General features: G+C 34.9%; 4 protein-coding genes and 1 long non-coding RNA gene across 5 annotated transcripts in view; 2 read left to right on the top strand and 3 right to left on the bottom strand.

Annotated features, from left to right (window-relative positions):
- Positions 1-11,749: 11,749 nt before the first annotated feature.
- On the bottom strand, positions 11,750-16,122 carry LOC125655940 (uncharacterized). Its single transcript, XM_056141150.1, has 12 exons — positions 16,095-16,122; positions 15,626-15,704; positions 15,250-15,375; positions 14,901-15,063; positions 14,282-14,392; positions 13,859-13,987; positions 13,601-13,738; positions 13,344-13,480; positions 12,666-12,837; positions 12,375-12,543; positions 12,113-12,271; positions 11,750-11,766 (listed from the first exon to the last, which is right to left on the bottom strand). The coding sequence occupies exons 1-12, from the start codon at positions 16,120-16,122 to the stop codon at positions 11,750-11,752; spliced, it is 1,428 nt and encodes a 475-aa protein (XP_055997125.1).
- Positions 16,123-21,300: 5,178 nt separating this feature from the next.
- On the top strand, positions 21,301-23,756 carry LOC125648135 (uncharacterized). The gene has a single exon (XM_048875064.2). The coding sequence runs from the start codon at positions 21,805-21,807 to the stop codon at positions 23,284-23,286; it is 1,482 nt and encodes a 493-aa protein (XP_048731021.1). The 5' UTR covers positions 21,301-21,804; the 3' UTR covers positions 23,287-23,756.
- Positions 23,757-31,858: 8,102 nt separating this feature from the next.
- Positions 31,859-34,395, top strand: LOC130047109 (uncharacterized). Its single transcript, XR_008796157.1, has 2 exons — positions 31,859-32,923; positions 33,435-34,395. It is a non-coding gene; the product is annotated as an uncharacterized LOC130047109 (long non-coding RNA).
- Positions 34,396-38,455: 4,060 nt separating this feature from the next.
- Positions 38,456-60,233, bottom strand: LOC125646644 (beta-lactamase domain-containing protein 2-like). Its single transcript, XM_048873103.2, has 8 exons — positions 59,806-60,233; positions 54,523-54,714; positions 53,264-53,363; positions 44,786-44,891; positions 42,704-42,826; positions 42,370-42,566; positions 40,100-40,345; positions 38,456-39,120 (listed from the first exon to the last, which is right to left on the bottom strand). Exons 1-8 carry the CDS (start codon positions 59,949-59,951, stop codon positions 38,926-38,928), a joined length of 1,305 nt encoding a protein of 434 aa, XP_048729060.1. The 5' UTR covers positions 59,952-60,233; the 3' UTR covers positions 38,456-38,925.
- Positions 60,234-64,345: 4,112 nt separating this feature from the next.
- The window catches only part of LOC125646480 (beta-lactamase domain-containing protein 2-like), an 8,750-nt gene continuing 1,006 nt past the window's right edge, over positions 64,346-72,089 (bottom strand). Inside the window, exons 2-8 of the mRNA XM_048872804.2 lie at positions 70,633-70,824; positions 67,730-67,829; positions 66,545-66,650; positions 66,240-66,362; positions 65,872-66,068; positions 64,838-65,089; positions 64,346-64,748 (exon numbers count right to left, since the gene is read on the bottom strand). Of these exons, the coding sequence (XP_048728761.2) occupies positions 64,551-64,748; positions 64,838-65,089; positions 65,872-66,068; positions 66,240-66,362; positions 66,545-66,650; positions 67,730-67,829; positions 70,633-70,824 (1,168 nt within the window). The 3' untranslated portion in view covers positions 64,346-64,550. The remainder of the gene's footprint in view (positions 64,749-64,837; positions 65,090-65,871; positions 66,069-66,239; positions 66,363-66,544; positions 66,651-67,729; positions 67,830-70,632; positions 70,825-72,089) is intronic.

Here is a 72,089-nt window from a genome sequence, read left to right as displayed (position 1 = left end):
CTGCATGTGATTAATTTTTAGATCGAGACAGGCTACTGACAAATACGTTGATGTTACAGAGGTTTCAATTGTCTTGTTTATATTTATCATTCCTTAAATTCTATGGTTGTTGTAATGATATAATTTGAATACCAACTATCACTGGACCGATTACTGTTGGACTTTTTTCGTATAAATGTTAGGCTGTTCTGATTTTCAATACGGTTTTTCCCGTTTATCTGATTAAAATATATAAATCACGACAGATGTGACCAGGCAACCGGGTATACTTGCTACTCCTAGGCACCTGATCCCACCATTGGTATGAACAGAGGGCCTTTCTAGCCCTTCTCTTATTTTTGTACTATTTAGTACGAGCGAAGCGACAAGCTCGCTCCAATGATTGCACATGCAAGGCACGTGATTTGCTCTTCGTCAGCTGAAAAATGATGGGGATTAGCCATAATGCTTCCAGGAAAATGTCGCCGTCACTACGGTATACTTCATTGACAACTCCGTAAAAAATAGATAAATTGTTTGGAACGTACCAAAAACGTTTTTAAATTCCAGACAAGCTTTCTCCTACCTTCGTATATTTTGTTATTGCTTGGTTCGAAAGTAAAAGCAAAAACAGCGCAGCTCATATGACGTCACAATGTACTATTTACATCGATTGCGTTATAGTTCCCGCGTTAAATGAATAGGCGAATTAAATGTCTAAAGTCGTTATTGCAAGATGTAAAGGGTCTTCGTTCGACTCAACAGTCACACCGTAAAACATATTTGATCAGTGTTCGTTACTTCTTCATGAAAACGTTAACATAAATCTGCAGTATCAAACGTCGAAATGTGTAACGTCATAAAAGCTAATGAATGATTGGAAAAATAGTACATGTATATATTTTATTCTCATATTTCTAACGAAAACCGAAACACTGAAATTTGAAGAGATTCAGATATCCTGTCCAGTTCTAAACAAATCAAGTTTTGTACAAGAGTGTTTACAATAATTGCGTGTTTGTGCTTTACTTTCTGTTTTACCTATTTTCAGTTTTATTCAGCTGTGACTTTGAGGACAACTTATGTTTTGAAAATCGACATTTTACCAGGGTCAAGGTAAGTACATGTCATTTATAGGAAAATCTGAATTATAAAGATAGTTCATTTATCCCTGTCACTTACACTGAAAGCTCAAAAGAGCTTTTCTGATATAACTTTTCGCGCGTCTGTCTTTTGTCAATCATCTGTCGTCGGTAAACCTCTCACATTTTCGACTTCCCAATTTAAAACTTACCAGAAAGCGTCCTTGAGAATAGGGGCGCCAGGTTTATTCAGACGAATGACCATTTCCCTTTACTAGGGACATAATCATGAAAAACTGAAACTGGTAAAGTATGTTTAAGAAATCCATTTATCAAGAACCAATGGACCAGACAGGTGACATACAAACTGTATGGTTGTTATTATGATAACGATCTAGCCTGCCAATACAACCTGTGATTAGGTCAAATGCTGTCTGGCGTGTTACATACCAATTGTTAGGCTGTTCTTTACCCACTGAATTTGACTACGGAATGCTCCGTTTAGCTGATTAAGATCACGACAGAGGGTTCACGGGTGTGACCGATTGACAGGAGATGCATGCTTACTCCTCCTAGACACCATATCCCACCTCTGGTACATTTATATCCAGGGGTCCGTGTTTGTCAATTTCTTTATGTTGTATTCCTTATCGGAACTATAAGATTGATCACTGTTAGTTATATTCACCTTTTCATAAAGAAGGTATCCTCATATGCATTGAAGATTCAAATCATAAGCGGGACTAAGATAGGGTTAGTAATGGGGTTTTAATTTTTGTAGAAGAATATACATTCTCTCGAGAACCACTACTGTAAATATCGCACAGACACATACACAGGTATATGATACAAAACACCACAAAATAACAACAAAACTCGATATCTAGAAGTGTCGAATCCACATAGTGGTTACAGGTCAAAGAAAACAAACCAAACCCGATATCTAGAGGTGTCGAATCCACATAGTAGTTACAGGTCAAAGAAATCAAACAAAACTCAATATCTATAAGTGTCGAATCCACATAGTGGTTACAGGTCAAAGAAACCAAAATTATGTAAAACACTAAAATGACCACTGATACGAACAACTACATAAATCCTAGGGAAATCCTGTCCCTTACTAAGAACAAACAAAAAACGTTTTACTAATAAGAATAGAACTGAAGGGCCTGGCGAACACAGACCCCTGGAGGCACCAGAGGTCTATTTTTGTGAAGCTCCATCTACAGCTGGTATCGTGAAAAGGTGAAGATAACGAAAAGTGATCAATCTCGTAACTCCGATAAGGAATACAAAATAAGGAGTTGGTAGAACACGGATCTTTGGATATACTAGAGTTGGTATCAGGTATCCAGGAGGAGTAGGCACCCCTGTTGACCTGTCACACCTATTATTAGCCCGATACGATAAGTCACACATTGAATAAACAAATTAGATTTTGGCGAGTCTACAAGAGACTTGGATGAATTACTGTTTTGGAAGACAAAATTACGTAAAAGAATCCGGAATACAATAATGTATGATTTGAAAACTCAATCCCGAAACAAAGTTAGTTGGATTGTTGTTAACTTGTATTCTAATTAGAAAAACTTGTTCGTTTGTCCTGAGGAAGGAGCAGACCATCCCTAGACAGGGCCAATGTTGGCATACAGTGTTTATGTGTACTACATTTAAATTGATCACTGTTCGTTATCTTCACCTTGCATGTAACATCTTCATTAGTGATAAGGTTACTTAAATGAAACTAGATAGATGTATAGAGGGAGCAGATAGACAGTTACCAAAATTATAAGTTTCATGAACCCAGGGGTAGGTAGGGGTTTTCATATCAGGGTGGTGTCGAAATAGTCAGTGATTAAATGAAAGGTGAAGATAACAAACAGTGATCAATCTCATAACTCGTATACAAAACAAAGAGTTGGGCAAACACGGACCCCCAGGATATATCAGAGGTGGGATCAGGTGTCTAAGAGGAGTAAGCATCCCCTGTCGATCGGTCACATCCGCCGTGTATTAATAATTGAGCAAATTAACTTCTTGATAAATACCATTCCAATTACTTTGGGACAAGGGACATTTTAGGACTCCTGCATTCCTTAGGGGCGGGAAAAACTGCTAAAATTGATTAAGTTTCAAAAACCACCATATTTACAACCGCACATTTGTACTTTTAAAACAAATACTAAATGCATAGTGATGTAAAGCAAATACGTTTCTATCAAACGTGTAAATTTCATTGTCCCGATGCATAGAAGTTCTGACTCAAGTGCGGAACCAAACTTGGTAAATAGTATTTGTGTAAAGCATTTAAAACCACGATCCCAGAGATAAGGTTTCGTTCCTAGGTGGGGCCAAAAGTTTTATAGTGATTTTTGCCTTTATATCTAAGTTTGTTGATACGGTATAAAACAAAACGTTATTTAGGAAGAGCAGAAAAAGATGTACCAAAATTGTGAATTTAAGGTTTTTAAGAACACGTCTTGTTTTATAATGCTGTTGTATATTAATTAGCTTGGATATGCAGAACAGGATTTTTTTTAAAGATTTCACAACTTATGGGGCTAGTGATACTTTAAACTAATACTCAGGTGACCGGTATGGCCTGTGTGGCTCTTGTTTGAAACTGGCAGCATTACAATTTTATCATTTTAACCGGGTTTTTTTTTTTACTGTTGTGTTGTTTAACGAAAATGTGCAATTTTTTTTACTGACATCTTTTAAATGTGTCAACACATTTATTCATTCGTTTATTGATTAAAAATAAGCTATGTTTTTCTAGTTTGAACCCATATTAAGGCAAAGTCACATCGTCGGAACCCACTCCGTGAACTGCATTCCGACGATGGAAGTGACCCATGAGCCTTATGACAACAAATATTGCAGTTAATCAATGGCATATTCTCGGGCCTTTCCGGCAAGTTTAGAAACATCTTCGAATGTATTACGAATCAAAATAATACTATGAAAAGTAATTATTGTCTTTTTCATAATAATCATTTGCTGGAAACAATTAACTTTTCTCATTGTCCATGTAGGGTTTAAAGCATGTTACTAATTATTGAGTTACGAAGTGATTGGAAGCACCTATTTGTACCAATCTGAACGTAAAACATTCGACGCGCTTTTCCCGAGCTTATCGAAAAGTCCCAAGAAGTTGCGATGTTCAGTAATCTTTACACCCTCTCTATTTATGTAGCACTACGATGGCATAAGCGCTCCCCCTAAAGGTAAATACTACGCCTTGTCCACCGGAAAGAAGCTTGCAACTATGACATCGGAGAAGTACTTCAATGGTGAAACAATTCTCTATTTTTTCTTATTTCTCCCTGGGTTCTACCTCTCCTTCCTTCCCGTCTTAGTCTTGTGATGATCCAGGTTAGAATAGGTCCTCAGTACCCCTTTCTTGTCGTAAGAGGCGACTAAATGAGGCGGTCCTTCTGATGAGACTGCGAAATCTGAGTCCCGTGTCACAGCATGATCTCTCCCTGCTGAAAGGCCGTAAGCGCCTAGCATAGACCTAAATTTTGCAGCCCTTCATCGGCAATGGTGAGGTTTCCATGAGTGAAAAATTCTCGATGGATTCGTTAAACAATATACTGTGCAATGAACCTTCCCGTCTGTCTGACTACGAGTCGCGACGACGAGCTTAAAACCAAACAATAGTCCAACTTCAACAGAAGGCTGACATATCGCCACCTCGGCTAAAACTCCTATAGCTACCTACCTAAAACCATCAATCCACCTGCCTACCTACTAAACCACCCACTCCCCCACGTATCCAATCATTCTTACTACCAATATATCTACCTAAAAGAAAGCACTATTGTCAACCTGTCGTAAACATTTCGATTGATGTACATGTATATTTAACGTCCCTCTCGAGAATTCCCCGGTGAAGGGTTGCACAATGTAGGCCTATACTCAGCGCTTATGGCCTCTGAGCAGGGAGGAATCGTTATCGTGCCACACCTTCTGTGACACGGAGGGCCCTTGGTTTTACTGTTTCATCCGAAGGACTGTCCGATTTATTCACCTCTTTCGACAAGTACGGTGTACTGAGGACCTTTTCTAACCCGGATCCCCACAAGACTTCGATTTACTGTTGTAAAAATGTAATACTCTAAATAGCACAGGAAAGATGTCGAATAATAAATGATTGATTGATTGATGTTTTCCGCCACACTCAACACTTTTATCAGTTATTTGGTGGTGCCCAGTTTTTATTGGTGGAAGAGAGAACCCAGATACAATGTACCTGGGAAGGGACCACTGACCTTCCGAAAGTAAACTGGGAAACTTTCTCACTTACCGGCGCGAGTGGGACTCGAACCCGCGCCGACAGAGGTGAGAGGTTGTGCGATTATGAACGCAATGCTCTAACCACTCGGTCACGGAGACCCCCCTCGAATAATGAAACTTGATTATAATGTTTTAATCAACCACGGTAACATTGTGACTTTAAGTGACTATAGTAATTTTAAACATGCTATCATATTTTACTATTTTTAATACAATTGTGTTAATATTGATAAAGCCCGTTTCCACCATTGCATAATAAAATTGATGTCTAAAACAGAAAAAGTGCTAGCGATTCATTCCAGAAATAGGCTGATGTACATGTATAACACACACATTTAAACGACAAAGCATGAGTAAGCCAATCTATCTATCTATCTGTCTATCATATCAAAAAATGAATGAAGAAATCGCTGCTATGTCGTCATTTTGGATTAAATGTTTTAAAATGAATATGTGATCATTTTAGCTATTATTTAATTACACACGCACGCTCGCAAACACGCACACACACACACACACACACACACACACACACACACACACACACACACACACACACACACATACACACACACACACACACACACGAGCGCGTGCGAATTTGCAGTGGACTTACAACGAATTAGAATATGAAAATATTTCTTTATTCTGTGTGTACTTTCCAGTTCCTGTTGTGTTATTTCTTCAAACATTACTTCGCTGTTACATGTATGTCTGCATAAATTACTTCTGCAGTTATGTCTGTATAAATTACTTCCGCTGTTATGTCTGTATAAATTACTTCCGCTGTTATGTCTATATAAATTACTTCCGCTGTTATGTCTGTATAAATTACTTCCGCTATTATGTCTGTATAAATTACTTCCGCTGTTATGTCTCTATAAATTACTTCCGCTGTTATGTCTGTATAAATTACTTCCGCTGTTATGTCTGCATGCCTTCGCTTTTTATTGTAGGATCCATGAGGGTAGAATTTGACTATGCAATAAAAAACAAAATGTTTCTTTTCCTTCACATCTATGAAAATGGAGAACCGAAAACTGTGTTTGCCATAACCAAAAACAATGATGGAGAATGGAAATCTGCTAATGTCACCATTTCGAAGAGACATAAAATAAAAGTACGTGAAATTTCTCGATACCTTTAGGAGACTTGTACTAAATATTAAATTATGTCATCCTGTTTAAACCCCGATGGTTGTATTGTGTACATGCATGATCGATAAGTCGGTCCTGTCTTTGATATTCTATTTATAGCATAGAATATTCAATACAGTAGTGTAATTTGTATCCTCATTTACAGATAGACAATACGGAATATCGGAACCATTATTCGTTTCCGGTTTCGTCCTGGTTTTGAGATCACGTTTTCTGCGTTAAAGATATAGTGAGTTCAGGCACATTTTAGCGTCGTTTTTGAATGTTGATCGGTGGGAAACAAACGAAGAAAACAATTGCCGTTATATCTATATGAAAAATCTTAGTTAGCAAGAAAAGCAGTTCGGCCCAAACCCCTAAATCGTAAAGGGGGAGGGGAGTATTCTTCAATTCATGAGTTGAACTAATCGATTGAACCTTGCATTTCTACTACCATTCACGGCTATTATATCAAGTGACCAGCTGATGAATAGATCTTTGTATGTACTAATAACAAAATTTAATGTTATATGTGATAATTTAACGCGATCTCGGTAAAACGTGGGAGGGGGACTACTTGTTGCTGCATGTACGTTTCTGGATATCGATTTATAAATAATTTATTGTGATTAATTATTTCATTTCATAGCAGTAGGTTGTTTTAATGACTCAAGAAAATCTCATAAGTAAATATCCACATAAGTGCATACGGTGTAGGAAATATACTTCTTTTGTTTTATTTCTGCTCCCAAACATCAGGAATTTAATCCAATAACTCATGATTTGGTAATAGGGCATGCACTTGCAACATTCTGAAAAATAATCTTCACACCAGTCAGATATTATTGTATCAGAAATGAATCGTCTTTAGCCATCACTAATTTGTATACAAGAGTTGCCCAAGTGAAGCATGATTTTCGTAACTTCCAAAATTTTCTAGTTCCGATATTCCGTATCACATACATTCTTTGATGGAACGTTTTAGTATTGAAGGACATATAGTATAAGACAGACGGGTTGGACTGTAACCCGTTTGGATTTTGTTGTTGTTGAAATTTTGGAGATGTGCACCTTGCTTAACGTAAGAATATATTCTACTTGTTTAAACCAGTTTGGGTTTGGATCATTCCAACTTCGAGCAAATGAAACCAATGCTGTAGGCATAGATAATGTACGAGTCACGAGACTAGCCACTAGCGACTGTTGAGAGGAGCAGGTCGGTATGCATGTATCAGAGTAGAACTAGGTGAATACCCAACACAATTAGAAAAAGACTTAATGGACATACGACACAATTAGAGAAAGGCTTAATGGAAATACGACACAATTAGAGAAAGGCTTAATGAACATACGACACAATTAGAGAAAGGCTTAATGAACATACGACACAATTAGAGAAAGGCTTAATGAACATACGACACAATTAGAAAAAGACTTAATGGACATACGACACAATTAGAAAAAGACTTAATGGACATACGACACAATTAGAGAAAGACTTAATGAACATACGACACAATTAGAAAAAGACTTAATGGACATACGACACAATTAGAGAAAGACTTAATGGACATACGACACAATTAGAGAAAGGCTTAATGAACATGTTATAAAATCAATTACCGGTAAGACATTCGTTGCTTGCTTTTCCATCACTACTTTTCGTTATGTCTTATTTTTCAGATCTTTGCCTGCTTCCACTGAGGGCGGTCATCGCTGTCTCGATATCACGTTAAAATTCATGTTCTTTGAAATAAATAAAGGTTATCCAATGTGTTGCATTTAGATATCATTGTATTGCAACAAGTTGTGAGGTGAGGGGATAAAGACACAAACAAGTAGGATGAAAATCGTATCCAAAATGGCACCATGACAGACTCTACTTCTTTCATGTTTTATTCATTATGGGATCTTTCCCATATTTATATCGCATACATGAAGCATTAGCAATACGACGCCAATTTATTTGGCTTCGAAATTAAGCGGTATCCCGATGACCGTGGCTAGTAAAATCGGGATTGGGCTACCAAAAATTATTAACGCGCATGCCCGGTGGGCTAGTATATATTTCCGGCGGAGATTATGATTCCGCTATTATAGTGTGATTCCTGGTAGAAAATCGGTGAAACAACCAGTTCTTACAGAGGAAGAAAAAGTTGATGCTAAGAAGTATGAGGAATCAAAGAGACAAAGAAAATGATCAGCGTGTTTGGCAGAAGAACTGCCGCTGGCTAGTAACTTGAATACAATGATGGTCTCGTATTTTGCATCTGGTGAAAGGAAAGCAGTGCAAATTGTGAGTTCGTGTTCGTCTCAAATAATTCAGAATTGATTCTGTAAGTGTACACGGAAATAGAAAATGGCGTAAGCATTTTACCCTAATAAAAAAAAACCCCACACAAGCGGCCGCATCAGATATTCAGAATGTATGATTATTAGTTAACAAACCTATTTTTTTAAAAAAAGGATGAGAGTGATGATGAAGAACTGGAAGAATTAAAACATTGGAGGATTCTGAAGAATCTGACTGTGAAATGACAGAATTAGAAGTTGAAAGAACTTGTATTGTAATACTTAATAAAAATGTTCAAACTTGAAAATTCGAATCATATTGAATCATTCTTGCATACATGTAGCATTTGGACTAGTAAAATTTTATTTAGGCTACCAAATTTTTCACTCTTATTTGCCCGATGGGCCTGTGGTAAAAATCATTAAGCGCGAAGACTGTAAATATGTATCTAAATAAATATAACAGGAAAGTTCATCAAAAGAGAAAATGCACACCACAAAAAAAGTTCATATGAAATTAGAATAAATAAAATTGTGGTCATGGAAATTCAAATTTCTTTCATGTAACAAACAATCGTGTTAGCAAACGTGCACTTTTTCTAAATTAAATTTGAGAACTTTCAATCGAATTGGAACGTCACTTGCTTTAAATGAAGTGTTACATTTGTATAGGAACGTCACTAGCTGTAGATTAAGTGTTACACTCGTATAGGAACGTCACTAGCTGTAGATGAAGTGTTACACTCGTATAGGAACGTCACTAGCTGTAGATGAAGTGTTACATTTGTATAGGAACGTCACTATCTGTATGTAAATTGTTACATTCGTATAGGAACGTCACTAGTTGTAAATGAAGTGTTACACTCGTATAGGAACGTCACTAGCTGTAGATGAAGTGTTACACTCGTATAGGAACGTCACTAGCTGTAGATGAAGTGTTACACTTGTATAGGAACGTCACTAGCTGTATGTAAATTGTTACATTCGTATAGGAACGTCACTAGTTGTAAATGAAGTGTTACACTCGTATAGGTACGTCACCAGCCGTTGGTGAAGTGTTACACTCAAATAGGAACGTCACTAGCTGTAGATGAAGTGTTACACTCGTATAGGTACGTCACTAGCTGTAACGGACTCTGAACCAATTTTTTTTGTCCAAACTATTTGTTTCTAATATAAGATCAATGTTTGGGGTTATTTGAAAAGAAATGGTGGCTTTAGTATCAAAATCAATGAATTTGAGTTAATTTATTTTAAACGTCGTTGATCATCATATTGGTAACGAGATTCAAAGGATATGGTTTAAACTATCCATTCACAAAAAGGACCAGCGAAAGGTGGTGTGGAAACATCAACATACCATCGATTATATTTGTTGCAAATTTTCTCCATTTGGCAATTTGTTTTTACGGGAATTATAAATGCGCCTGAAATGGGTATCTATGTCATTGCGTATTTGGATCCAATCATTATTAACACATAATATGAATAAACATGAGGAAATTGAATTAGTTTACAATGCAACAACCAATATTACGAAATGAAACTTTGCATGGGTATTTCTCGCAAATGATTACAATGTACAAGACTATTATCATTTTAAAGCCAATGCAGAAATTCCATGACTATCTGTAGAGCAGATATCATCATTGTGTGTCTCTAGCATTGGTCTAATCTCGAGAGAGCCAATGCCGACTCTCAATGGTCAATGCAAGAGTTGGACCACTCAAAGGCCAATGAAGGCAACTGGTTACTTTTTCATTGGCCAATGCAGGCACTGGAATACTTTTTGTCAAGAGCTAATGCATGCATTGAACCAGTTTCTCAAGAGCCAATGCAGCCATTGGGCCACTCTCTCAAGAGTCAATACAGGCATTGAACCACTCTGTTAAGACCCAATGCAGACATCGGACTACTTTCTCAAGAGCCAATGCAGGCATTGGGCCACTCTGTTAAGAGCCGATGCAGGCATCGGACCACTCTGTCAAGAGCCAATGCAGGCATTGGACCACTCTCTCAATAGCCAATGTAGGCATTGGATCATTCACTCAAGAGCCAATGCAGGCATTGGACCACTCTGTCAAGAGCCAATGCAGGCATTGGATCACTCTCTCAAGAGCCAATGCAGGCATTGGGCCACTCTGTCAAGAGCCAATGCAGGCATTGGACCACTCTCTCAATAGCCAATGTAGGCATTGGATCATTCACTCAAGAGCCAATGCAGGCATTGGACCACTCTGTCAAGAGCCAATGCAGGCATTGGATCACTCTCTCAAGAGCCAATGCAGGCATTGGATCACTCACACAAGAGTCAATGCAGGCATTGGGCTACTCTTTCAAGAGCCAATGCAGGCATTGGACCACTCTCTCAAGAGCCAATGCAGGCATGGGACTACTCTTGTTACAAATGAATCAGAACACTGCATGATCCAGATATGTACTGTGGAATGCGGAGTTGCTATCTCAGGATCCATATGTAATTATACAGAGCCACTGCATATCTCGACTAAACTTATTATGTAGAGATGATGCAGGCTGTTGATGACCGTTTTTCGGACTCAATTGAAGCAATTTTTGTAGAGCCAACGCAGGGCTTGAATGATGTTATGTGTTACACCAATGCAGACATGAAACAACTTTTTTTCCAGATTCAATGTAGGCTTTCAATGTCTTTCTATGTACAGTCAATTCAAGTAATGTATGGCCAATTATCTAGAGGCAAAGCAGTCAATTTACTTTACCATTTCATAGATTTCCTTGTTTTATCATCAATGAGATGACTAAAATTTATTGGCTCATGAAAAAGAAAACAAAAAAAAAAGACTGATACACGTTTCAATCAATTCTTTTTGGTTGCAAATCAATATTTTATAATTTAATCTAATAAAGAAGTCTGTTGCAGGATCTGATCATGTCATTTCTGCCATCTACTCCAACAACATTGAAGCCCTTCTTCAGTCCTTATTGTAGGGCTTCTCCTGCAAAATATTGATGTTGATCAATTGCCTAGCAATATCTAGAGCTTAGCATACCAATATGTAATTAATTAAATCAGAAAATTCCAGGATGAATTGGGAATCCATCCCAGGATCCTTTGCATTGCTGATCAGGTGGCCAAGACCACAATCATACCAAATATAAATATGTCTAGAAAAAACCCAACAATTGTTCAAAGGTGTTGATCATATACTGTCTTAAGGATCCAAAGTTTAACACAAATTAATAAGTAATTAGCATATTATGAATATAGAGCACCAAACAATGCATTAGCAATCAATAGCATAAACAGTTTAAAATATGTATTACATGCAAGATATACTTGACCTTTTCCACAGTGCAGAACAAGGATATTTCCCTTTTTGTTGACCTGGGAAAATAACTTTTCGAAGAAGGTTGTCTTTGTGGGCCCTTCTACCAATGTTGTCAAAGTTTTTACCTTACTCTTGCTAGAAGAAAGACATACAAAGGGCTGGATGCAGTTACCTGAAACAAAATATTTTGCTTTACAATACTATGAAAACTTGAAAGCTTAGATAAACTTGCGTTAAAACTTATTAAAAGTTTTATTTCTTAATTTTGAACTTACTCTTTTTGTTGTAATATACAACAACGGTTGTGCCTTTGTTGGAGTACATTAGTTCCATGGCCTTTTTGGTGTCGCTGACTCCGCTCCATGATGTGGAAATTATGAATGTGTGGTCCTCCTTCAGAGAAGGAAGATCCACACATACGCGGAGTAATGGTTGCCGATCAGACTGCAATAAAAATAAATCTGTATGATTGCATTGACTCAATTCCTTCTTTTTTTTATATAATGCTTTATTTTTAGACGTTAACAATATTATTATATGATGATTATATGTTCCATCTTACTTACTATTTCCTCGTTAAAAACTGTTATGTCGACAGTGTTTTCCACTCTCCCGGCCTTCAAAAATGTCAGGGGATCCTCCTGGAAAGCCATGGGTGTTGATTTCTGCCCTGGATCTTTTTCTTTGCTCTCCATGAATTGTCTCAGCCTCTCTCCAGGAACACCTCTTTTCACATCTCTGTAAAATATGATATATTTACCTGGGGCTCACGGCGGGTGTGACCGGTCAACAGGGGATGCTTACTCCTCCTAGACACCTGATTCCACCTCTGATGTGTCCAGGAGTCCGTGTTTGCCCAACTATCTATTTTGTATTGCTTGTAGGAGTTATGAGATTGATCACTGTTCGTTATCTTCACCTTGCATGAAATTGCTTCGCCTCACTGGAACTATCATAAAAGCTTATACATATAAACCTGTAGACAACAACATGTAGCATAGGAGCTTGGACAATGAAAACTGCATGCAGATACTGTTGTAAATATTGAAAGTATATTAAGGGTGAATGACATGTCGATATCATTGACATTAACATTATATACATACGTCCATATCACAGATGTATCATATACATAAAGCTACATTTCACATGAAATAGATATCTCATTGATTGCTCTTAGAAACAAGGAAAAGATAGAGAACTGATTCCATTATAATATTCCTGCAAAATTTTCGTCAACATACCCTATAAACTGACTGAGCTGTTCCTCTGCCTCATCCTCATTAGTCCAAAACTTATTCAAAGTCTTCTCCCGGGGCATTTTTGAAAGTTTGCATACAGCCACTTGGATGTTCCTTGTCCCCTTTAGATATTCAGCCTCCTGTAATTTGGAAAGATTTGGGGAAAAGTAACCTATGAATCTCTGAATCTAACTGGATGTCAGATGATTATATATATTACATCATTCTAGATATATTCTTTTTTATATAAACAAAATTACCTTTGTCATTTCTTCCAAATCATACTCTAAATTGGTGACCTTTACTAGCATTTCCAGGATTGTCTCCTCTGGTAGAGTCATTAAAGCTCTCCAGGGCCTGGTCACATTTAGGGAGGGAGTAGAGATGGATTCGTTTTTCTGAAAATCAATATGATATAAAGGAAATAATATATGAAAATTTTTCAATAATAGGATTGTAAAAGAACATTTTATTTGTATAATATGCCATGTCATGTTAATTTGTGTACGATTCCATACCTTGATATTTTTTTTTTTTTGGTTCTTTAACTTCCCTTGTTCGTGGAGGTCAAACACCAATACGCATTGCTTGTATACCGCCTCACTGGAACAAGCGATCCAAAAGATGGATTGGTAGCTTGATATCTCCTAAAATTACAATGAGATCAGTTAACGAATTTTTTGCATAGCAAACCCCAAATTCACAACTGGGTACTATACATATATGACACATTCATGAACACGAATTATGAAAGAGTTACATTTTATTGTATATATAAGTTTTGTTCATAACCTAAAATAAGTACAAATTCTAAAGAAAATGATACTATATCAGCAAATATGGTGCAGTAATCTAATAAATTGTATTATTTGTTATATTCCAGATTCAGTTATCTCTTTTATTGGAGGGTTGATCTTAAGTACACTCAATGAACAATATACCTTTCCAGGAGAGAGATGCTGCTGGCACTTTTCCCTCCATTCTTTTGTGTTTTCGCATCTCTTTGAGGTCACATCAATGAGGGTGGGTTTAACACTCCTAAACACTTTTACCTGTAATCAATTAGTTCATATAATCAAAGATAGGTAAAAATGAAATGAATTGATATGAAGGTTGTATATTTGAAATTAAGGAGGTATGCTACACCAGTTAAATTTGATGTGGACGAAAAGTGGAGGATATGTGCAATATATTGAAGTTGAAATTTTTCAAATTTACTTGATTTTGTCAAAAAATACAGTTTTAGTAGAAAATAATCTGGAATAAAAATAAAACCCCTTCTGGACTCGAACCTGCGACCTACAGTTCATCAGTCGGTATGCTAACCTACTGAGCTACTCGGCTAGGTATTGAAATTGAAAAGGAAAAGTCAAATATTGCTGATATCGATTTTTTCATCCATGTTTTTACAGGAAGTCAGCCATTATGACAATGTAGAGTACTACCTTAAGAAAAATATAAAAATAAGTGCACACATTATCTGGACTGCTCAATCTCTAACCCCCCAAAAAGTGCGAAAAGGAGGGTTGACAAGGAATTTAAAGTATATGTATCAATTACCATATCCTTGTGTGAAATCTTGTGGATGTAATGCCCAATGATGTTGTGATTATTGGCAACAAAAATCTCCTCTTCAGTTGAAAGATTTACAAAGATGTGTGAAGGCATACCAAGAAACTGTGGCATATGGGGGTACAGCTCATGGTTTTCAACAGCTGCTAACCTGTTTTAATTTAGAATAACTGTTATCATATTTGATATTAATTTATGTTTTCTTGTATCAAATTATTAAACAAATTCGTAACCTGTATGATGATGACATTTTGACTTAATGTATAATTATGATAAAATTCAGATAAATGAAAAGCAGATTGAGTCTTCATCAAAAGGAATTGAAAATTAAACTTGCCTTTGGTGATTCCCTCCAAGACATCTGTAGGAATATCCATTTAAATGTTGGATATCAACATTATTTACATCATGTTCTCCAATAAGGTGTAGAGCAAGGGGCTGGGAGGAGGTGCATTTTGAATCTGTTGTACGATTAATCACATTAAATCTTGGTTACATTAAACAATCGCTCAGGTCCTCAAGTTTTTTTCCTTGTAACATTATTTACTTATGAATGAGAATATAGGACGTTAATCATGGGATTATTGAGATGGATGGAGTTAAAATTGTAACTGCATACGTTTTGAAAATGAAATGTTTTTAAATGATTGCATGTATTTGGTGTAATGATAGACAGACTATATCTATAAATACAAATTATCGGTATTCAAGTATGTACCTGTTTCACAAAACTGGCATTATTGTCTCTGAAAGGTGTCACTGGGCCCTCTATTTGTTGACTATGGAGTCGCCCTATGCAGGCATTTGCAGACTATTGAATTGTCCATAGCAGGCATTGGCCGACTATGGAATTGCCCAATGCAGGCATTGGCCGACTATGGAGTCGCCCTATGCAGGCATTTGCAGACTATTGAATTGCCCAATGCAGGCATTGGCCGACTATGGAGTTGCCCAATGTAGGCATTGGCCGACTATGGAGTCGCCCAATGCAGGCATTGGCTGACTATGGAGTCACCCAATGCAGGCATTTGCAGAATATTGAATTGCCCAATGCAGGCATTGGCCGACTATGGAGTCGCTCAATGCAGGCATTGGCTGAATATGGAGTTGCCCAATGCAGGCATTGGCCGACGATGAAGTCACCCTATACAGGCTTTTGAATTGCCCAATGCAGGCACTCACTGACTATGGAGTCGCTCTTTGCAGGCATTGGCCGACTATGCAGTCGCATAATGCAGGCATTGACCGACTATGGAGTTGCCCAATGCAGGCGTTAGCCGACTATGGAGTCGCTCAATGCAGGCATTGTCCGACTATAAAATGAAACATTACAGGCATTGGTAGATTATGAAGACAACCAAGAAAAACAGAACAATGCCTGTTTTGAGAGAACGTTGGTTATACTAGTTTCTACATTAACACAATAAATTTGGACATTGACGAACTGCGAAAAAAATGTTGTCTAAATTAACTACATCAGCGTACACATGTAATTGTTGTTTAAGATTTCGTCAATGCAGATTTAAATATTGTAAATGTGAAAATACTTGTGTAAAAAATTCACCGCTTTCTATTTAAAAGTTAATCATTTTATCAAATCGTCTATATTTTACTCATATTTACATTACAGAAAAAAATTATTACAATTTTGCACATTGCACTAGTTTTTTACAATTGTATCAATAGGGTATTTACAATATAAGCCTTCAAATGCGTCATTGAAATAAAAAAAAAAATAGATTGGTCAAATTAAAAAATAGTTCACACTCCATTCTGTAGATGAAGTATTACACTCGTATAGGAACGTCACTAGCTGTAGATGAAGTGTTACACTCGTATAGGAACGTCACTAGCTGTAGATGAAGTGTTACACTCGTATAGGAACGTCACTAGCTGTAGATGAAGTGTTACACTCGTATAGGAACGTCACTAGCTGTAGATGAAGTGTTACACTCGTATAGGTACGTCACCAGCCGTTGGTGAAGTGTTACACTCAAATAGGAACGTCACTAGCTGTAGATGATCATGAAGTACTCAAGAAGGAACGTCACTAGCTGTAGATGAAGTGTTACACTCGTATAGGAACGTCACTAGCTCTAGATGAAGTGTTACACTCGTATAGGTACGTCACTAGCTCTAGATGAAGTGTTACACTCGTAAAGGAACGTCACTAGCTGTAAATGAAGTGTTACACTCGTATAGGAACGTCACTAGCTGTAGATGAAGTGTTACACTCGTATAGGAACGTCACTAGCTGTAGATGAAGTGTTACACTCGTATAGGAACGTCACTAGCTGTAGATGAAGTGTTACACTCGTATAGGTACGTCACCAGCCGTTGGTGAAGTGTCACAAAACTTGATGTGTATGATGCTCAAGGCGGTGAGGTTTGTTTGTTGTTTTTTTTGTTTTTTGTTTTTGGTTTGATTGGTTTTTTTGGTGCCGACGCTTGCCGTAAAATTGGATCTCCAACTTCAAGGTAATGCCCGGAAGACTCATAACTTTCATTTCTAATGCTATGCAGTCACTACTAGTACCTATGTTAAACATTTTAGGTTTGACGCAGCACCAGCACTGAGAATCGAACGCGACACCTTCCGGATGCGAAGTGAGCGCTAACCATAAGGTAATATGTGACAATGTGTTACTATTTCTTAATCAAAATATACAAACATATTATACATGTACATGTAGCACTTAGAGGACTTCGTGAAGAGTAGCAATACATATCAAATTTTGTCATGGTATTATGGCAATATCACTAAATACTAAAATAAATTACTTCTATATACATGTACCGGTATTACATCAGTCAGCCCACGGACTGAGTAAAGTTTAGTAATTTACTGAATATGGACATGCTCAAAGATACACTAGGAATTATCGGGGAACTTCAATACGATCCTAGCAAGATACTTCAAGTGAAGATTCCTAAGAACATTTAAGAGGCCCGTATTTAATATCTTTATACATCGATATGAAACCCACTGACTGGCATTGCTAGACTTGCGGACTGTTGTTTTAAGCTTTCTCGTGCAGTCTAGCGTATGGCTGTGTCCTTGTCCTTTGATCGTGCAGTAACAGACTGAGAGAGTGTTTTAAGGTAGCTCACGACACCCAGAAATAGTTTCCCAGATCAGTACGAATTGGTTTAATCATAAAAGATGTGAAAATATATAAGTATATCTGCCAAACTGGCAGAAAAAATATGTAAATTTGGATAAAAACATGATTTTCAAAAACATTATTTCAACACATATGAACAAAAGACTGGGGGATTTGAACTCGATATCTGTGGTTCACCAGTCCAATGCTTTACGATGTTTGACAAACAAATCGATCGATACAAATACTTTCACAAAACATTTAAATCGCCATCTTGTGACGTAGTGCCATAAAGAGTATAAGCTTTAGTGTAGTGAGCTACCTTAAGGTAGCTCATTACAATAACATTTTATTTAATGGCTCATTAAAATACCTCTTATGAAGTATGATTTCACCATCGAAAGAGTGATACAACCTCTCAATTATTTCATATGATTTTTTGTGATTTTCCCCCGGAATGATAAAAAGGGTCTTTTCTTTGCAAATAAGAGATTCTCGAGTCAAAATTTCGCTGTAATTTGGTACATGATATGAATATCTAATAAAACGTTCAATTTAAAAAAAAAAATTTATGAAAATTGAAAACGTTATTTGTTCATATTGTTTATATCTACGGATAAAATCTCCAAAAAACATGTCAGTTAGAAAAGAAATATATCGAAGATATATACTAGCGGAAAAAAGAAACTGCATTATTTAATATACGAAAAAATAACAATGAACAAATTTTATTTTTTGTAATTCTGTTAACAAATGTATTCGCTACAACATTTCATAATCCATTAATGTTAAGGTCGAATAACGTCAATTTCAGCACACTCGAAAGACACTGGTATTAGAACTTGAATTAACAAAGTTAATAACGCGTATGACCACCATTTGCATTCACGCATGCTTGACAACAGCACCTCATTGATGCCACAAAAGTGTTCAGAAATGCTTGCGGGATGTTGTTCCAGATGTTGGTTAAAGCCTGGCAAAAATCAGCCAATGTCACTGACTGATTTGGTAAACGGCGTAGACGTGCTCGATCGGCGATAAATCGGTGAAAACAGCTGGCCAAGGCAAGACATCGACATTCTGTTGAACAAAAAAGTACCTGACTACACGTGCAACATGTGGCCATGCGTTGTCTTGCTGCAGAGTGATGTGATTTGCTGTGTCTGCATGAAGGGTATCATATGGCGTTGAATAATTTCGTCTCGATAGCGTACGCCGATGAGATTTCCATTGACAATTTGTAGAGGGGGTCCTTCCACGTGCTGTTATTCCATCCCACACCATAACGCTACCTCAACCGAATTGTCGACGTTGCACAACACAAGCGTCCTGGTACCGCTACCCAACGCGACGATACACTCTACAACAGCCGTCACTGCTATCCAAATAAAATCTGGATTCATCAATGAACAGAATATTGGCCCAGTCCTGTATTCTGAATCGCAGATGTCGTCTGCACCACGCTAGTCTAGCGATACGATGACGTTGAAGCAGTATTGGGCGCACCGCTGGACGTCTTGGTCTGATGTGCTTGCGCAGACTCTTTGGACTGATTGGTCGAAGTCCAGCAATGCTACGAGCAGTCAAACTTGCTGTCTGGAAACAATTTCTCAGGTGCACAAGTCTAATGTGGTTGTCCTGTTGATGCGACGTCACACAAGGACGCCCAGAACGTGGTTGATCCCGAGTGTTACCAGATTGTTGGAAACGTCTCCATTATGACTGGATGGTGTTCCGATGAACTCAAAGTATCTTGCTACGATATTTTGTGCCATTTCAGCTTGAAGCATCCCAACAGCACGATTACGTTGGTTTTCACAAAAGGGTAAATTTTGTCAAAACTAAAGTGCTATCCTTAACAAATAGTGTCCAAACAAACATTTTACACTTCTTACTCTAAACAGTATTGGCCAGTAAAACTCGGCGTAGGAACACTTCAATAAACAACATGTGTTCGCTAACCATGAAAAAGTCCGTGCATCTGAGTCGGGTACTATCCGATATTGTTAAAAAACATCGGCCTTTATCGATTGTTTAGATTTTATAAATATAAACAATAAATATAGAATATAGAATAAATATAGAAAAATTATACTAAATTTTATAATGCACAGTTTCTTTTTTCCGCTAGTATAAATATGATATATATAATGCACAGTTTCCTTTTTCCACTAATATATATATATATATATATATATATATATATAAAGCACTAAATAATCACAACTAGGTACTGAAAATTTCCACCCCATCCCATGGTCGAACCAGCGACCTGCGGCACCCACCGCCTAGCAAGACTGTCAAACCAGTGCGTAAGTCCACTCGGCCACAACAAGGGAAGTCGTTGCTGGGCGGTGGATGCCGCAGGTCGCTGGTTCGACCCCGGGCTGGGGTGAAAATTTTCAGTACCTAGTTGTGATTATTTAGTGCGTTATATATTAATTGATTGATTGTCACTTGTATCGTTTAGATCCTAGGGCGTAGGGGTAAACGTAAGGTTGGGTGTTATAACAATCTAATTAAAATTAGATCTTCCATCCGCTCCCCAGTTTTCGATACGTCACGCGACGTATCGAAAACTGAGGAGCGGATGGAAGATCTAATTTTAATTAGATTGGGTGTTATAATTGTGTGTTTGTGCTTTCTATATATATATATATATATATATATATATATATATATATATATATATATATATCCAAATGTGAAAAATTGCCTCAGTGTCCGGTAATCAATAGGTAAAATATTAAATAAAATATGACAACACGTTGTAAAACGTAAACGCTTTCATTTTTAGAAGATTCTTTAAAAATGAAAGCGCTCACGTTTTACAATTGTCATATTTTATTTACTATTATATATATATATATATATATATATATATATATATATATATATATTTATTTATTAGCGTTATTATGGGAAACTTTGCCAATCTTAATAACTAAAGTTACTTTAAATCAGTTATCAAATGTCACAGATTTCCTTTTGCGCCATTGTGGGTTTTATTTTATCAATATGCCGATACAATCGTTTCCGGATTTGATCACAAAATAAAGCAGTTCTTAATCGCCCCGTCAAAAAGGAAGTAAGACATGAGGAATTATTGTATTTGATGAATGGTATGCTGAAGTAGCTAGTTATATTAAGTATCTGGTGTCTACTGGGTCGACTTCCTGCATCCGCATAGTTGTCCTACTATATCCTACAACTACTCGGCCGTAATGATATTACTTCCTAAGTATTGTCGTTGTAGTACATCATTATTGATTGTAATGATTACAGGGACTATCTATGTGTAAACATTAATTACGGTTCCCTTGTTTATCAATTGCTGAAGGCATCACGAGTCTTGGTAACAAAATATCCTACTGTGTAGTGATTAAATGGTGATGATAGATAAATACTGGTGTCACAACATGTCAGACGCGATCGGGTATGGTGTACCACCAGACACAGAAGATATTGTAGCCCACGGACAATGTCTACTGTTTTCAAACATTTTTATCATGCAACAGGTGCTCGCCCCTTTCCTTCTCTGATATTCTTATGCATTGTTACTGAGAACAACAGAAAATAGCGCAATTGTGTTGGAAATTATTATTCTACTCGTATCCGTTTTACTCGCTGTGCAGGCGACAGAAGCTCGGACTTATTTGCATTTCCTGTGTATTTCCTGTTTAGTTTTCATATGATCGTCATTAGCTTCCTCGGCCTCCGTGATTCGCACGTACGTCAATCTCTACCCTAAGGAATGTGATTGTCTGGCCCATTGCTATTTGATCGCTATGGAAGAAAACACAACCAAAGTGATTCCAGCACCCTCATGGAATTTCTCCGTACTGAATCTGACAAATCTTCGGTACAAAGAGGAAACACTTCGGAGGGTGAACGACGAAAGGTCTGAACTCCTCGCTCCCGTCATCGCTTTCCTCTGCCTCTTGATGGTTTTCGGAATTCTTGGAAATCTTCTTGTTTTGTATGTGTATGAATTCCGGTTTAAACGCTCCAGTTCGCGTACTTTCATATTGTGTTTAGCTCTGTTGGATTTCGTGGCCTGTGTGATTGGTATGCCTTACCATATATACGATATGTACCATACTTTTACATACTATGACGAGGGGTCGTGTAAAGGGTTGTCATATATTCTTGGCGTTACCGTCACAGCCTCATCAATTGTTCTGACTCTCATTGCCATAGACAGATATCGTAAAATCTGCAAACCGTTTGGTAAACAGATTTCCGACCTCGGGACTAAGAAAGCTTGTTTCGCTTCCGTATTTGTCGCAAGCCTTTTCAGCATCCCTAACATTATCATGTATGGCAATGCCTCCATAGAAGTGGAGGGTGAAAATTTCACCGGAGTCGAGTGTTATATAAAAGATGAATACGGCGACTCCTCGGAATCCTATGTTTATTTTGGACTTTTCTTTTTACTCTTTATTACCACCACAATAGTTCTTATAATATTGTATTCCTTGGTCGGGATCAAGATCAGAAAGCGAGCGTCGAACATTTCAAATGATTCAGTCAGCGCCAGAAAGGAGAGAGCAGCGGGTAAAAGAAAGTCCTTCAGTTTCTGCGGGGCATCGGATCCGGAAACTACCAACGAAATTTTATCTGAAACAGACGACAGTCTGTCCACCATAAAGGTAAAAACAATGTCGTACAAAAAAGGAACCGATGAAACAAATCCCGAATGCAGAATGGAATATGAAAACGCCGTAACGCCCATTTTCAAGGGTGTAATAGAAAAAGAAAAAGACTCCAGTTCTAGTCATGCTTCCCACACAAGAGCCATAGGTTCGCCCATGATACGAAATAAAAAGAAGGGTGACCACCGCAAGAAAAAGTCGTTTATTGACAACTACAGACGACAGACAATGTCCATGAGCGATGACGACAGCGAAGAAGGCAGACGACAGAGCCATCGGTCCGTTCGGAACTCCTTGTCCGTGAAATCACTTTCAAAGAGACAGAAGAGAACAGTCCGTATTACAGGAATGTTGTTTATGATCACGTTGATATATGTTGTAAGTTTTCTCCCCCACCTTGTTTTGCTGATCTTGGAGTTCCTGGACCCTGTCAGCTTTGAGAACCTTTCCCCGTGGGCCTTTACGGGATACAACTTTCTTCTTCGATCTTATTTTATAAACAATATAGCTAATCCCTTCGTGTATGGATTCCTTGATCCAAAATTTAGATATGAAGTAGTGTTCCTCTTTAAAAGCATTATAAATTGCAAACATAAAAAAATCTTCCAATACTGACATTATCTATTACTGAAGGGACATAACTCAAATGATTACACAGATGCTTTTCTAATTAAAAATTAAATTTCAATTTGCGAAAGCTTGTGAAACATTAATTTTCTATAAATGTTACATTTTATTGCCTGAGAGATATATATATATATATATATTCCCGACAAAGCTTGATGCTACTGTGCACTATATAACGTTAGTGTGTGAGCTTGCTGCTTTAGATGGAGTTTTATCTATCAATGATAAAAAAAAAAGAGAAGATATTTCAGTTGTTTAATTCTTTTATATCTAACAATATCCCATACAATATCTAGATTTATACGTACTGTTTTGGTTTTTTTTTTTTAACTATCAAATTCTGTTTTATTTGTTGAAATTGTATTGAGGATTTGATCTTTTTCCCCTGCGATTGCTATGTAATAAACTATGCATTTTAATTTTGCTCAAGAATTTATCATAAAGTGTTTGAAATGCTAGATTGGTGGTGTTTGTTTCTCTTTGCGAAATCTGGACAGATGTAATATTACTATTGATCGTAACACGCCATAAACCAAAACGGGACGTTTTACGATTACCTTCCGGTAGTGTTATATCATGGATTTGTGTACAAGATCACCAGCAATGGATTGTCTAATCAATCAACCGTAAACATATTAAAATGGAATACTTTCTCCACTCATCTGGCTCCTTCTAGCAAACACAGATATTATTGCCGCAGAATGAAGCAAATGTGCGATAATTTACATAAACAAAAGAATTTACGTCCTATTTTTGTGCCATTCGGTTGTCATAATCATGACGTGGATCTTAAGGATTTTGCGTAAATGGCCATATAATCAACACATTCATATTCCTTATCTTACATACATGATCGTTAAATAGCAAGAATATAAAAGAGAGAGAGAGAGAGAGAGAGAGAGAGAGAGAGAGAGAGAGAGAGAGAGAGTGTGTGTGTGTGTGTGTGTGTACGATATTTCTAAGAAGAATTGGATTACTATGCAAATGGTTTAAAAATACTTTGAGATCAGTAAGAAATATATATGTGTCATATTGTAATTTTTCAATTTACTGGGTGTGTGTAAATACAAAAATAGTTGTATCATTGTTTTTATATTTACATCCACCTAGTAAATTTGTGTATGTAAATATGAGCATGAATTGTTGAATTTTCTACACACACATGTAACTAAATTGATATGTGGACTTTAAAAATTCGAAATAGCACTACAACTATTTCCAATATTTTTCATTTACCCACAACATTGATATGAAGCATTATCCTTCTCAGAACGTCAATCTCCATCCTCATGTGAAGGCATACGTTTTTGCAAAATCTTTATTCAATAAAACTTCACCCATGATATAGAAATATACCTTTTGGAGGAATTTTATTCACTGAATAAGAAAAAAATTTGGTAAACTTTTAATACTGAAAAAGTTCATAATTTATTCAAATAATCAATTGCTTAAAATTAAAAAAAAATTTGTAAAGGGCAATAAATTGGTATTGTCTCTACTGTATGTCAATTATGAAATGATTTCACTGATATGCACAATTAATTAATGCATATCTATAAAGTGGCAGTTTTTAAAAAAAAAGATAAAACTGTTGACATTAAAACTTGGTTATTTTAACAAGTTTTTATGTATTTTTATTATTCTTTTTTATGAATTGTGCGATTTTCTGATGTTGACATACATGTACTTCTGTATATGTTTGTCCGACATCTTTAAAAATGGTGGCAACATATACATTTTCTTTGGTTATTGATTGAATTAAACTTTATTAAGAGGAAATTAATACAGGTTTTCCAATTTCAACCATTGATAATGATAATTTACATGACTGTGTAAACACACGTGACGTCATCGGAAATTTTTCATGTATAGGAAATAGCACGGAAACCGACGACAAAGGTCAATGAGTGTAATCCCTGTTTCCGAGACATTCACCTTTCATAGGCGGATATCCAGTATGATTCTCAAACACAGCAATGTAATATAAAAAATAAAACCAGTATTCTATCGTCTTCCGGTCCCCTCACAACGTGTATTTACAATGTATTACTGTTTGAATCACGTGATTAATCAGTCAATCATTCACACTCACCCACCTCTGGTATGTCCAGGGGTCCGTGTTTGTCCTAATTTTAATTTTCTATTTTTTATAGGAGTTATGTGATTGATCACTGTTTGTTATCTTTACATTTTTACTATACATTGAAGAAACAAATGGGGATTTTTACCATACCTAAAATGTGGGATTTCTTAACCCCATTGGGATTTTGTTGGTTGTGTGTGTGTAGGGGGGGGGGATTTTCAATAACACAAAACCCGATGGAATTTTTACATTTGACCTTAAATATCTTATTAAAAAAACAAATTAATTAAATATGTATTGTTTTATTTGTTTATTTTGTGCGAAGAAACCCCAAGGATTAGTATAAAATTCGACTCGTGCCAATGCGGAGAAGGGAGGGCAACTCTGAAAAGTGTCCATTTCAGAGTTGTCGGTCCCTTTGTCCTCGCTACTACGGCCCTGAACAATAAGTATAGGTCTAAATGCGTGGTACTTCACCTCCATCTGGTGAAATCTCAACAGGAGTGACGATTCTCAACAAACAAACACGTACTATCGCAATCTCTACCCAGAGTTGTCGTTCCTTGCTCTCACTTACACCTCTGTTAACGTCTCAAAATAAGCAATGTTATTCCAAATGTAAATCCACTTTTTTTTTTACGGCTAATAAAACTAAAAACTATTTTATAAAATATCTGGAAAATGTGGGACAAGCAACTATTTGTATATTTTTTTCTATTACTATATATTCTTCATGTACCTATCTATAGGCCTGGTGCAATAGAACTACCCAATATCTACGTTTCAACCCAAATCAATGCTTCTTGTGTCACAAAAAGACTTGACATCTGCTCAATATTTATTTATTTACGTATATTTTTGTAACTGAAGTCAAAACCATACTTTATTTGAGCATACGTGCCATTTTACAAAAATCTTGTAAAACCTTTGAGACGTTTACAGAGGTGTAAGTGAGTGTAAGGAACGATAACTCTGGGTAGAGATTGGTACTAACGTTCCAATAACAGAACGTCACTGCGCTGGATTTCACTCACTGATCAGCCGCATGGCTTGAATAAAGGCGAGTTTGGAAGACCACGCTATGCCATTCCTTCAATGTGTTTAGTCACTGAGAACAAGTTTCATTGAAATTAATCTATGGGAAACATCGCCCCAAAACATGCACATTCAACGCAGTGACACGCTCTTATTGGAACTAAGTGGTAAGCTTGTTTTGGAACGATAGTAAGACAAGTTTTACTAAATGTTAGGCCCCTATGTCTTTAATTCGCAACACCAATAATTACATAGTTTTATCAGTGAACTCATCCAAATGACATTGTTTCATTGTCTGCTTGTAAGTACTGTATATGCCAAGTGTTCCTTCAACTCAATGAAGTTGTGGTTTAGTACTAATAAATAGGATTTCAAACTTTTTTCACTATTAACTATCATTGACAGTGACAAAATACGCCAGATTCGAGCTCTTCTGTGTAGGAGGTGCATTTAGTGGAACTTTGGATGCCTTAGACGTGGGACCGAATGGACCTATAGTCAGTGAGAAAGACGATAAAATGTGTTAAAATTGGTTTCTGTTTGAATATGTGAATGTAGGAAACACAAAATACTATTGAAAGAAATGTTTTACTAAAGTGGAAACATAAAAACAATGTCATATTTGCAAGTAATATTCTGGATGTGATACGTACGAGCAACGAAAACACGAGATCTAATAAGAATTCCTTGTAATCAATTACTCTCTGAATACATATCATTTACTTAGTTTGTGTTTCAGTCGAAGTCCCGTGAGAATCCGGGTTAGAATAGGTCCTCAGTACCCCTTGCTTGTCATAAGAGACGACTAAATGGGACAGTCCTTCGGATGAGACCGCAAAAGCCGAGGTCCCGTGTCACAGCAAGTGTGGCACGATAAAGATTCCTCCCTGCTCAAAGGTCATAAGCGCCGAGCATAGGCCTAGATTTTGCAGCCCTTCGCCGGCATTGGTGACGTCTCCATATGAGCGAAAAATTCTCGAGTGTGACGTTAAACAACATACAATCAATCAATCAGCAGAACTCTGGTGATGAAACTGCGTATGAGAAACTTACTGAACACAGTCATTTATATAACGGATATTTGTCCTACTCCCGTGGGTAAAAATATATCAACCAAATTAATAGATTACAGCATAAAGCTACTTCCAAGTCTCGATCATAAATCATAAAACTGAAATACACGTATAGCGGTATTACAATAGAAGATATATTGGATGAAACGGAAACTGTAAAGTCATGCAGATTGAGAACGTTTTGATTAATCAATCTTTCTGCCACAAAAAATAGTCCTTGTCAAACCCTTTCAAAATGTTAATTATCACAATATTTTTCAGCTGTATGGATAGGGTTCAGTAATAGATGTGTAATGTGTTTACACCAATGGGCTTATTATTGAACCAGTAAATACTTAGCTATTACACCCTGCTTAGTTGTGCTCAAAAGTTCAGGAGCTACGAGTAACTTCCATTCAGAACGTAATGACCATGACTCAAGGCTTAGGCACATTATCTCCATGGTTATGTACATGTATTATCAGTATCTGAATTATATAGACCCACCCTGGTTGGGAGCTAATCTTTTTCCATGACCTTAGTCCGTCTGTTACATGGTCGCCTAGGTAGATATTATTTTACCAAGATAAAACACTATTCCTCTATATGAACTATGAATCTCGGCCTTAGTATCTAAAGCAACCCTGGGGTTATAAATCTTACAATTTAATGTTTAATTTTCCATTGTCTCTCTGACTAAGCACTAAGATTCTTTTTTTTTTTTTGGTCCAGAAGAAAAGCAGATTTTAGAAGATTTAAAACATTTCTAAATGACCCATTGAGCCTCATCCTGGAACCTGGAGTCTAGACCTGGAACATAAACATGAATTGTAATACATTGTGTGTGTACACGTGTGTGTGATACAGTTGTTTGTAGGCTCATGATAACTAAATACTGAGTTTGTCTGTTATGTGTTTAGGAGTAATTTTCAAGAATTTAGAACATTGTATCACTTTGTATAGATACACGTTTTGGTCCCCGTTCGCTGCAGAACTGTGCCTCTCTGGGAAATTATTAGGACACACTAAAGAGCTACAGACCCACCCTTATAAAATCCTTCGATTTACGGCGCATAAAAATCTGAGCACTGTTAAGGCCTTATATCCCTGTATTCTTGTATCACCGTCTCAGACATTTAATACATGAAAGGCGAAGATAACGAACAGTGATCAATCTCACAACTCCTATAAGCGATACAAAATAGAGAGCTGGGCAAACATGGACCCCTGGACACATCAGAGGTGGATCAGGTACTGAGGAGGAGTAAGTGTCCCCTGTTGACCGGTCACACCCGCCGTGAGCCCTAGATCTTGATCATGTAGACGGGGTTATCCGTAGTCAAAATCAGTGTACCAAGAACGACCTGACAATACGGAAGTTCCGAGTTCCCCATGAGTTATTTCCCTTTGTCGAACTCTTCCGTAAATTATGACGTAAAATATAATGACAGTGGATACATTTGCTAATTACTATCGTTGTATTATTTCTTAAAAGATGATATCCAGAGTTTCTGAGACCATCCTATCTCAGGGAAAAGTCAACTTTAGTGTATTTATGAGTATTGGATAACAAAATGGTTCAAACAAATGTCGTTAATTGCCATCTTTCTTTGATAAAAGCGTCACTCATGTAGAAGAGGAAACGAATAATGAATACAATGTGTACCCATCATACGTCATAAAATGCGAAAGAGTTCGACAAAGGGAAATAACTTTTGGGTAACTCGGAGCTTGCGTATTGGCATGAAACACATCAGATAACATTTGACCCAATGATATGTTGCATATTGAAAAAAATTAAAACATATTTTCACCATTGTACTTTTGTCAAACCACAATATTTTCCCAGATCTGCAGCTTCGTAAAAGTTAAGGGTGTCTGGATCGAAATTGACAATTTTGATTTCCCACCCTCAAGATATGATACCCCAGTTTTGGTTTAAAATGGTCAAGCGGTGTCAGAGAAGTTAAACATGTTGAAGTTAACGATAATAGCAAAATAATTCGGGGGACCTAAAATCATGAAGAAAATGCAACGATCAATGTTAAAAGTTTCAAATAGAGACATAAATGACATTCCTGGTTGAAATTTAAAGGGAAAGGCAACCCTAACCACATAGTTGCTTTTATGAATAAGTATCACTTACTGATATCGTAATTGACAGCCTTTAACTACAAAAATCCTTGTTTAACAATTAAATCAATATTAATCTATCATGAATTATAAATTACCCGCCGCTAAGAGAGTGGCCATTGGAGTTTAATTTATGACGTCACACCGTCTATTCCGGTTTATTTCATCAGCAGCACTGTAAACATGACAAGTCACGAACAGTTAAGTTTGGAGCCGTATAAATTTGAGCCCGTTCTTTCGCAAGAAGAAATTGAGAAAAGACGTTCAGTCGAGTCGCAGACCAGGCAGATGGTACACGTTCTTCATACAAATGTCTCGAACCTCAATTTGTCATTACGCAAATGATGGATCCACAGTCTTTTCAAATGATTTGGTTGAGTAGGGAATTTCGAAAATTAACCTTTTTTCACATTTCCCCTTCGAATTAGTGTAATTAACTGCTTGTCAGGAAGGCATCAACCTATTTATTCGTAAGATCTACCACATGCACATCTTTGATGATCTTGCAGGTGCTTGGGTTCACCCCCCCCCCCTCCGAATAAGCTACATGAGTTGATTTAATTAATTTTTGTTGAAAATATTTCTAATACATGTCAACAACGTCTTGCATACCCATAAAGTCCAAAATAATTCAAAATAAGCCCTTTTTTGAAAAAAACATACCCTAGGCCACTGGTTATTATTTTTCTTTTTTAAGGACTTTATGGGTATGCAAGACGTTGTTGACATGCATTAGTAATATTTTCAAGAAAACAATAATTAAATCAACTCATGTAGCTTATTCGGAGGGGGGGGGGGGGGGGGGGGGGGCTGAACCCAAGCACCTGTGGATGATCTTAGAATCTCATCAAAACCGGAACAGACGGTGTGACGTCAAAATTATTGATTTTTGTGGTCTTGAATACAAAAGAGTTACACACCATAGCAGCCTCTATTGATCGCGAGAATTTCAATTTTTGACGTTTTCAAATTAGTACTGAAGCATATCTAGGCCATATATCAACAGAATTGTATTACAAATCTTTAGCTTATCATTAATCCTATCATTTATCATGTAAAAATCTTTTGGGTTGCCTTTCCCTCAATCTGATTAAAATAAGATCTTTGATCCGCTCCGGTGTAGCGACATAACAATAACGGAGCGGATCAAAGATCTTATTTTAATCAGATTGCCTTTCCCTTTAATATTAAATTCACCTCGATTTTTTTATTAATATTTGTTTATGGATTTTATTGACACCCTTTTCCACATATAAGTATTTGTCTGTCTCTAGATAACACTGTTTCAGGAAAGTGTGAGCATATCAATTTTGAAGGTTTATTTGAGGTAAAAGATGGACCGGGAAAGCAAACAAACAAGAGACCCATGGGCCACAGTGCTAACCTGAGTAACATTGGCTCTACTATTCTCCAGAAGATTTTAAAAAATATTGTTGCTCTCTTTATTCTACGAAAAAGTTTGATCCCATATTATGATCCCACCCTACCTCACACGGTCATGACTTAACCGAACTTGAATCAACATAACACAGGATACTTCAATATTTCTAAAATGGCACTGCTGTTCCGGAGAAAGATTTTTTTCACTGCATTTAATCCCCGATTTTAGCCCTACCCTATTCCCAGGGTCCATAATTTGATAAGAAAATACTTGAATCAACACAAGAATGTTCAATGAATATGATATACTGTGGCCCTGCTATTTATTTTAAAATAACCCATAAAGAACATGACCCACGAACCATGAAAAATGGCCTAGCCTGGGATATTGATAATTTCCGTATATAATAATCTTCTGGATATAGGCTTTCTAGAAATGTTTTTCTTTTTTTCATATATTCTATACTTTTTTGTTAATATGACGTTGAATATTGTGGTATTTAATGTTAAAAAATTAACATTTCGGGATACACGTCACAACAATAAACCTGCAATGACCATGTACAATGTACATGAACCTATAAATCTCTGAATATATCAAGTTATATGCACTCAAATAGCTAGAATGGCTAATTCAATGATCATAATAAGCATTTTTGACCAAATATGGGAAATAGAAATAAGAAATATTTTGGAAATGATGTTCAAAGCCGTGATTGTTCAACTTTACTTTTAAATTATTTTTACTTGAATTTTGAAATACTGAAATAAGAATAAATATAGTATGTAGTCTATTTACATGGTGAAAGAAGTGAATCATTGGAACAATTCTGTTTCATATCATATTCCATGGTTTTTGGATTTTGCTTTGTTTTTTTGGTTGTTTTTTGGGGTTTTTTTGTATTAAAACGACCGAGTATCGATATCAATGGTAACGAAATAAGTTGACACCGCGTCTCGTCAAAACATGTTCAATTCGAATTTACTCGGAATTACACGGTCAACGAGCATTTGCTGTGAAACCTGATTAAAGGAAAATTACTGTAGACACCTAATAGTAAGTATCAAATGATCTTTTTTGTTACATGTACATGTAGATTTCATAGCGTGAATAATAACAACACAACACCGATATAGGGGATCAGAGTCAGTATATTATTGACTCTGAAAATACGATTTGAGAAATGATACTGTATAAATTTTACTGTATTTATCTTGATCAATAATTGCATATTCCTATACGTATTAATCATGTAAAGATACTGAGGTCTTTTAACCAACAATTTTAAATGCTTGTGCCAGGGCCGTAAATTACATGGAGGCGGAGGAGGCAGCTGCCTCCTCCAACTTTTGAGCCAAAAAAAAATTAAAATTTAAAGTTCATATAGAATTTATGTTGTTTCCAATAACTAAGAACATGATACCTCCCTTAAAAAGCATTCCAAATCTTTCTTTTAGAATGAGTTAGTCAAGTAACATCTTAGAAGGCCCTAGAATCAAGGATTTTGCACGAAACGTGTTCAGTGTGCACAAAATGTGCTCAACGTCTGGGGGCCTGGGGCCCCAGACCCCCGCCTAATTTCCTGCCTCCTCCAAATTGAAGGTTAATTTACGGCCCTGCAGTGTGCAATACATTATTGACTGACAGAACGTAATTCATGAGCTGTGATCTAAAAATCTTCCAGACATTAATATAGATTTGAATAGAATTACATCTAGATACATATTTGAAATGGAATATATCCTAAGGCACTGTAGTTTTAAATTGTTTGGATTATATTGCATTTACATGTAATTTATACATGCTTGTAAATGCCACAGAATGAGAAATAATCTAAATTGGCCTATTTTCATAATGTTCCCAAAATAGAAGTATCATGTAGATCTATACAGGAAATAACATTTACAAATCATGTTTGTTGTTTGTTATTTGCCAGTTAAGGTATTCAATGTATAATGACCATATTTCATATCTAATAAATGGATCGTGGAATATTTGTAATCATGGTATCATTGTGAAGGGTTCATCAAATAAAAATAACCCACGGTAGGAATTTTCTAAATTTTGTTTACTGCTTGATATATTTCACCTAGAATTTAACATTGAAGTATATGGGAAAAGCATCTTTTATTACAATATTTTAAAAACAAATTATATATTCATACTAATCTCTTGGTAGAAAGTTACATACACTTTCTTTTTATGAAAATATGAAATAAAATTAATCATTGACCACACACATTTTTAGAAAATTAGATTTTCCTTATTTTTACAAAGGGCAGACAACTCTTCCAAAAAGTCTTAAGTGCAAAAAGGTCAGCTTCTAATCATTTACCAGTCATGTGAATTTCATCTGCTTCACTTCCATCATTATTTAACAATAAAGTTTTATGTTGATCTAAATCCTTCAAAATTGTTCATTATCCTTTCATTATACATGGAATACCTTAAGTATCATAATGATAATACTAGTATTTCATGATAAGTAATTATTATGCTAAAATCAAATACCCTTTTTATTGTCAACAAATACATCACTGGTAGAAAGGTTATAAAGCTTTTATCTAGCACAAGTTTCCATATTCTACAGGTTTACATATGTCAGCAAGTCCTCAAAAGCAGCTTTAGGGGTTCCCAGGAGATTCTGATGCTCACTGTTAGACTCTCACTGTTGTCAAAATCCAACCTTATTTTCTCTTTTCTCAAAATTTCAGCTCTCAAAAACTTGTTTGATTAATTATGTCACTCCTGTTTTGTTGAACATGGTGTTGTCAGCAATAGGTTCAAGTTCTTCTATGTCTTGTTGTAGGTGATTTGTACAGAAGTGAATGATGGCCTCTTTTGAAATTAAGATTTCATGCCTTACTCCTACTGGGACTACAACTAACTTTGGACCTGGTCACTCGCAGATACAGCATGAAGTGTGCCCTCTTGATGTACATGGGGATGGGAGTGATACAGAAGGGGGACTAATTGGAAGAACTGCTACTGCTGGTGGTGGTGCTGGACTGTCTTGAATCTGTTGCCTAACCGACTTGATATTCTTCTGTTTAATATGGGAGCAACACACACACTCTGGCATATATTGCACAGAAAATCATGATCAGATGGTGCCCTCCCTATCAGAGTGGTGATCACTGTCCTATATTTCTTTGAAATCCTGGATCTGTGTTTTGGTTTTACTCTCCATGGACAGTTGAAACAGAGAAAGAATTAGGGACCACTCCTTGGCATATCTGAAATATTTATGTCATATACATGTAATTAAAATATACAATTTGGGTTGGATGAAAATCTTATCTTCATGTTAAAACCCATTAGCCTAGGTTATTTTTCCTAAAATCTAATTATAAATCAATTAACTTGTTAATTAATGCTTGGTGAATCAATTAATAAATTGTATTCAAAAACTTGAAATTATTTTTTTTCCACTAATAAACTGAAAATGTGTATCTTCAAATGTTTTGTTGATTAATGTCAGTGTGAAATATAGAGGGGGTATGGGGTTTACAACAATGTATATTACATGGTTAATTTATTTCTATTATGTAGTCCATGTAAATTTCTGTGGAAACGAGGAAGTTATTTATATTCGGTCTTTCCTATCCCGGGGTAGGAAAGACCGAATATAAATAACCCCCTCGTTTCCACGGAAATTAAGTCCATGAGAGCCTGAAATCTCCCAACCTGGGTCTGTTTAATGGACCCTTCCAAAGTCCTTTTTTAAGGAAAAAGTAAACCATTTTCCTAATCCAAAAAGAAAACTGGTGCAAAAACCATGCACATCTCCATACATGAAATAATAGAAATAATAGAAAAATTATCAGTAGTATTGTAATACATTTTCGGGGGGGGGGGGGGGGGTTTGCCGTTTCACCTTTATAGATTGGGTTTTTTTCCTAACATTTAAAACATATCTTTTCAATATCAATTTTGTCTATAGCACAAAATAAAAATTCTAAAATCAATGAAAGCGTTTGATTTTCGTGTGTATATATAAAACAAAACGAAAGAAGAAAAAAAATAGGATCCTCCACTAGTAAACTATGTTTTCCATTTAGAGTTATTGCCCTTCAATTGAAAAAAGTAAATATAATTAAATGAATACTTTACATTTCAACACAAGTTATGTCAAATATTATTTAACAAGATATATTTTGATATGTATTTAAATTGACCTACTTCATTAAAAACAAACTTTCTTTGTGTTTTTGTAGGTTTCTTTCCACGTATATACAAGGGACTTATGAATTTACGAACTTAAATAGTTGAAGTTGAAAACAAAACAATAATTGTTTCCTTTCCGTTCGATGTATGAAAATTGTACGTTCAAATTCTCAAGTACAAATGTAAAATAGATAGAGCTCACAGCCGTGTTTGACATTGCCGTAATATTCGGACATTTGTTAATGTAACACGTTGCTACAACTTTACAGTTACGATTGAGAGACTTCATATTTTATAAGAAACTTTGAACTGTAGCCTATAATAATTAAACGTACAAAATTTATAAAAATTGTGAGAACCAATGGACAAATTCATACGATAGATCATACTGTCTGAATATATATCGCACATCTCCATGCGTAATATATGTGTACATGCTGGGCCTGTGTAATTGAAATCTATCGTTAAAATGATAATGTCCTACGGCACCGATTGTGGTGAGGGCCTGTCCCGAGACACAGTTAGATTATTCTAACTAGGGTATTCCGTATGGCCGTATAAGTTTGTACTGTACGTTTGATTCGAACATTCATTCTGTTTCGAACAATATCATTTTTAAAGTAACAAAAGGTAGGGAAATCGGTACTTTTAAAGCCATCGGAACGGACTTCGGAATCAAACATACACGATAGGTGTAACCCCCCCCCCCCCCCCCCCCCGCGCCGTACCTTTTTACCATAGGCCATGACTCTCATATTTACTCGTTTAGATATTGATTTTTTATTTTAAAAAATATATAACAACATAAAAACTCACCTCTTTGCTGTTTCTTTTTTAGTCGTATCAACTGCGTTAGATGTATGTATTGACGTCCTTGGAATCTGACGTTTCCAGACGACACTTTTGTTATTTATTTTTTTTTTTTTTCGACATGGCCGCATTGCTTACGAGTTAATTTTTTTTATGGAAAGTGTTAATCTAACTTTGCATTTTAATTTTAGTTTACAAAATTGAGTCGTGAGTAATGCGGCCCATGTGAATTTATAGACTGAAGTTGGCAAATTTATGCGATTTTCCCGGAAAACGTGAAACTGCGGTAGGTTTGGGCATTTACTTGAGTGCTTTAAACATCCGGTGTGAGGAAACGATTGCGCAATACAACTTAGCTCATGTTATGGATAAAAAATATAATCTTAGATTTATTCTAAAGTGTTCTTTAATTTTTCCAAATTTGGTAGGCCAAAAATGGCATATTGTGGGTCATGTTCTTTGACCCCCATTAAATCCCCATCCTACATTCCAGGAAATAAACTGGAATCTATCAAAATATGATATTTCAAAACAAAAATGTACGTGCATCTTCTGAATAACTGATATTTTGTTCCAGGCAATTCGTTGCAACCACGAGCATTTTTATAGTCGATGATGATTCATCATCGCAAGCCACGCCTACTACTGTCTCCGTTTACACTACATGTACGTCAAAAGCCGTGGCTGTATGATCAAAAACATCCTCGACTTCATGAATATTTATGTTCCTTAGTCAACCAATCGGTGAGCTTCCATGATTTTTTTTTTTTGGTGGAAAGAAAATCATTTCTAGGTCATTGTGTGCTCGTAGCGGAATAATCCTAGAATTACCGATCGAGAATAAACTGGACACTTTTTAGCTGTTGTAACTAATGGACATTTCTTTGTTGACTTCACCAGTGTAATAAATTTACCATATAATATGCGTAGCCACGCCGCTCTCTTTAGATAATTGTCTGATCAACTCTTGTCTTTCAGACTTCAACACATTACTTTACCCCGAATTTCCTCATCAAGTTCGAGAATACGATTAAGTTCATTAGCACGGAATTTATAAGCGTAACCATGCATTGTTGTTAATGCGGATTTCATTTTTAAAATACATGTATTTATACACTTTACTTGCCTCTGTAAACAGGGATCTGCAGCCCTTTTTGTCCGTTATTACTTGAAAACAAATACTGTACGTCTTAGTAAAAGTTAGTTGTGGCCGCAGCCATTCAAATATCGGAAATCTGATATTGTGACTGTGATTGGGCCAAAAAAAAAAATGATTGTTTCAATTCATAAATATTCATGAAAATCGCGGGTTGCGCTGATCATGCAGTCACGGTTTGAGGTAGGGTAGGTACTAGCGGACCCAGTAACCGTGGCTAGCGGCGAGGATGATGATTAGGAGTTACACACTATGTTCTTTAGTGATCAACAGGAAGAAGTATAAAAAGTCTCGATCTGTTTCAACATATTTTTTAAATTCTGAATCTAAACCTGGAATTCGGGAAATTCAGTTTCCATGACAAACCATGTCTACATGTACAGCGTACCTTCTATTTTTATCCGATTAACGATCAACAGTGCCAGAATTTCTAGTCAGCAGTGATGTCGGTCATAAGTTGCACGTGCTGGTATTATCCAATATTATGTGATAAATTAGTGAATTTACTTGCAGCAAAAATGAATAGATAAAAATGTTTAAAGTCTCGTCCAATCTTCTCGTGTTTGATTATATGTTAGAGGATGCATATTCCAGCTGTAAATGTAATTTAATAGAATTTTCGTCACTTACTTAATCTCATTATGTTGTACATTTTAAGTTGTGCGGTTTTCTGGTTGCGTAATACTTTTCGTCTATCCGTGTCTGAGTTCTAACTTAAACATGGCTTTTACTAGGAATTGTGTATTCATAGAAATAAATAAGGCTACTCTTCAAAAATCAAAGTCCTGAAAGAACTCGGGGGAGATAAACTAACAAAATTGAATAGTTTCGAGTTCTTATTAAAACACCGTTTTATTCTGAATTGACACACCGCAGTCACGTGATTTCTGAAGTTTTGATAGCCTTCGATACGTCCGATGCATTCAAGTATTCAAAATAATTTCAGTTCTCAATTGCAGCAGCACGATGCTGCTGCCGAGGGCTATCGAACCATACAAGAAAGAATGGGGGGGGGGGGGGGGGGGTGTTGGAGCAGGAGCGACGGTCATCGCATCAATACTTTTGCAGAGAGAGAGAGAAGGGGGAATTTTACAACATTAGTGATGGCTATCTGTTTTCATTCAAGCAGCCGATGTAACAGCGATCGTAATCAGTGGAGCGGCAAAGTTTTACAGGGCTACATAAATATCAATACCCGTACAGTAGTGCTTAAATGTTTGACCTGAGAGTCAACCAAATTAGAATATAAACGTGGTCATAGATACACTACAGAAATGTAAACAATACCGCGCGGTGCGTATGAACATAAAGTGTATCACAGCGGAAGATATAATTGCCCGTTAAAATATTTAATTTATTTAATTCACCTTTGACTCATTATTAATAATAACAGGTGAAGTAATTACAGAACAGCATAACAATACATGTCTTCTTATTGAATGATCAGTTCATCGTAAGTATCCATTACGTCTTTTGCCACATGCGCAGTGTTCTTCGTTGTCGCGCCACTTTGTAATTCTACTTTAATTTTATTTCCTTCCCGTTTTTGATTTATATGACATTGTAAAGTTATACGAAGACATTTTGATTACCGGCATGCTGTTGAAATAAAAATGAAAATTCTGATACAGATTTTGAATTAATAGAATGGGTGGATAACGTAGTCCTCGCCTTTTCTCGTATTTCACGAGGTTTGCCAGTATTCGATTAGTTACATGTACAATACAACTACACGTACACTAGTCCAACATTTAAGGCTTAAAAATCCATGACTCAATATGAATTTGAATAATCTAAGTATGGGCTTTTGTTAGGTTTTCTGCCTCTTCTGTAAGTACTTCTCCAGACAGCGATAATAAGCGGCTAAATACTGTTGAAACTGTTTGTCACGTTTGACTGACATATTCTTCAGACGAGCTGTGACGTAACCAAAGCCGGACTTCCGGGCCGTGTCGGCGAATGCGGTCTGACCTCCAGCACCATCATGACCAAATACCGCATTCCCCTGAATAAAAATGTAGTCAATATATTACGCTGCAAACATTTCTTTAAAAAAAAACCCATTATAATACAGTGCAAAATGCACCCAAAGTAGTTCATTCTTCACGACAAACTAGAGTTTCATGGGTCACATCTCTTACCTAACCAATTGCATATTCTAATACAAAAATATGAAATCTGAATCATCACCCCCACAAACTCGAATCTACACTACCTGAGGATGTTTGCATGAAAATTTGACCATATACTAAGTACCCATGTGGAAACAAGAAATTTCATATTCTATATGTATGTCCTTTCTGTGTCCCCACTCTGACCCCCAGGGGATCAAGGTGTAAACAATCTTGCTAAACGTTAATTTCAGGACCCCAAAGCCGTCGATGTCACGGAACCTATATCCATGGCTGATATATCCTTTGGAAATTCAAACACACTTGCGAATCAGACGAATCAGTGGTCTTCATAATAACAGCCAGTGGCTGTCTACTGTTTCCAGTTGCCTATATCCTCATTTTAAGCGCGGAATAATTTTCAGCCGTTTTGTGTGGGCGCTTATGGTTCAGCGCCCTCTAGTATTGGCTGTGCTACCAAAGTAAATCTGTAGGAGAGACCTCCTAGATATTTTCAATCATATCATTGGGGGCAATTTTTAGCAGTGTGTACAATAGGCATACAGATTTTAGCAGTGTATATGATAGACATACAAATTTTAGCAGTGTATGCGCTAAACATGCATGATCTTCTTGTACTTATCGGTATTCCTACTCTTTTTTTTTTATCAAGTTTGTGATAAATTGTATATTTACATGAAAAATATTTATTGTTATTTGATTATGTATGAATTGTTAACGTTGGGTTATTCAAGCAGAATATTACGCAGACGATTTGAATTGGGACATGCATTAAGTAACATACAACACTTACAGAATCCTTACTTATTGTGAATAGCCGTTGGATATTGATGGTCCTGTGGGTTAACTAACCTTTTCGTCTTTGATGACTCCTACTCCATAACCAAAATTGACGTTTATCACCCCATCCAGGCTAGTTCCGCTAGTTAGGGGTTGTTTCAGCATTTCTATGGTCTTTTCTGTCAGTAGAACCCCCTCCTTTGTTTTCCCGCCATTGGCGATAATTCCATACAGCTTCGCAAGGTTTCTGGCGTTGCTGTGTCCGTTATATGAAGACTGGGGGATTTTATTGTATTCAGGTGTGTTCAGTGATAGGTCCTGGAATTAATGACAAGATCTTCCGTGACACATTTTATAGTAATATGGATCATATGGTGATCAACTAACCAAGAAACAAGTTGCTGTCCTTTAAAAAAGGCATAATGGATATGAAATATTTGTGGCTTTTAACTTTAACCTTAGAATTAAGAGTCGTCCTTGCATTTGATTTGGACCTAATGTTAAAACTCAACAGAGGACACCATCTAGTGTAAACAATAGGAGGTTGCAATCCCCTCTTTGGTTGAATTTTTTTAACAGGAAATAATTGTCATTTTGGTGTCTTCAACTCACACTCTTCCCTCTTTCGTGGGTGGAAAAGGTACAAACTTTGGTGGTACCCCCTCTGTTTGAAAATTTTCTGAATCCGTTACTGAGTGATAGTAATATGGCAACAAAATATTGATGCTCACAAGCTTAAATGTTGTATTTTATTTTAAAAGCTCAATTCAAATTCACAAATGATGCCCATTGTAAGATATAAGAAACACGTCACTTGCTTTGTTAAGTGTTGCTGGGGTGAATGTGTTACCATGGTACTATGATTAAACGAACATATTAGACTCCATAACATTTTTAGTTGTTTGTTTTTTTTAAAACAACAATTTCACAAATCATACAGAACATTTGTTTGAATTCTCTTGTTTATAAAACATTGCTGATTCTAATAAGCATGTATTTGTGCATGAGCAAGCTGACATTTCTCCCCATGTGTATGGTCACGTGCAATCTTGTTAGATCCTATTTATAGATAAGGTCGTGGCATCAAGCTTCGCTGTAATCGGTCTCTTCCGTCAAGTCTCTAAAGCGCTTCATGAAGTCTCCAAAGCGCTTCATGAAGTGGGCGTGACGCGTTACAGTTCACTCTCGTGTATTTTCACAATTTCTGATACCTCCAGTCTTACTTTCATTTCTGTCTGTACTGTATTCTCAGTTAAATTGACGTACTATATTAATTTGTATTCATACGCTCCTTGTTTTCAACTGTAACGCACTCATCAGGAAATGGTATTACAATTTGTTGAGATATCAAAAACAAAACACAAGTAGAAATGTAATTATTATGAAATATAGCATTAGGTGCATCAGGGACATTTTATTCTATTTTCAAACAAAGGCGTATGTTTTCAAATATATTAAAATCAATATATGCACCCAGGGGTGCATAGCTGAGTTGCATGGGATACTTTGTAAGGTCAGGAATGATGTGGTATATTTATGATTGTGAAGAACTAATTTCAGTTTTAAACTTTTCGAGTTACTGTCCAGAAACCATATTTGTCTGAAGTTTTCAATCTATTTTCGGTCACTGTGACCTTGATCTTTGACCTTTTTTCTCCAAAATCAATAGGGGCCTTGCTTTGCTGATATCCAAGTTTCATTTGATTCAAATAAAAAAAAATTCGAGTTATTCTCCGGAAACCAAATTTTTTTTGGAATTTCAAATCTATTTTCGGTCACTGTGACCTTGACCTTTGACATATTTTCTCCAAAATCAATAGGGGTCTTCCTTACCTGGTACAAAACAAATATCGTTAAGTATCATTTGATTCAGATTTAAACTTTCTGAGTTATCATCTGCAAACCAAATATTTCTGAAATTTTCATTCTATATTCCGTCACTGTGACCTTGACTTTTGTCATTTTTTCTCCAAAATCAATAGGGGTCTTTCTTACCTGGTACCCAACAATATATCAACGTTTCATTTGATTGGGATTTAAACTTTCTGAGTTATCATCCGGAAACCAAATTTTTCTGAAATTTTCATTCTATTTTCGGTCACTTTGACCTTGACCTTTAATCATTTTTCTCCAAAATCAATAGGGGTTTTCCTTACCTGGTACCCAACAATATATAAAAGTTTCATTTGATTAGATTGTACACTTTTTGAGTTATCATCCGGAAACCAATTGTTGACGCCCAACCGCCCGCCCACCCGCCCGCCAGCCCGCCCGCATCACCAAACCAATAGCTGAGTTCAACTTCATTGCAACTCGGCTAAAAATTAGGTACATGTACGCACCGAAGGAAGTTTATCTGTTCCAGAAGCCCCCATTTTCGCCAAAACAGAATTGCTGGAAGCCAGAGCATACATCATGGTTAGTGCGTCCGTGTCTAGATTGGATATCATTTTCCACAGAGACACGTGTAATGGGTGGGACTCGTGTCTCGCGACTCTGTGAAAGAGGGAGTTCGGAATACCGTTGTACAACTCAATACCTGAAACGATGCAATTTGTGAAGAATTTCAATTGGAACAGTGAATTAAAACACATAGTTACATAAGTTTGTCAGTTGAAATAATTTGAAAAATTAAACATTGCTAATACTGTATACATAACTATAACCAAAAATTACCAAATTTATCGCCTATTTCTTCTTTAAATATTTTGTCCACTCTTCTGTGTTTGGGATCCGCCTTTGTAAGCAAAGCGTCCACGAACAACCCGAATGTTATGCCATGGTACGAGTAGCCAGTACCTACAATATTAATCAAGATATTTTTTTAAAGAATAAAATAATTGTTTTCAAGAACTACCTAGATGAAGGTCTATTTTGATCTATATGACGTAAAATCCATGTGACATTTTCAAAATCTGGACCATATTCACAAGTCAAGGGTTATGGAATCGTTACCTCGCACTAATCCTTAATATCAGTCACCATTCAAAATATGGTTTCTAGACGGAGCATATGGCTGGTTTGCAGCCTGTAGCGTGGAGCCAATCAGACAACGGCTCTTATAATCGGTCGAAAACGAAACTAAACGCGCATGGCGCGGCATCGACAAAATGGTGTAGAATTTGTTACCGTCGATTGATTTTCAGAACAAAGTAGGGCACACTTGGAGGAGTAGGCTTCCCCTGTCGACTGGTCACACCCGCCATGAGTCCTAAATCTTGATCGGATTTACGGAGTAATCCTCAGACAAATCGGGGTGCAAAAACGAACGATCTCAACTGGTTTGCAACATGTCAGACAGCATTTTACCCAATGACAGGTTGTATTGGTAAATTTGATCACTATGACGACCAAAATATTAGCGAAATGCTGACTTAGACGCGATTATTGAAACCTCCTAAACATCACCGTATTTGTCAGTAACCTATTTCGATTAAAAAACTGACCATATGCAGAACAAGATCTTGCGTATTGAATGAGTTGACAGACATAAACACATAAACATGGGAAGATGACGACGGAGAAGCTGAAGTCATCCCGTTTGTCATAAAGTTGAGGCAGATGTGTAAAACTGTGTGGTGTCTTTTTAATTTCAAGTTCATATGGATATTATCAAATCACCATATGATTGTTAATAGATAAAACGTCATCGATATATTTAAAACATCAAGATTTTTTTTCTTCTCATGTCAATGCTTTTGAATAAATTATGCCTCATAAGAAAATGCAAACAGGTCAGCAAATAAAGGAGCACAATTTGTACCCATGGGAATTCCAACAGACTATTGGAAGACCTGATCACCAAATACTACCAAGATATTGTCCTTGAAGAAATCTGATGCGTTTCTCCTTGAAGTAAGCAATTATCTGGATACATGTATATTTCATGTATTCTAATTTAGTGTTAAAATATTCCAATTTTCAAAATGGTTTCAATAATCAATCAACTTTCTCGTGATCGTTTTTGAGCATTTAATGTTTATTGTTTTTATAGATATCGTGTTGACTAAACGGTGAGCAAACGTCGATTATAAAAAGATGTTTGTACATTGTTGAGTTTACTGTCACAAAACATATCTTCATGTAATATTTTGAAACTGTTATTGAAATATTCCGTTTCTAGAAACACCCGTGCTCTTCAATGAACAACATGGAACAGCCATATAATAGCCCTGGGCGTTTCTTCAACAGAATTGGTCAGATTTGCATTGTGAGATCAACATTAATGTAAAGTAAGACATTGTGATTTACAATGAAAGGTGAAGATAACGAACAGTGATCAATCTCATTAACTCCTATAAGCAATACAAAATAGAGAGTTGGGCAAACACGGACCCCTGGACACATCAGAGGTGGGATCAGGTACCTAGGAGGAGTAAACATCCCCTGTCGACCGGTCACACCCGCCGTGAGCCCTATATCCTGATCAGGTAAACGCAGTTATACGTAGTCAAAATTAGTGTGTCAAAGACGGCCTAAAAATCGATATGAAACACGTCAGCATTTGACCCAATAACAGGTTGTATTGAAGAACTAGGTCGTTATAATTCGAGATATTTAAACACCATATGCAGGCGATAATGGAATATTGCTACATAAATATGGGAAGTTGACGATGGAGAAGCTGAAATCATCCCATTTGTCATACAGTTGAGTTGTCAGTTTGCCGTTAATGTCTACTTTCAATGAATTATTAAATAAACCATTGTATATTTTAAGGTTTTTCAGAGCAATTTTATACTAGAATGCAAATATTACCTGGCGGCCAGTATGGTTTCTGTTTCTCCAGAAACTCCCAAACTTTTTCTGGTTTCTCATTAATCCACTCCATAGGTATTGTTCCATTGGTAATTGAAAGGCCTCCCTATTTTGGAATTAATTTTTAGACAATTATTTGTTTCGATCACGATAAACTTAGAATTAAATACAAATTTCAGCAACATAACTAGACTATATATAATAATCGTATAACACACTGTATTTCTAAATAACTATACTATATATAATAATCGTATAACACACTGTATTTCTACATAACTATACTATATATAATAATCGTATAACACACTGTATTTGTACATAACTAGACTATATATAATAATCGTATAACACACTGTATTTGTACATGACTAGACTATATATAATAATCGTATAACACACTGTATTTCTACATAACTAGACTATATATAATAATCGTATAACACACTGTATTTGTACATAACTAGACTATATATAATAATCGTATAACACACTGTATTTGTACATAACTAGACTACGTATAATAATCGTATAACACACTGTATTTGTACATAACTAGACTACGTATAATAATGTATAACACACTGTATTTGTACATAACTAGACTACATATAATAATCATATAACACACTGTATTTGTACATGACTATACTATATATAATAATCGTATAACACACTGTATTTGTACATGACTAGACTATATATAATAATCGTATAACACACTGTATTTGTACATAACTAGACTACATATAATAATCGTATAACACACTGTATTTGTACATGACTAGACTATATATAATAATGGTATAACACACTGTATTTCTACATAACTAGACTATATATAATAATCGTATAACACACTGTATTTGTACATAATTAGACTACATATAATAATTGTATAACACACTGTATTTGTACATAACTAGACTATATATAATAATCGTATAACACACTGTATTTCTACATAACTACACTATATATAATAATCGTATAACACACTGTATTTGTACATAACTAGACTATATAATAATCGTATAACACACTGTATTTGTACATTACTAGACTATATATAATAATCGTATAACACACTGTATTTGTACATAACTAGACTACATATAATAATCGTATAACACACTATATTTGTACATAACTAGACTACATATAATAATCGTATAACACACTGTATTTGTACATAACTAGACTACATATAATAATCGTATAACACACTGTATTTGTACATTACTAGACTATATATAATAATCGTATAACACACTGTATTTGTACATAACTAGACTACATATAATAATCGTATAACACACTGTATTTGTACATAACTAGACTACATATAATAATCGTATAACACACTGTATTTGTACATAACTAGACTACATATAATAAGCGTATAACACACTGTATTTGTACATAACTAGACTATGTATAATAATCGTATAACACACTGTATTTGTACATTACTAGACTATAGATAATAATCGTATAACACACTGTATTTGTACATAACTAGACTATGTATAATAATCGTATAACACACTGTATTTGTACATAACTAGACTGTATATAATAATCGTATAACACACTGTATTTGTACATAACTAGACTATATATAATAATCGTACAACACACTGTATTTGTACATAACTAGACTATATATAATAATAATTGTATAACACACTGTATTTCTACATAACTACACTATATAATAATAATCGTAAAACACACTGTATTTGTACATTACTAGACTATATATAATAATCGTATAACACACTGTATTTGTACATAACTAGACTATATATAATAATCGTATAACACACTGTAGTTGTACATAACTATACTATATATAATAATCGTATAACACACTGTATTTGTACATAACTAGACTATGTATAATAATCGTATAACACACTGTATTTGTACATAACTAGACTATATATAATAATCGTATAACACACTGTATTTGTACATAACTAGACTATATATAATAATCGTATAACACACTGTATTTGTACATAACTAGACTATATATAATAATCGTATAACACACTGTAGTTGTACATAACTAGACTGTATATAATAATCGTATAACACACTGTATTTGTACATAACTAGACTATATATAATAATAATTGTATAACACACTGTATTTCTACATAACTACACTATATAATAATAATCGTATAACACACTGTATTTGTACATTACTAGACTATATATAATAATCGTATAACACACTGTATTTGTACATAACTAGACTATATATAATAATCGTATAACACACTGTAGTTGTACATAACTATACTATATATAATAATCGTATAACACACTGTATTTGTACATAACTAGACTATGTATAATAATCGTATAACACACTGTATTTGTACATAACTAGACTATATATAATAATCGTATAACACACTGTATTTGTACATAACTAGACTATATATAATAATCGTATAACACACTGTAGTTGTACATAACTAGACTACATATAATAATCGTATAACACACTGTATTTGTACATAACTAAACTATATATTATAATCGTATAACACACTGTATTTGTACATAACTAGACTATATATAATAATCGTATAACACACTGTATTTGTACATAACTAGACTATATATAATAATCGTATAACACACTGTATTTCTACATAACTACACTATATATAATAATCGTATAACACACTGTATTTGTACATAACTAGGCTATATAATAATCGTATAACACACTGTATTTGTACATTACTAGACTATGTATAATAATCGTATAACACACTGTATTTGTACATAACTAGACTATGTATAATAAGCGTATAACACACTGTATTTGTACATAACTAGACTATGTATAATAATCGTATAACACACTGTATTTGTACATTACTAGACTATAGATAATAATCGTATAACACACTGTATTTGTACATAACTAGACTATATATAATAATCGTATAACACACTGTATTTGTACATAACTAGACTATGTATAATAATCGTATAACACACTGTATTTGTACATAACAAGACTATAGATAATAATCGTATAACACACTGTATTTGTACATAACTAGACTATGTATAATAACCGTACAGCACACTGTATTTGTACATAACTAGACTATATATAATAATCGTATAACACACTGTATTTGTACATAACTAGACTATATATTATAATCGTATAACACACTGTATTTGTACATTACTAGACTATATATAATAATCGTATAACACACTGTATTTGTACATAACTAGACTATATATAATAACCGTATAACACACTGTATTTCTACATAACTACACTATATATAATAATCGTATAACACACTGTAGTTGTACATAACTAGACTGTATATAATAATCGTATAACACACTGTATTTGTACATAACTAGACTATATATAATAATAATTGTATAACACACTGTATTTCTACATAACTACACAATATAATAATAATCGTATAACACACTGTATTTGTACATTACTAGACTATAGATAATAATCGTATAACACACTGTATTTGTACATAACTAGACTATATATAATAATCGTATAACACACTGTATTTGTACATAACTAGACTATGTATAATAATCGTATAACACACTGTATTTGTACATAACAAGACTATAGATAATAATCGTATAACACACTGTATTTGTACATAACTAGACTATGTATAATAACCGTACAGCACACTGTATTTGTACATAACTAGACTATATATAATAATCGTATAACACACTGTATTTGTACATAACTAGACTATATATTATAATCGTATAACACACTGTATTTGTACATAACTAGACTATATATAATAATCGTATAACACACTGTATTTGTACATAACTAGACTATATATAATAATCGTATAACACACTGTATTTCTACATAACTACACTATATATAATAATCGTATAACACACTGTAGTTGTACATAACTAGACTGTATATAATAATCGTATAACACACTGTATTTGTACATAACTAGACTATATATAATAATAATTGTATAACACACTGTATTTCTACATAACTACACTATATAATAATAATCGTATAACACACTGTATTTGTACATTACTAGACTATATATAATAATCGTATAACACACTGTATTTGTACATAACTAGACTACATATAATAATCGTATAACACACTGTATTTGTACATAACTAGACTATATATAATAATCGTATAACACACTGTATTTGTACATAACTAGACTATATAATAATCGTATAACACACTGTATTTGTACATAACTAGACTACATATAATAATCGTATAACACACTGTATTTCTACATAACTATACTATATATAATAATTGTATAACACACTGTATTTGTACATAACTAGACTATATATAATAATCGTATAACACACTGTATTTGTACATAACTAGACTATATATAATAATCGTATAACACACTGTATTTGTACATAACTAGACTATATATAATAATCGTATAACACACTGTATTTGTACATAACTATACTACATATAATAATCGTATAACACACTGTATTTGTACATAACTAGACTATATATAATAATCGTATAACACACTATATTTGTACATAACTAGACTACATATAATAATCGTATAACACACTGTATTTGTACATGACTAGACTATATATAATAATCGTATAACACACTGTATTTGTACATAACTAGACTACATATAATAACCGTACAGCACACTGTATTTGTACATAACTAGACTACATATAATAACCGTACAGCACACTGTATTTGTACATAACTAGACTACATATAATAATCGTATAACACACTGTATTTGTACATAACTAGACTATGTATAATAACCGTAAAGCACACTGTATTTGTACATAACTAGACTATATATAATAATCGTATAACACACTGTATTTGTACATAACTAGACTACATATAATAATCGTATAACACACTGTAGTTGTACATAACTAGACTACATATAATAATCGTATAACACACTGTAGTTGTACATAACTAGACTATATATTATAATCGTATAACACACTGTATTTGTACATAACTAGACTATATATAATAATCGTATAACACACTGTATTTGTACATAACTAGACTACATATAATAATCGTATAACACACTGTATTTGTACATGACTAGACTATATATAATAATGGTATAACACACTGTATTTCTACATAACTAGACTATATATAATAATCGTATAACACACTGTATTTGTACATAATTAGACTACATATAATAATTGTATAACACACTGTATTTGTACATAACTAGACTATATATAATAATCGTATAACACACTGTATTTCTACATAACTACACTATATATAATAATCGTATAACACACTGTATTTGTACATAACTAGACTATATAATAATCGTATAACACACTGTATTTGTACATTACTAGACTATATATAATAATCGTATAACACACTGTATTTGTACATAACTAGACTACATATAATAATCGTATAACACACTATATTTGTACATAACTAGACTACATATAATAATCGTATAACACACTGTATTTGTACATAACTAGACTACATATAATAATCGTATAACACACTGTATTTGTACATTACTAGACTATATATAATAATCGTATAACACACTGTATTTGTACATAACTAGACTACATATAATAATCGTATAACACACTGTATTTGTACATAACTAGACTACATATAATAATCGTATAACACACTGTATTTGTACATAACTAGACTACATATAATAAGCGTATAACACACTGTATTTGTACATAACTAGACTATGTATAATAATCGTATAACACACTGTATTTGTACATTACTAGACTATAGATAATAATCGTATAACACACTGTAGTTGTACATAACTAGACTATATATTATAATCGTATAACACACTGTATTTGTACATAACTAGACTATATATAATAATCGTATAACACACTGTATTTGTACATAACTAGACTACATATAATAATCGTATAACACACTGTATTTGTACATGACTAGACTATATATAATAATGGTATAACACACTGTATTTCTACATAACTAGACTATATATAATAATCGTATAACACACTGTATTTGTACATAATTAGACTACATATAATAATTGTATAACACACTGTATTTGTACATAACTAGACTATATATAATAATCGTATAACACACTGTATTTCTACATAACTACACTATATATAATAATCGTATAACACACTGTATTTGTACATAACTAGACTATATAATAATCGTATAACACACTGTATTTGTACATTACTAGACTATATATAATAATCGTATAACACACTGTATTTGTACATAACTAGACTACATATAATAATCGTATAACACACTATATTTGTACATAACTAGACTACATATAATAATCGTATAACACACTGTATTTGTACATAACTAGACTACATATAATAATCGTATAACACACTGTATTTGTACATTACTAGACTATATATAATAATCGTATAACACACTGTATTTGTACATAACTAGACTATGTATAATAACCGTACAGCACACTGTATTTGTACATAACTAGACTATATATAATAATCGTATAACACACTGTATTTGTACATAACTAGACTATATATTATAATCGTATAACACACTGTATTTGTACATAACTAGACTATATATAATAATCGTATAACACACTGTATTTGTACATAACTAGACTATATATAATAATCGTATAACACACTGTATTTCTACATAACTACACTATATATAATAATCGTATAACACACTGTAGTTGTACATAACTAGACTGTATATAATAATCGTATAACACACTGTATTTGTACATAACTAGACTATATATAATAATAATTGTATAACACACTGTATTTCTACATAACTACACTATATAATAATAATCGTATAACACACTGTATTTGTACATTACTAGACTATATATAATAATCGTATAACACACTGTATTTGTACATAACTAGACTATATATAATAATCGTATAACACACTGTATTTGTACATAACTAGACTATGTATAATAATCGTATAACACACTGTATTTGTACATAACAAGACTATAGATAATAATCGTATAACACACTGTATTTGTACATAACTAGACTATGTATAATAACCGTACAGCACACTGTATTTGTACATAACTAGACTATATATAATAATCGTATAACACACTGTATTTGTACATAACTAGACTATATATTATAATCGTATAACACACTGTATTTGTACATAACTAGACTATATATAATAATCGTATAACACACTGTATTTGTACATAACTAGACTATATATAATAATCGTATAACACACTGTAGTTGTACATAACTAGACTATATATAATAATCGTATAACACACTGTATTTCTACATAACTACACTATATATAATAATCGTATAACACACTGTAGTTGTACATAACTAGACTGTATATAATAATCGTATAACACACTGTATTTGTACATAACTAGACTATATATAATAATAATTGTATAACACACTGTATTTCTACATAACTACACTATATAATAATAATCGTATAACACACTGTATTTGTACATTACTAGACTATATATAATAATCGTATAACACACTGTATTTGTACATAACTAGACTATATATAATAATCGTATAACACACTGTATTTGTACATAACTAGACTATGTATAATAATCGTATAACACACTGTAGTTGTACATAACTAGACTATGTATAATAATCGTATAACACACTGTATTTGTACATAACTAGACTATGTATAATAATCGTATAACACACTGTATTTGTACATAACTAGACTATATATTATAATCATATAACACACTGTATTTGTACATAACTAGACTATATATAATAATCGTATAACACACTGTATTTCTACATAACTAGACTACGTATAATAATCGTATAACACACTGTATTTGTACATAACTAGACTATGTATAATAATCGTATAACACACTGTATTTGTACATAACTAGACTACGTATAATAATGTATAACACACTGTATTTGTACATAACTAGACTACGTATAATAATCGTATAACACACTGTATTTGTACATAACTAGACTACGTATAATAATCGTATAACACACTGTATTTGTACATAACTAGACTACGTATAGTAATCGTATAACACACTGTATTTGTACATAACTAGACTATATATTATAATCGTATAACACACTGTATTTGTACATAACTAGACTATATATAATAATCGTATAACACACTGTATTTGTACATAATTAGACTACATATAATAATCGTATAACACACTGTATTTGTACATAACTAGACTATATATAATAATCGTATAACACACTGTATTTGTACATAACTAGACTGTATATAATAATCGTATAACACACTGTATTTGTACATAACTAGACTATGTATAATAATCGTATAACACACTGTATTTGTAGTACCTGGTGACTTAGAAGGAGGGCCACTGTAATGTTGTCCTTCCCATTTTGTCCGAACTTCGGCCAGTAGTGGGCAACGGGCTTACTGTAATCCAGCCAGCCTCTACAATGTTAAAGGAATGAATCTGGGATAAAGAGAGAACATTATAATACTTAATAGTAATTTATCATATTACAATCTACATGGACGTGAAAGCTAAGTGACCTGTATGGCAATCTAATTAAAATCAGACTTCTTAGATCCGCGCCGTATACTCTGCGTAAGTAGATCTGACATAACCCGATTAGGGGTCATGTTCAGATGACCTTTATGTCAGCCAATCAGCGCGTCGGCTTTGAAACCGTCGGTGTTTACAATTCAAGGAAAACGGCTGCGATTGTTTGATTTGAAAGAAAACACATCACAGTTAGGTGTGACGTCACAATGCACAGTTTACGTTGACTGGAGTTATATTCCTCGGGTTAATTAAGTAAACTATTTTGAAAACTATTCAAATCGTACCCATCCCTATTCATACATAAATCGCAATTCCCAATTAATTTGATTTGGGTTTATTTTATCTCGTACGTTTTGTTGTTTGAATGGACGGAATAGATTAGGCATTATTGCGGAAGTTTAAAATTCCATATGTGAGAATATACAATTTTATAGTGTGCAATAAACTTCGTGGGAAAGCGATTACTGCAACTTGTTTACGAATTGCCGGGAACCGCCTGAATAGCCATCGTTGTCTGTTTGGCGCAATCTGACTGGCTGATAGTTCTCATGAATATTCCAAGCAAAAGGTCATGTGGACATGACCCCCTATGGGGTTATGTCAGATCCTATTATAGCGATTGTGAGCGTATCCTAGGATCTGATTTTAATTAGATTGCCTGTATGGTTGCATATTGAAAAAAATGTTTTGTGAACTGCATTTAAAACAGTGAAGATTTAATTCATCTTACAATGTCGGCAAGAAAGCAACGAGTCTGGTAATTTTTCTCAATCTAATTAAAATTAGATCTTTGATCCGCTCATGCAATCGCTTTGTGTAGCGATTGCATGAGCGGATCAAAGATCTAATTTTAATTAGATTGCATTTATCTCACAGTGCCGCCAAGAAAGTGACGAGTCTGGTCATTTATCTCACAGTGCCGCCAAGAAAGTGACGTATCTATGAATTTATCCTACAGGGCCACCACGAAATCGGCGAGTCGTCTAGTAATTTAACTTAAAGTGTCACCACGAAATCAGCGGGTGATCTTGTGATGTACCTTACCTGTCCACAAACAGTGCTGCCAGTATCGCCGTCACTCCTTTAGTGGCGGAGAATATGATGGACAGTGTGTCCTTTGTCCAGGGTCGTCTTGTGTCCACATCAGCATATCCTCCCCAGATGTCCACTAGTGGCTCTCCCTCGTAATGAGCGGCGAAAGAGGACCCCACTTCTTCTCCATTCCTCAGATTCTCTCTAAATATATATCGATAGATATTATTATTTACAATGTTTCTATCGGAATTATCTACATGACTACAATAGAAAGTCTGGGTTACACAATGAATGATCCCGGAAATATGAAAAGGAGAGAGTAGTGACCCTAAGTGGTATCTTTCCCGCTCAAACAATGACCTCTGCATGCCAAAAAGTGACCTTTAAAATTAGGTTGTTACCCCCGTACTCCATCTAGATCCGCCACTGTTACTTATGATATTGTTTAATTAGTAAATGCATGTACTATGTTGATATAATACTACATGTACTTAGCCACTGTAATACGAATGACGATAGGACACGTGCTTGATACTGAATCATGAAATAACATTACGTTCAAGTACTATCGTTCAAACAACAGCTCAACAGTTCGCTTTACTAAGCGATTGAAATTTTCATACAATAATTACTGTATTACTCATCGATTTGCTGTTTGATTTCAATAAAATGAACACTATTTTGCATATCAAAAACACTACCCGGCCATCCCAATGGTAGCACTGATCAATTGGAATGATAGGCTGTTTGCGAGAATTTTACAACTGTCAACAGCATTCCAAATATAAAACCTTAAGTGGTTCCTTCTTGTATTCAAGATATCACGACTGTAGTGTAGTCATTGACGAACCACGTGTTGTTGTTTACTACAGAATTCGGTTACAGTAGTAAATTTCTCGTAAACAGCCGATCATTTCGACTGGTCAGCGGCATTGTCGGGTATTGTGTTTGATATGTAAAATAGTGTTCATTTCACCGCAATCAAACAATCAATCGATGAGTTATACTGTAAATATCACATGCTCAGTAAAGCGAACTCTCAAGCTGTTGTTAGAACGATAGTATTTGAATATTGATTTGTTTTCCAAGGTCACTTTGTTGACACTAAACAAATAAGGTATTTGTTTACACTGCAGGGTTCGAAATTAACTTTTTCAAGCACTAGTCCAAACGGACTAGTCACTATTGATGTTCACTAGTCCTCAAAGCATTTCACTAGTCCGTCCAGTATATCATAAGATGATCTTCATTCTAATTAAACCAAACACATCACAGTTGCAAACAATTTAATTTCTGACACCTACAGAAGAAAAAGAGACCACCATATTTTATTTCGCATTCAAAATCTTCAGAAGCATACAATATTAACCTCCAAGTTAATCCTTTTATAAACGTCCATAAGTGCGTTCGAGATCGACGTTCCTGTTGTTTTGGTGTTCAGACCTTAGAGTCACAGGAGTTCGAAATTTTATCAGTAAAGTCAATAAAATTCACTCGATTGACCAAGTCATGAGCTATAGACTATAGTGTTATGAACTACTGTGTCAGAGTTGCGAATGACGAGAACATATGCGAACAAACGTGCATGTTCTCAGACCACACTACTTGCAATTCTTGCACTTAGAACACGTTCTAGTGATGTGTACTCGGTGTTCGGAATCGGCAGGAATTTGACAATTTGTGCACGTTCGAAGAACGGCGGTCTCGAACGCACTCCATGTGTTTGGAAGATCAGACTGTCGTAGTCATGCAAACACTTGACCATGCAGGTAATCAGCCATAAGTTCAAACATCTAAGAGACTCAGACAAATATTGCTAGAAATATTTACCAATTCAAGATTGATTTCCGGATTTTCACTAGTCCGTACGGACTAGTGCTATAGAGAGTTCACTAGTCCGACACGTTTTTTACTAGTCTCGGACTTACGGACATGAGTTAATTTCGAACCCTGTACTGATAAGTCCAAAGACTGACTTTATGTACGTAGTTTGACGATAACACTGCCCATTATACATAAGAAACGCGTTTTCTTGGACATTTTAAACTCGATTTTCAAACATCGCCAGAAATATATTTATCATTCGTTGGATGCGAATTATTGAGTATGCTTTAATTCTTTTTGACAACATACTGTCTATTCTAGTACAAGAATTCCATGTTGATTTTGACATATGTCCTTCTACGACAAAACATTGAAAGATGACCCCAATTTCATCACCAGTCCTTAAATTCGCTCTAAATCATAGGCAATTATATCGCCTGGATTCGAATTTACTTTTAGAGATTATTTTTTAATAGTAAATTCGAACCCAAGCGATATAATTGCTTGAGCTCTACATATATGTCGATATATGGTAATGTATGCTACACCAGAGATTTGATATGGATGAAAAGTGGAGGATATATACAACAATATTTTGAATTTGAAAACTTTCAAATTTACTTTATCTAGTCAAAAAATACAGTTTTAGTAGAAAGCAATCTGCAAAAAAAAAAAAAAAAAAAAAAAAAAGAAACACATACTGCTTGTCTCGAACCAGCGATCTACATTTCAGTAGTCGACGTGCTAACTTACTGCGCTACTCAGCTAGGCGATGCCAATTTTTTAAATGAATAGACAAATATTGCTAATATTCATATTTTCATCCATGTTTTGAAAGGAAGTCAGCCATTCTGTGGATGTAGAGTACCTCCTTAAGCTGTAAATTATATATTTTGATATTTTTATCTAGCATAACGACATGTAATATCTATCAGTATTTGTTTTATTTTCGTCTTTTGAATGTTCAATGATACTGGGATTTTTTTAAAATCTTCACAAGGGGCTTAAGTATTTGTCTGCTTTTTAAAATATTCTTAATAGTATATATCCATGTTTTCAATTTCTTAAGTTGCGAAATATAAAATGTATTATAACATTTTACGAGGATTTAAGTCCGCAGAGATTTCCTTTGTTTTCAGGATAAAAGATAGATTTACTGCCGGAGTTCAACCTTTAACAAAACCCTTTCTGATATCTAATTTGACGAGGTTTTAGAATCATCTTCTGATGTTATTAGTAAACAATTAAATATTCCATATTTTGGGGGTCCGACTGTGCAGCGTATGATAATGTTTGCCTTTTCTATTTTGAAGAGTTTGCTATACCGAATAGGACACGTTAACACGTACGTACACATTATTTTGCTATAAGGGTAAAAATGGTAAAAGAAAAGTGGATCAAAGATTTTTAAAATCCGTTGACTGAGATGAAATGCAGGCTCCGTTGTTTGTTCACTGTTACGGGCCCTGTGATTATGTATAATTGTTATAACCTTTAGAAGCTTTCAGGGTATGTTTCAGAGTACGTTTTTAAGATCTCTGTAGGTATCATGCCCGTCATTAATGTTTTGTTAAATACGAGATATTACTCCCAAGATGCATATCGAGCAGTTGGATATAATATTCGATGGATATGCAAATATGGCATTGTTCAAAAAAAAAGTTTCACTTGCATTTTTTTCATTTATTTAGAGGCAAGAAATATTGCTTTTGGTCTCCTTTTCAAGACTCAGAAATGGTGACTTTCAATACTGTAAAATTGTCAGAATTTACCAGCTTCAGACCTGAGCCCCTATCAGGAGCCCCAAAACACCTGACTAGGTATGCGCACATATGCTAGGGATCTGGCTACGCGCCTGATTGAGTATTAATTGCAGATGTTGGTGAATGCTGTCAATGTTGATGAACACTGTCAATAATCATGAGGGGTTTTATGTGGTAACTTTGAAAGATCAATACATACAAATAAAGAATGCATATTTAAAGATAACAGATCAGTGAGTTTTCCTTTCTTTTTTTTTTTACTGTGATCTCCCCGTCAATATCACTCAAATAAAGAAGGAATGTGTGAAATGAGATTATACTTTATATCTCATGTTCATAGCATTAAATACACAGATTTAAGAAACACATGTCTTTATCATCGGCCGTCAGGGGGCGGGGGATTTTGTGTTATGGTTTATCATCGGCCGCAATGGGACGGGGGATTTTGTGAACTATGGTTTATCATCGGCCATCAGGGGGTGGGGGACTATACGTTATGGTTTTATAAAGACGACCGTGATTTACATAATATACAGGCCTACGTTATAAAAGTAAACTTAATTTTATATATTATCATTTAATCATTCTATCAAACTGAATTACAACTTTTACACATATTTAATCACAATTTTGAACAAGATGTTTTTGTGAAACACAAATGCCCCCGATAATGGCCAATTCCAAAGATGGCCAAGGTCAAAAGGGCAAGTATCTTGGTACCAGTAGAAAGATCTTGTCAAAAGAAATGCTCATGTATAATATGAAAGCTCTAATATTTATCATTTAAAAGTTATGACCAATGTAAAAAAAAAAAATTAAAAGTAAGTTAAATGTCAAGGTCAAAAGGTTTAATACCAACGGAAAGGTCTTGTCACAAGGAATACTCATGTGAAATATCAAAGCTATATCTCTTACTGTTCAAAAGTTATTAGCAAGATTAAAGTTTCAGACAGAATGACAGATTTACAGAATTACAGAATGACAGACAGGACAAAAAATAGCAATGATGGTTTTCAGTATATTGAATCTGTTAACTCGTACTATATATATATACAATACAAACATCGGGGTGAAAATATATTAGAGCTCTCCGCCTGTTGTCATCATCATTCCTAATTCATCATTAATTGCAATGAAGTAATAATTACCTGGTAAAATTTTGAAGGTTATTAATTCTAGCAGACTAAAGAGCAACTAAAGCAGACTAAATTAAAATCTTTTTCATGGGGCTTTGCATCTTATTGCAAAGCCTTACCCAGAATTCCATTTGGCGGTTTGCACCTTTGTTTTCTCATTAATTACAAATTTCTTATGTGAATATCACGTGATTGATTACTAATATTATTAAGCAAACTCTTTACGTCCGGTTTATTCATGCTTGTTCTAAATTTTAACCAACACCATGTGTACTTAGAACAGTTAAACAACCTGTTAACATAGGCCTATATATAAGCTATCTACATAGTAAATTTTAAATCTGATCATGGTGGTACACATAAACAAGGGATGTCTAATGGAAATAGAAATTGGGAGAAAACAAGTGACACACAGAAACAAAATTTTCTTTCTTACTGAATTAAGAAATTACTTTGCAAACTTGATACTGCATTTCATCACATGTTCTCTTATGACTCGCGAGTTATGTCCCTTTATTATACCACAGCCTATTAACACAAACTACAACTACAAACACTGTGCTACTTACTTGTAGATATCTGCAACTTCCTGAAAATCTGGATGAAATCTTCCATCAAACAGAACCGGAAGTGGTTTTTGGATGAAGGTTTTATAAAGATACACTAGAATAGCCACCACAACGACCAGCACCGTCAGTGATTTCAGACCGCTCATCGCGTTAAAAAGGTGAATCAGAGAATGATTAAGAGTTGTCTTTCCTAAACATTGCAAGCATGGCTGGCGTCGCTGAGCAAACAAAAATATCTTTAAGGATTTGGAAGGTTTGAGTTTACATTATGACTGGGAAAATAAATCGTTTATATTTCTATTCCTCCTCAGTGGGCATATGCTATGGAAATCGTACAAGTTGTATTTAGTACAACATTAATGAAACGCTTTTTTGTCTCGAATTCTAATCTGACCCAAAGCCGGATGCTTCTAGTCATATTGAAATTCATCGTATTAAACTGTCCCACAGATATCCATAACAAGAGGCCCACAGGCCTTATCGGTCACCTGAGTACTAATGAAAAGTATCACTACTCCCAAGGGCTAAGGAATCTAGAGGAAAAAAATTCCTGTTCTGAATATCTAAGCTAAATTCTAATGTTCAGCAATAGCATAACACAAGATGTGTTCTTAAAACTTCAATGCCCTCCAAAGTGCATACACTGATGAAAGGCTTTACATAATATATGTGCATTAACATTAAAGGTTGTATGAAACGATATTCTGAAGAACTGAGTTACCTATGTATGGGAATTCACAAATCAAGGTTTATGAAACCAGATCACGAAAATGATCTTTGACGATCACGGCTACCCTTGCTGATGACGTCAAAAAGACCCACTGTGATGTAAGCAACCATAGACTTAAAACATGGTATTTACTGCATATCTTTGAAAAATGTTAGTGTGCTGCATCTACTTGCAGTGTTAGGTTGCAGAAGGGGGTCCCAAATCTAGAGGGGAAAAAATATGGGTACAAAATCTCCGACACGATGGATTTGTTGCCACAAACAGTCAAAACCACTACACTTTGAGAGCAGTGCATTCATCGGTAGCCAAACAATATGGACACAAATAGATCAACTTAAAATCAGACCCTGTGCCAATCATTTTTTGATTTTCCAAAGTCAACCGATAAAGTTAAAGCTAAGAGCACTTTAAGTATGCAAAAATGTAAATACACTAATATTAATTATTGTAATCACAAAAAACGCACCCTATCAGTGAATGTGAACTTTAATCTACATTACAAACTCTATCAGTTAATGGTATTCGTGTAATTTCATGTTCATTATAAATACGTGGAATATAGAGCTCTACACTCGTGTCCCAAAAGTATGTAACTTTTTTCTTATCATTGATTATAAAATTTAGTCAAATTAAAATTGTTAAGAAACCTTGGAGTATCATTCACAAGTTATAACTTATATTTCATATACTATATCAGTACTGATAATTGAACATGTTTGTTAAAGATATCATAATATTTTTTATTTTTATTGAAATAATATTTGAACAGCAGGTATGTAAAGTGAGAAAGAAAGTAAAATCAATACCTGCTATACAATTAAACGCAAGTAATTTTTTAGAAACAGGCCTAAATTACTATTAAAAATTAAAATTATAAAAGCCCCCCCCCCCCCCCCCCCCCGCCCCCGATTAATAACAATGATTCGTGGGACACACGAGGTAACACCAGCTGATTATGAAGAACCTAGCTCCAGTACAACGGATGTCACACCCGTCATACATTGCCACATTTAGGGTACTCTACACCTACAAGAATACTTTAACACAACTTCATTTGTGATTAGTCGTATCAAAAGGGAAATGGGGTACAGTTTTTAGACATTTTTTTAATACGATAAATCATCCATAAAATATACACAACTTCATGAATACGACTTCTAATCTTTTTAAAATAATCGATAAACTTCAGTATCTGATGAGTGGCATGTGGTCTTGAAATCCACAGGCACCTGATGTATGGGCACTCCTACACCCCCACCCCCGATTTCTGCTTCTAATTTTAATTTATGGCGATAATTTCTCCAAAATATGTGGATATGTCTATCCCATCCCAATTTCGATGTATGTAATTGTTATAATTTTGTAAGCTTTAGAGATTGGTCTTAGAACTACCGGTTTTAACAATAACCGGTTAAAGTTCAACCTCTAAAGCTTACAAAAAAGCGTGAAACGATTACATAAATCGAAATTGGCATGGGATAAACAAGGAATCCAAACATTTCGAAGAAATTATCACCGCAGAAAAAAAATCGGGGGGGGTTGGGGGGTTGGTTGTAGTATCCATACTTCAGGCGCCTGTGTTGACGTTTAGTTTCTTCGACTTCACGATCATCGGCCGCTTGCTGTGCATCATTCCTGACTGGTTTAAACAATATGACTGAACCACGAAATCAGACTGTTCGTTAGAAAACAGAAATTCGTCCATATCCATTAAATTAGAGAGAGATTTCGTGAAACAAAACGGTGTACAGTTACACTATTTTCATTGCATTGTTTGCATCGATGGGTTGTTTTGACGTCACTAACACACAGAATCAAGAACGATAAGAGGGCAACAAATTAATTCTAGATGTACAAGTTTACAGTTTTATTTCTGATCAATGCAAAGACAACATATTTTTTTATTTTCCTCAATTTAAGTTTCATTCATACATACCAGTCTTTATGTTTATAAAGTAAAATACCACTGTTAGAAATCGTTTTATATGACCTTTGAAAGATATGACTAATCTGGACCCATCCTAAAGTCAAAACCCTGGGTTGTGAAATTCACGATTTTTGTATATCCTTTTCTGTTATTCCGAAGCATGCAGTTAGATTTTATACAGTATCAGCAAACTGAAATAAGTCCTTCAAATCGTTATTATAATTTTGACACTACCCTGAAAACAAACCATCACTCCTAGGATCATGTAATTTACAAGTTGGTAAAGGGCTAAAGGATTTACAATTTATGTCCCCTTGTTCCAAAGATGCTTCATACCAAATTTGAAAAAAAAAATTACAATAATACTTATCAAAAAGATAATAAGGAATGATAGTTATCAAGCAGTTAAAAAATTCTATTGTTCACACATTTAATACCTGACCATTTTGGCCCCACTCTAATACCAAAACCCCTACCCCTGGGATCATCGAATTTACAATTTTGGTAAAGGACTATCTGCTCTTTCTAAATATCCGTCTCGTTTCAATGTAGCATCAATAGCACTAAAGAAGATGTTATTTAACTGTTTTACATATAAACACTATATACATGTACATGTACTAAGTTTGGCCCCACCCTGGGGTCAAAACCTCTACCCCAGGGATCATAAATTTACAATTTTGGTAGAGGCCTTCCTGCTCTACATCACTATGCATTTAGGTTTTCTTAAACATGTGCGGTGCTAGAGAAGACGATTTTTGAAAATTGGTCAATTTTGGGCAGTTTTTGCCCCGCCCCTACGGTCCAGGGGTGCAGGGGTCCTGAAATTTACAATTTATACCCCCCTTGTTCCAAAAATGCTTCATACCAAATTTGAAAAGAATTGGAATAATTGTTATCAAGAAGTTAAAAGAGTTCAATTGTTAACGCGCGACGGACGACGACAACCAATTGCAATAGGTCAGCTGAGTTTACTCAGGTGACCTAAAAATGATCAATTCTTAAATACTTTTGATATACCACCACGTACATGTACCAATGGGGACTGAAAAGTCCAGAGCCGAAAACTGAATGGAGTGTACATATACAACGTAATGATAATTTGTATGGAATATTTTTCCATCTAATGTGGTAGTTTTTGGGTGGGTGCTTTATGATGATTAACCAGAATGGTCTCTACCATGACTGGTGCTTTTAATGTCGTCAAACCGCACATAATGTCCAGAATGAAGTCCTCAAACCGCACATAATGTCCAGAATGAAAAGGAAAGGAACTCGTAAATTGTGAGAACTTGTTTCCGATACTTTTGTATAACGAACACATATACCACAAATATATGTTCAAATCCTGTGATAGTGAAAGCTATATCAATATTTTTAAACACGTAAAACAAATGCATTGGAGTTATTCTTCCATAGGATCTGCATGCAGAAACAAAAGCTCTTCACCGGCAATGGTGACGTCCTCATATGACTGACTTGAGTGGGGCGTTATACAATCTATCATTTCCAGATCTTCTCACCTTTTTAGAGTCGTTACAAGTTAAATATTTACTTAAGCATGGTGTACAAGTAACAGTGAGAGTTCTTTACAGCCAGACTGCAGCTATCAAGAGAACGACACGGGATCATATTTCCCCAGTCTTAGCGCAGCTGCATTGGTTTCTAGTGCAGTATCGTTCTTAATACAAAATCTTGATGTTTACCTTCTGTGCGCTGACGGGATGTGTTTCCAAATATCTACAATAGCTCATTGAAGTGTATTCCCATAATATATAATTATTATATGTGTGCAGTCCTTTCATGGAATGGGGCAGACAAATGGAGTATGATGGGGTAAAGCTCTATTAACATGGCTGAAATTTGAAAGTTCGACAATTATCTGTTTATTTTCAATCGTTTAATCGAATATTCCAAACCGATAATATATAAAACAGGTCGGTACGCATAATGTCATTCATCTACTGAATATTCAATCGGAAAAGCTCCACTCATCTTACAAACTGATTGCTTTCCTACCTATTGCGTGCACCCATGCCCACATTGCAACTTTTGATCACATTATAAAATCATAAACTTTTTTTAAAATTAAAGTTTCTTTTTCCTTTTGTTTTCGAGATATTTCTGCAGGCACTTGTAGTATGTTTCTCTATACTCCTTGACGTCTGGGTAGAAAAGTACTAGTCTTAATTCTTTTAATCTGGAAGTGACATAAGCAAATCCTGTTCTCCTTTTAGTATCAGCGTATGCTATTTGACCTCCATATCCAGAATGTCCAAATCCAATCTGATGTGAAAAAGGATAAAAATGCTACATTTCACAATTGTAAAGATAACAATTAACATTAGCAGTAAGAGATAACTGAAAATACATACCAGTTGTCCATTTTCTGTCATAACCATGACTCCACGTCCAAACTGTTCATTTAGCAATCCATCGACACTTTTTCCGAAAGTAAGCGGTTCCTCTAAGACCTTAATCGCCTTCTCTGATAGAAGAATTCCTTTGTCAGTTTTCCCGCCATTGGCGATGATTCCAAAAAGCTTGGCCAGGTTTCTAGCGTTGCTGTATCCATTCATCGAAGACTGGGGAATTTTGTTGTACTCCGGGTTATTGAATGATAGATCCTAAATATATATAGTAGAGATTGAAAAACAAATGTCAAATGTCACTCCAGCTCCCCAAACAGGACATGTTCCAAATAAAACCTCCTCCCCTTAACGTACTGCATGGTATGGAGGAGAAAGCATGAGCAGGAACATAGACATGAACTCCGATAAGCCACGTAGGATAAATGTTCACAAACTATTTTCCACCCTCTAACCCTTAAATCCACTATCACTTTAAAGACAACAATTGGATCACCCTGTCCCTGAAACATACACATCTACAAATGGCATTGAAGTATTGTACAAAATTTCAAGTCTATCGGATAAACCATATAGGAGGAGAAGCGTTCACAAGCTATTTTACCATCCTCCATCCCTCTTCGATCCACTATAACTTTAAGGAAAATAATTGGATCCTCCTGTCCCACCAATATGCACATCTACACATGGCAATAAAGCGTTGTACAAAGTTTCAAGTCTATCTGATAACCCATATAGGAGGAGAAGCGTTCAAAAGATTTTATGACGGACAGACGGACAAACATAAATTACAAAAACAACATGTCTCCCCCCGAGGGAGGGGAGACGTAAATATCTAGATTTTCTTTTCTGATTGACGTATCTGAAGATTTCTTTGAAAACATTTTCCATAGCAAGGCAATGTGTGAATTTAGATACATGTAATAATGAAATATATTGTAATTATCTAATATGTCATCAAAATTTTGAAAAATGACAGACAGGTGTGCTAGAATACATGATCAGATGATATTCATAAATTGAAGTTGGGGCAGATATACCGATGGAAGTCTATCTGTTCCAGATATTGCTCCTTTCATAAAAATTGATTCCGAGTCGAGTAATTTATATATCATCCGGAATGGTTCAAAATCCAGCGACGAAATGGCCTTCCACAGAATGGAATCAAGTGACATAGGTTCATGTCTAGCCACTCTGTAGTACAAGTTGTTCGGGAGACCATGGTATAGTTCAATACCTAAAAAAACAAAAATTGTAAAGTGAGGAAAATGCAAGTTGTCGCACAAGTATGGTAAAGTCCCTCAATCTTTCTGTATGTGGTGTTAGAGAGAGAGAGAGAGAGAGAGTACAACATGAGATTGCATGGTGGAACATGTTGATTAAGATTTTCATACATTGGATCACAAACCGAATTTATCTCCTATTTCATCTTTAAAAATTTTATCCACCCGTCTGTGTTTAGGATCCGCCTTCGTTAATAGGGAATCAACAAACAACCCATACGTGACGGAGTGGTAGGCGTAACCAGTTCCTAGAAAAGAATTCACAACATCATGACTTTTTAAATTGTTAATTCTTTTATGTTTTAATCATTACAGATGAACTCAGTTTTAACACAATGTAATGATATCGTTTATCCTCTATGTGGATATATCAAATGAACTTTACTTGTTTTGTTATTTCTATTCTGATCTTATTAACATTCATATGTACCGGGCTTCCAGTATGGTGTCTGTCGTTCTAAAAACTTGTAAACTTTCTCTGGTTGTTCAGCTATCCACTGTATCGGAAATGTTCCATTTGTGATAGACAGACCTGCCTTTCCAAAATTCAGAAGATCTAAGTCAATTAACACAACAAAAAGCCACAACGCTCAAGTGTGCGATTGATTTCAACAATTCACAAATAATTCAATAATTTCTGAAAGAGCTGGACTAGAAATGGGGCATTTCCCCTTCAATCGTTTATCAGTGTACTCATCTTTTCACAAGGATCAAAAACATGTATGGTTTGGGAGTGAGAATCTCAACAATTTCCAAGATATTGTAGGATTTTCAAAAGGGCAGAGATAGAAGTTCTTTGTATAACCCATAAGATTCGCTTTGTCACAAGAAACAAGACAATATATGCTGGTGTGGCTGTAGATGGTCATCCAGGAATTTCTGCTATATTTCAACCAAAACGTCTTGTCGCAAGGAACAGAAAAATACTCATTTTTTACTTTGCTAAACTTTGAATCCTTACTGTTTTCACTAAAACAGATTCAGGGACTATCATTTGAACAACCGTGAACTTATTCTATACTCATAAGGAACTTATCCATTCAGTACGATAATTAGTGACCCAGCTGTACTGGAGAAGATGTTTAAATACCACAACCTAATTTTCTTATTTCTTGGTTATAATTCCTTTGAAGAGGTTGTGACCCCTCTTTTCCATAAATTTTAATCTTTTTGCCCAAGGATACTTTATGCTGAAATTGGTCCGGCGTTCTTGAGAAAATTTGTAAAGCATCGATATTTATTTTTCCATGATTCGCGTTATCTTTCCTTGAAATAAGGCGTGGTCTTTCATGTCAACACACATGAATCCCGTTTTATCCAAGGATTTTTGTGCGAAAGGTGATTAGAAATGGTCAAGGTGTATCTGATTAAATTTAAGTATGAAAAGGTGAGGATAACGAATAGTGATCGATCTTGTAACTCCAATAATCAATACAAAGTTACGAATAGAGCAAACACAGACTCCTGGATATACCAGAGGTGGTATCAGGTGCATAGGAGAAATTAACATCCCTGGCCTACGTGGAAAGTCAACGACAACGCCGCTGACGAGGGCGGATAAATGTTGTTGAGAAAATCTGAAGTGATCATTGGTCTCAGGTAAACTAAAAGATACCTGATGACTTAGTAACAATTCCACTGTGATTTCTTCTTTGCCATTATTTCCGAATTCTGGCCAATAATACGCCACAGGCTTTTTGTAATCTAACCATCCCCTGCAATAAAAAGATTATACTACATGTGTATGTGTGCTTGTGGATAGCCTATGATACGAGATGTGTTCTCTTATAGCTTAAATATATCCTTAACAGTACTAGTTGTTTTGATTTTTGTCCTGATTTCTTCTGTTTGAATTCCTGGATTTATAGTTTGGACTTTTGACCCGTTCAATTTGTTTTTCACCTATATGTTCACCGTTAATGGTTTCAACGTCTCTAAAGTTAATTCACTCTCAGATCTCTGTTCAGTAGATAAGGTCAATTTCTATTCCTTTACGTCGACGATTCTTGAAGTTGATCATCTGCACACCCTTTCTTCGCCATCAGAGCAGTGTCATCTTTGCTTATTCCAAGTATACTGTGTATTAACGCTGTCATATCTCGACATCTTATATTAATTCTATATATTTCATAACTGCGGATTCGACATATTACGTAAACTGAAACTGAAACTGTTTTTATTTTATTTAACGCCTAATTTTACACAAAGTATTCAATAGTGTTGTACATGTATAATATAAAAAGCTTTAAAAGAATAAACAATACATTATATACATGCACACACACTTTTCATATACTAAACTAAAAACATGTACATTAAAACTGTCTAAACAATTGTGTTTTCAATTTGGCTTTAAAAGTATGTAAAGATTTGAACTGTCTTATTTCAGCCGGTAAACTGTTCCACAGTCTCAGACCAATGGTTCCGAAACTTCTATCACTGAAAGTTTTACACCTGTTAAAAGGAACAATGTAGAAACTCTCAGAAGATTGAGCGGAGCGCAACTTTTTATTTGGTACCTGTTTCGTTAAAAGTTCTGTTAAATACAATGGCACTTCGCCCACATGACACTTATACACGAAGGTCAATAATTTAAATGATATTCTAGAATCGATAGGTAACCAATGTAGGTCAATGAGAGAATCCCTAGAGCTGTCAAATTTCTTACGATTTAATACCAGTTTCGCACCCATGTTTTGGATTCTTTGCATTTTACATGTTTCAGTCTGTGCTATGCTGTATAAAATCACATTACAATAGTCCAAATGAGAAATTACTAAAGATAAAACCAACATTTCTGTAGCTTACTTTGTCAAATATTTGCGAATACTTTTAATCCTAAGATAATTGATCATAGCTGTTCGGCATTTCCTTTTTATATGCTCCTTAAAATTGAGAGTTTCATTCAAATATGCACCTAAGTATCTTATATAACGTTCTGGTTCAATTTCATCACCATTAATGTTAATAACTTTTGTGCTACATTTATCCAGTTGCCTCCTGCTGCCAAATAAAATGATTTCGGTCTTTGATGTGTTCATTTTCAGTTTATTTGCATTCATCCAATCGTTAATGATTTCAGCACATTTTTCAAGTACTGTACTTACAATGGCAAATCGCGAGAATAGAATGAGAAGCGCTAGTTGTTGGGTCGTTCGGTTGGTGTATTTGGGTTTTTGTGACATGAGAAACATTTTGATACTCTTGGTGCAATGTGAAGATAACAAACAGTGATCAATCTCATAACTCCTATAAGCAATACAAAATAGATAGTTGGGCAAACACGGACCCCTGGACACACCAGAGGTGGGAGCAGGTGCCTAGGAGGAGTAAGCATCCCCTGTTGACCGGTCACACCCACCGTGAGCCCCATATCCTGATCAGGTAAACGGAGTTATCCGCAGTCAAAAGCCGTTATGGCTTAACAATAAGTATGAAACACGTCAGACAGTATTTGACCCAATGATAGGTTGTATTGACGAACTAGATATGGTTATAACGACCATAGAATTTGCGAAATGCTGACTTCAATCGAGACTGTTGAAACCCAACAACTTGTTTGTCAGTAGCTTACCTCGATTTAAAAACCGACTATACGAAGAACAAACTCTTGCGTATCGAATCAGTTGAGATATATAAACACCATAATGCAGGTGATAATGGAATATTGCTACATGAATATGGGAAGTTGACGATGGAGAAGCTGAAATCATCCCGTTTGTCATACAGTTGAGTTGTCAGTTGCCGTTAATGTCTACTTTCAATTAAATATCTAAATATAAAGCATAAGTGGACGACTCTGTGGTGTTCTTTATTTTGAGCTCACATGGATATATCAAATCGACATAGGAATGAAAGTTATTATTGTTAATAGACAAAACGTCATCGATATATCTAAATGTCTAATTGAAGGCCACAGCGAGAAATGTTTTCTTCGAACGTAAAAGTTTTTGAATAAATTCTGCTTCATATGAATATAGAAACAGGTCAGCTAACAAAGGAGCACAATTCGTGCCCATGGGAATTCCAACAGACTGTTGGAAGACCTGATAACCAAAGACCACGAATATATTGTCAATGAGGAACTTTTTATTTCAACTTCAGAGTACTTGAGCGTGGAATCAGTGGTGTTTAACAAATTCAGTTTTTGAATGACTGATCACTAGATATGAATATTTCCGTTTTCCATTTTTGTTGAAGAAGCAACTGTCTATGATGTCACAAAGTCTAGTCTTTAATTCATCGTGAGGAATGGTCGTGTATAGTGTTGAAAAGTCATAGGTTTTAATGTTATTGATTTGGGGAAATTTCTGCGATTTCAAGTTTACTAAAAGTTCTTTAGCCTACTTAAACCTTTGATACTCTATATAAAAAATCTTAATGACTAAATATTTCTAGGTCAGAATTTGTCTAGAAGATTTGATTAAGCGAAACCTTAATGTAGATACCTGTCCAGAAATATTAATGTGACCATGAAACCCTGTATCGTGATTCGTCCATCAGGTGATAAGTTCTTACCTTTCTACAAACAGTGCCACTACCAGAGCAGTAACTCCCTTAGTTGTGGAGCATATGATGGACAATGTGTTCTCTGTCCAGGGTCTTTTAGTGTACACATCTGCGAATCCTCCCCAAATGTCTACAACAGGCTCTCCCTCGTGGAAAATTGACAAAGATGCTCCCACCTCGACTCCTGTGTGTAAGTTCTCCCTAGTAAGACAAACGAATTAGTTTAACGTAAAAATCTTTTCAAATAGAAGCATCATTTTTCACTTTTGATAGAGTATACATTCAGAGATGTTCTATATCCTAAAATATTAGTTGTGGATGGTTTTAAAGCTACATATGTATCTCGTTGGGAATTATTTGACGTATGAAGAAAAGATTCTCATTCTCTGAAACTTTACTGAGACAAAACTTTCAATATCCCAGAATTTAGACCTAAAGTCCAATTGAAGTTTAGCGATATATTTGGGTTTGAAATACATGTACATGAAATCTGTACGATGAACTGTCTGCTACCGTAACAATCATGTCGAACATAGTTACAAATTATTATAAACAAAAGGTCCACATAAAATTATAGGGACAACTGCACTTCACCGGTACGTGCAATTATCATAGAAATAACACGTGCTCTTCCTATATTACATAGAGTCAAGCGTCAGCGTGACGATTTCGCTAAAATTGCAATGAAATGTAAAAATAACTATTTTTAATTCCTCGTCAATTTTTTTATGCAAATAAACTTCGTAAAGTAAAATTGAAAATTTTTTCAAAACAAACCTTTCGCTTTCATTCCATCAGCGACATTCCAAAGTCATGACGTTGTTAAGCATGTACGTAACTTGTTTTAATGTTGTGATTTGTCAAAAGATAAGTGACGTAAAATTGAAGTTTGACACTGCGGAAAATATAAACAGTGAACCAGCTGATCCATTTTCATCATGAAATTCGTTTACGACGATTTTATTGAGATTGATTGGTTGCAAAATTGTGGACTTCGGGGAAATTTTAGCGGTAGATTGCAATGATTGAAATGTTAAATTAGTGGCAATCTAGGCTTAATTGAAATTAGATGTTAGATCCGCTCACATACTCGCTACACAAACATTTAACCCATAGAGGGTCACGTCAGAGGTAACATTTGCATGAAAAATTAACCAATTGCTACAAAGGCGTAAGTGTCATCGGCATCCAATGAGAATCCTCATTATATACATATATACTGTATTTGGTTACTTATTAATAAATGAGTGATTAAAAACGCTTTCAAGATATTTGATCTCGAGGCTTTGAAAAATGAACAAGAACAAATACTTAAATGTCTTCTTTGTTGCAGTATATATATGTACATGAAAATATTCCCTGATGTCGCCATAGTTTAAGATTTAAACAAAAACCCACAATAAACAAGTCACAATCGTGGTTGCTGCCATTTCTTTTCTCTTCCTTACGTATACAATACATGGAAT

Source organism: Ostrea edulis, chromosome 6 (genome assembly GCF_947568905.1).
Source record: "Ostrea edulis chromosome 6, xbOstEdul1.1, whole genome shotgun sequence".
In the NCBI taxonomy this organism is placed as follows: domain Eukaryota; kingdom Metazoa; phylum Mollusca; class Bivalvia; order Ostreida; family Ostreidae; genus Ostrea; species Ostrea edulis.
The sequence above is the reverse complement of the archived record's forward strand: the minus strand, read 5'-3'. Positions and strand labels throughout refer to the sequence as shown.

Excerpts from the sequence above, each read along its gene's own strand:
- LOC125648135 (XM_048875064.2), top strand. The coding sequence starts at position 21,805 with ATGGAAGAAAACACAACCAAAGTGATTCCAGCACCCTCATGGAATTTC.
- LOC125646644 (XM_048873103.2), bottom strand. The coding sequence starts at position 59,951 with ATGAGCGGTCTGAAATCACTGACGGTGCTGGTCGTTGTGGTGGCTATT. Across the intron at positions 54,715-59,805 it reads GAAGTTGCAGATATCTACAA|AGAGAATCTGAGGAATGGAG; the intron begins GTAAGTAGCACA and ends ATATATATTTAG. Across the intron at positions 42,827-44,785 it reads GAAACCATACTGGCCGCCAG|GTACTGGCTACTCGTACCAT; the intron begins GTAATATTTGCA and ends TTAATATTGTAG.
- LOC125655940 (XM_056141150.1), bottom strand. The coding sequence starts at position 16,122 with ATGCCTGCAAAGAGCGACTCCATAGTCA. Across the intron at positions 13,481-13,600 it reads ATTTGGAAGAAATGACAAAG|GAGGCTGAATATCTAAAGGG; the intron begins GTAATTTTGTTT and ends TCCAAATTACAG. Across the intron at positions 12,272-12,374 it reads TGTATATTACAACAAAAAGA|GTAACTGCATCCAGCCCTTT; the intron begins GTAAGTTCAAAA and ends ATTTTGTTTCAG.